This window comes from Zingiber officinale, chromosome 6A (genome assembly GCF_018446385.1).
Source record: "Zingiber officinale cultivar Zhangliang chromosome 6A, Zo_v1.1, whole genome shotgun sequence".
NCBI lineage: Eukaryota > Viridiplantae > Streptophyta > Magnoliopsida > Zingiberales > Zingiberaceae > Zingiber > Zingiber officinale.
The window spans coordinates 40,875,875-40,947,963 of record NC_055997.1 but is presented as its reverse complement, the minus strand read 5'-3'; the positions used below and the strand labels follow the sequence as shown (position 1 = coordinate 40,947,963).

General features: G+C 38.2%; 1 protein-coding gene across 1 annotated transcript; it reads left to right on the top strand.

Moving 5' to 3' along the window:
* Window positions 1–23,208: 23,208 nt before the first annotated feature.
* LOC121994767 lies at window positions 23,209–45,641 on the top strand. The gene is made up of 9 exons (XM_042548694.1): window positions 23,209–23,375; window positions 23,470–25,693; window positions 25,998–26,112; window positions 26,201–26,289; window positions 27,457–27,698; window positions 28,532–28,618; window positions 31,611–31,710; window positions 44,753–44,963; window positions 45,043–45,641. The coding sequence occupies exons 2-9, from the start codon at window positions 23,612–23,614 to the stop codon at window positions 45,639–45,641; spliced, it is 3,525 nt and encodes a 1,174-aa protein (XP_042404628.1). The 5' UTR covers window positions 23,209–23,375; window positions 23,470–23,611.
* Window positions 45,642–72,089: the final 26,448 nt, after the last annotated feature.

Sequence of the window (72,089 nt, the reverse complement as noted above, 5' to 3'; positions counted from 1 at the left end):
TACTCTATAATTATGCTAACACTTTGTTTTGTAGGGTAGTATAATTTGCCTTTGCCTTAGACTAATATTTTCTTGCAAGAAATTGAGTTGCTGAAGAATGGTGGTCCGGGCACTCGGAATGCAAATTCTATCCCGACGCAACGTGGAGCGTGCTGATTGGCTGGGTCGGCATCACAGTCCAGGCACCCAGAAGGGATCCGGGCGCCGGAGCTTCCTATATAAGGAGACCACCACCTGGAGCAAAGTACAACAACTTCTACTATGACTGTTCTCGTGCATGCTACTTCCAAGACACTCTTGCTACGCTGCGAAGCTTCTCTGACAACCAGTGATTTAAGTCTTTATTTTATTATTGTCGGTAATTTCATATTACAAATTCTTATACTTATTGTGAATTATTAGTGATTGTCCAATGAAAGTACTCAATGAGTGCGGGTCTTGGAGTAGGAGTCGATGAAGGCTCCGAACCAAGTAAAATTGGTTGTGTTAGCATTGTCCTTACTTTTGTTATTTCCGCCGCGTACTCGATTTGATTTTTGAATTCTCGACGAATGCTATTCACCCCCTCCCCTCTAGCGTTTTCACAATCCAACACCTTGGTGCACCTCTCGGAGAATGTACTCGACGTCTTTCGATTCGACGCACTTGAGAAGGGGTCTGGAGAAGACTCTCTTGTAAAACTGATCCTCGATCAAGGTGAACCGCTCGGTCCTATTCTTCAATAAGAGGGCTTCTTTCGAATCGAAAGGTGTAGCTCTCAAACATAGAAACTCTATCAGAGTTGTCTTCCAGTCGTTCGAGAAGGTTATTCCTTCCATTCGTTCGATATGCGCCACAAGCGAAACTTGTTCGATCGACTGATCTATGACGATCGACGTCAAGAACTGGCTAGTTTCGCTAACTCATCCACCGCCTGGTTCTCCGATCGGGGGATCTTCTGTATAATGACCTCCTGGAAGTTGGCCTTTAGCTTCTCAAAAGCCTCTGCATAGAGCCTTAGTCGAGCGTTGCTTATCTCGAATGTCCTGGATAGCTGTTGTACAGCAAGTTGGGAGTCCGAGTGGATGAGGACTTTAACTGCTCCCACATGCCGAGCTACCTACAGGTCAACTATCAGTGCCTCATACTCTACTTTGTTATTAGTGGCTCGATAGTCCATCCGAACGGAGAGCTGCATTTGGTCTTTCCATGGTGAGATAAGCAGTGTGCCGATTCCGCTGCCTCGTCGAGTGGACGAGCCATCCACATATATCTTCTATGTTACCACCGACTCGTCACTCTAGACTTCTATGACAAAATCCACCAAGGCTTGAGCCTTGATTGTCGCTCAGGGTTGATATTGAATATCGAATTTGCTTAGCTTGGTCGTCCATTTGATTAGTCTTCCTAACGCTTCCGGGTTGAGAAGGACTCATCCCAGGGCACTATTAGTTAGCACGATGATTATGTGCGCTAGGAAGTACGGATGAAGCCTCCGAGCGGCGATAATCAAAGCATATTCTAGGTTTTCGAGATCAGTGTAGCGAGATTCAGCATCCTAAAATACATAGCTCAAAAAATATAGAGGTTGCTGCTCTTGGTTGTTCTACTTAACCAGAGCCGATCCAACGATAGATAAATCCAAAGTAGCTCACCAACAACTGGCTTGGCTCATACAGGTATAGAGTTTAGACATTCCTTCAGCTCTTCTAGTGCCTGATCACACTTGGAGTTCCATTGTAATTTCGTGGCTCGATGAAGAACTTTGAAGAATGGCAGACTCCGATCGGACAACTTGGATATGAACTTGAACATCACCGTGATATGACCGGTCAGCCTTTGAGCTTCCTTCAAGTTTTGAGATGGCGGCATGTCATGCAAAGCTTTGACCTTGCTCGGATTGGCTTTAATACCCCACTCAGTGACTATATAGCCCAAAAAGCGGCCACTCTTCGCGCCGAACATACACTTGTCTGGATTCAGTTTTATCCCATAAGTCCTCAGCATCCGGTAAGTCTCGTTGATATCTGCGTATAGGTCAGCAGCTTGGAGGGATTTAATTAATATGTTGTCGACGTATACCTCCATATTATGATCGATCTACCATTGGAACACCTTGTTCATCAGCCTCTGGTAAGTGGCTCCGGCGTTCTTGAGTCTGAATGACATGACGTTGTAACAGTACATTCTGTCGGCCATAATGAAGCTGACCTTCTCTTGATCCCTCGCGGGTGAACGACACTTGGTGGTATCTCTAGTACGCGTCGAGCATGCAGATCAGCTCGCAGCCCACCGTTGAGTCCACCATTTGATCTATCCTAGGCAGCGGATAAAAGTCGACATGCCTTGTTCAGATTACGGAAGTTGATGCAATAGCTTGGAGACTAACATAACATTGGCTAGCCAACTTCCATAATATGGCTAGCCTCCAACAGCTTCTCTATCTCCGCCCGGATGATAACATTTTACCCCGCGTTGAAATATCTTTTTCTCTGCTTCACCGACTGAGCGTTCGGTCAGACATGAAGCTCATGCTGAGCCACGCTCAGGGAGATACCGGGAAGCTCGTGTGTCGACCAGGTGAACACATCGTGATTTTGTTTAAGGCAGGTGACCAACTCTGCCTTCTCCTCCTCTAGGTTGGCGGCAATGAAGGTTATTGCTTCTGCTCAGCTAGGATGAATCTGGACCTCCTCCTTTTCTTCGTATACCAAGGAAGGGGATTTTTTAGTGATCGTGTTTACCTCCAGTCGCAGAGTCTTCCGAGCGCTCCTAGCCTCGGACTTGACCATCTCGACATAGCATCGTCGAGAGGCCAGTTGATCACCCTTGACTTCGCCGACCTGGTCGTCTACCGGGAACTTGATTTTTTGGCAGTAAGTAGATACTATTGCTTAGAATTTGTTAAGGGTTGGTCTGCCCAATATGACATTATAAGCGGATGATGCGTCCACCACGATGAAGTTGGTGGTCTTGGTTCTCCTCAGTTGCTCTTCTCCTCAGTACTTCGTTCTCCGTGAAGCCGTACAACGGGGTCATCATGGGTAGCATCTCGCTTCGATCAATTTGTAACTGATCAAACACCCTCTTGAAAATAATGTTCACCGAACTCCCTGTATCAACAAAAGTTCGGTGAATTATGTATTGGCGATTACCGCTCGGATGATCAGCGCATCATCATGAGGGATCTCCACTCCCTCCAAGTCACTGGGGCCAAAGCTGATCTGGGGCCCTTCAGCCTTCTTCTTGCTGCATCCTACGGCGTAGATCTCCAACTGCCGAGCGTATGACTTCCTGGCTCTGTTGGAGTCGCCGCCGGTCGGCCCTCCGGTAATCATGCCTATCTCTCCTCGGGAAGTGTTGTTCCTGTTTTCTTCTTCGCGGGTGGATAGTCTATTTCGCTTGGCCAGGACTCTAGAGGGTCGGTATTATCCCTCCACTGATGTTGGTGATGGCGCTCGGACTCCCTTCTTTCTTCCTCTCGCCGCCTGATCGACCGATGCCTTTGTCACCGATCGAAAGAAGTAGATCGGTGGCGATATCCTCTTAGGGCCGGTCCGCTGATAATTGGTGTCAGCCCACGACAATCACATGTGTTGTCGGTCGATGACTGGTGGAAAGAACAAAACATCGGCGTCCATATTTTGTCCTTGATGCCTTTGGCTGACCGGACGCCACATGTTGCACGACATGAGCCCTAGTCTCTTGGTGTGGTCGCGCTCCTTCGGCTCTCGACCCCTTTGGTGGCTGATGGCTGCCTGAGGGTCAGCGTTCGGTCGACAGCGTGGGTTCGGCCCTCTTTCCTTCTGGCCGCTTGGGTATTTTCCACGTTTATATACTCGTTGGCCTTCTTGAGCATGTGGTTAAAGTCTCTGGATGACTTCTTGATGAGCGACCGGAAGAAATCTCCCTCGGCGAGCCCCTGAGTGAAGGCATTCATCACTATCTCGGACGAGACCGAGGGGATGTCCATGGCCACCTGGTTGAAACACTAGATGTACGCTCAGAGCGCTTCCTTGTGTCCTTGCTTTAGGGCAAAGAAGTTGACGCTCGTCTTCTAGTAGTGTCGGCTACTGGCGAAATGGTGCTAGAAAGCGGCTCGGAAGTCTTTGAAGTTTTGTATTAAGCCGTCTGATAGTCTTCGGAACCAGCGCTGTGCCGATCCGGAGAGCGTAGTGAGAAAGACTCTGCACTTCACTCCGTCTGTATACTGGTGCAGTGTGGCCTCATTGTCAAACCGATCCAGATGATCATTTGGATCGGTCGATCCGTTATACGTCCCGATCGCCAGCGGGGTATAGTGTCGAGGCAGAGGGTCTTGTAAGATCTCCTCTGAGAACTGTCAGTTGATTTGTTCGGGCGACGTGTTGCTCCGGGGTGCCTTGCCTTTTCGTGCATCCTGAACGGGAGCATCATCGGAAGATGATCCCCGCTCTTGATGCGCCTGAGCTATCTCTGAGGGGGTTTGGAACAAGGCGCGATGGAAGGGGATTGGCGCGGGCGGCGCTTCCCCCTGTGTGCCGGTCGACCTTCTGTTCTACCCCCATACGGAGAGTTGCTCTACTCAGTCTTCTTGCCCCACTCGCCAGTCGCCCGCCAATGTTGCAGGCTACGGCGCTAGATGATCAGCTAACGCTTGTTGTTGTTGTCGCTCGATCAATTTTGCTGCTCGGGCTTGAATGAGCATCTCAAGCTCCTCTTGGGTGAGCATTACGGTAGTGAGTCGTCCAGCGTCCTCCATCTTCTCGACTCGGATGCAGGTGACATTTCCACAGACGGTGTCAAATATGATCCTGTCCGAAAGTCGAAGAGATGGAAAGCTAGGGATGCGACACTTACGCTGACCTCCTGCGGACTCCGCGCGGACCTGCAACACAAACTCCGTCAGAGCCGAGCCAGGGAAGGGGTCCCCGGCGTTGGCCCTCCGACACTCAAGTCAGTCACGATGATGAGGAATGAAGTGGAGCAACAAGAAGACTGTAGAGCAAATAATAAATATCGCATACCTCCGCCGATGCTTGGACCCCCTTTTATATAGAGCTCCGGTAGCACGTGTACACGCTTCCCAATGTGAGCACGCATCTCAAAGCTTCCCCTGAAAAGACTTGTCAATAAAATGTCTCTGACACAGTACCTTAACAGGCCGAGGATATCTCTGAAGTGACAATGAAAGCTTTCACCATACGATCTTCTGGCAGTCCATGCCCGGTGTCGGTGACACTAACTCCCAAAAGGATGTTGATGGATATCAATGTACTGTACCGCTAGGCCGAGCGGGTTTGTCGCTCGGCCAGCTATTCGCCGCTCTGGTACCCCATTCGGTCGACAAGAACCTTGATACTCCTTTGTCTGCTTGGCCGAAGTTCCACTCTTCCATTGTCGAGACTTGCTGTTAGGCTGAGTGGGGTAGCCACTCGGCCAAAGTTGAACTCTGTCGATGTCAAGCCCTACTGTCTGGCCGAGCGGGTTAGCCGCTCAGTTAGACTTCTGCACGTCATTCTCCCTTGAGCGTCGGTTGTTTGATTATTCCCCGTGTCGAAGGCGACGGTGGGTTAGATCCTTATCCCCGGTCGGGGCATGCTTTGCCCGATCGGCCAATGTCATCCACTCATTGACATCCTTGACTTTGGCCTCCTTTGACCTCCACCGTGGCAGCGGGGTGGGGCCCTTCATCATCACTGCATCATATACTTAAGTCAAAGGAAACTTGCACTCGAGTTGCAATAAGAACTTCACAAACATATCCATATATATAGATAAACATATGAAGTCTTACAGCGAGTCATTCCAATGAACTAATTACCATAACTAGTATTCACATTTAACTGTCGACATCCCAATGTTTTCAGCCAGTGAGAAAATAGCTGCTTGGCGAACCAAGGAATATAACTCGTGCTAGTCTTACAGAATTGATGATGTTTGAATGCATCAATTTGATGACTAGGGAAATTCCAATACATTCATAATTGCATATGTAGAGATAATCACTAGTTGTTATCCAATCACAATTTCTCTCATGCTATGAATTGTATTGCGGGCATTCAGTAAATAAGTTTAAGATAATTAAACATATAATATGCACTCAAATAGAAAATCTATATTTAGTAAAAACTATAAGACGATTACCTTAGGACATCTCTCAAAATCTAACAGAGCACTAATAAACAAGAGACTGGATGAGGCCAAGAAAATTATAGAAAGTGTGACACTCAACCACCTTCAATAGGCATCAAAACAAAGTAATCATACGAAAATTACAAGTAAGTATGACCTTAATGCACTTGATCTAATTATTGCGAAGATGGAGGCACTCACAAAAAGGTTTGACTCATTCAACATAAATTCTATAAATCTAACTGTCGAACAACTGTGAATAGCTTGTACAGAAGTAAATAGAAAAAATAAATAGTTATTCACATAAATAAATAGTTGTGAGCACAGAGTAGGAAATTCCCTAAATTAAAGGGTTTAGTTAGAAAGATATCTTTAGGAATAATTAGTTTTCTATTCTCTCTTCTTATTTCTTATTTTATCTGTTGTGATTTTGTATATAATACTAAGTATTCACATTTTGAATGAAGTGAATTTCCACATTAATTCTTTCCACATAATATCATAGTATTAAGTTTTCATTGCTAATTCTCTCTTGTAAGATCGAATAGAGTGATAGAGGGGGTGAATAGTGCATATCAACTTTTCATGTTTTTTGAAAAGTATGCAGTGGAATTGAAATAGAGAAACAAGCATAATGCTAACAAGCTTTATTTTTACTTGGTTTATAGCTCGTGTCGTTAGTCCAAGGCCCTTGATCGTTGATCATTTTCTTTAGGCAATCAACTAAATATTCGATAAGTACAAGAATTGGAATATGCATAATAATTAAAGACAAAAATAAATGATACTGAAAACAATAGGAATTGAACCTTGATCGTTGTTATCGAAGCATCACTTCGGTGTCACAACGGAGTTTTGGAGCAGCACCAGAATTATTTTAACGTAGAAGATGTAAGTCCCCCGTGGTAGTTTTTATGTGATCAATCAAGTCAAGTTAGGTTCTGTTATGTTTTGATGCCCTGTGCCTGAGTGTGCAGGAACTTAGGAGCACAGGAGGCTAAGCGAAAGACATAGCTAGCGAGAATGACGACATGGGAGAAGTCGATGGGCTTGGTGCTTCTGAGGGATAAGGAGCTGCGGAAGAGTATGCTGGCAGACGAGAAGGAAGCGCGCAATGGTTCCAAGGGATGAGAAGCCGGAATGGAAGGTTGCTAGAGAAGACCAAAAAATGGATTTGGGTGAGTCATATTCTGAATGGCCGAAATCACCCCAAGTGAGAGGAGCCAGAGCAGAAGCTGGACAAAAAGTCAACTTGTTGTTGACTATGGTTAGGACACTTGGAGCGATTCCAAGTGCCCAGAGTTCGGGCGCTCGGAGCTAGCCTGAGCGCTCAGATTACTTCGGGTGCTGAGGGGTCTCGAGGGCGCCCTCAACTGTGGATCAAATTTAACAAGGTTCGGGCGCCCGAAGCGGGTTCAAGAGCTCGAACCAGAAAGTCTTGAGCATCTAGAAGCTGACGTGTGCTAGCCAACCAGGACATGTCATCTCAGCTACATGCGTAACTGAGTTCGGGTAATTATGGACCCTTGGATCCATCTAGTCCCCGGAACCTTTAGGTGCCTAGATCCCTTTCGGGCATCTGGAATCCTCTACTCCGGCCACCTTCCTACATCACAGAGTTAATACAACATGTATAATAATAATAAAAATTAGTTTTGATAGTCTTGAAACTATCTGGTTCTGACTTTTGGATTGTGCGTGAAACTCTAGATCTAATTGACGTCTATTATTCCTTTCAAGGGCACGCGCCCTCACTTACTTCTCTCAGGAGAAGTTACCTGACTTGCCGAACATCTGGTCCTTTAAACCTGTTTGGATTTCTTGCTCGGCATCCGATCCTCTGACCCCAGAACTTCCTCTTGATGTCCTATCCTCAAGACCCATCAACCTGCTACACGTCCGGTCCTCTAAATTTGTCTAGACTTCCTGCCTAGTGTACTATATCTACCAAGTCTTTTGATTAGTATCTGGTCCAACAAACCTACTAAGGCTTTACCTTTGCCTAGTATCTACTTGTTAGAGTGTATACTGAAAGCCTAAGCTTTTGCAAACATTTATTTTAAATAAAGAATCACATTTGGTCAAATTATCTACATTTGATTGTAGTTGTTCAATTAATTTATATTGTAGATACCATAGTATGTGGTGTCACATACAGAAGATAATGTTATCAGTACCTTATAAATTATAAACAGTAGCTCACGACCAAAATGGAAAAGAACAAACCATTGGAAGGTCATAGTGTAATTAGGAATTAGTTTATCTTAAATATATAATTACACTAGTACACTTAGAGTGTATTGAGTAGGACCATTAGAGGTCGTTTCTTTTATACTGACTTTATAAAGGAACAAAGACCTCAATTATTATGGAAGTGTGTGCTCTTAATCCTAATATAATAACAAACACATATATTTGATATTTATTTCTTTAATTTATCAATGGGTGAGATTTAGTTCGATAAATCAATAAGCCCGATAAGTTGGGAAATGATATCACTTATAGTGTGTGTTGTTGATTATAAAAGGAAACTGTATCCTAGTGATCTAGGTTGATAATGTCCCCAAGAGGAGCTCATAAGGATTGTCATGTTAAATCCTGCAGGTGGGCTTAGTCCGACATGACGATAAGGTTGAGTGGTACTACTCTTGGACTAAAATATTAATTAAATGAGTTGTCAGTAACTCACTTAATTAGTGGACATTCGACATCTTAAACACAGGGAGACTAACACACTCATAATAAGAAGGAGCCCAAAAAATGTAATTTGGGATTGGTGCGGTAGTTCAATAATAGTTCTCTAGTGGAATGAATTATTATTGATAAAATTAAGTTGTGTGTTCGGGGCGAACACGGGATGCTTAATTTTATCGGGAGACCAAAACCAATTCCTCCTCTCGGTCCCTATCATAGCCTCTTAGTTATAGAGTACTATACCCACCTATACCCACCTTTATACCCATGGTGTAGGGGTCGGCCAAGCTAGCTTGAGAACCAAGCTAGGGCCGGCCAAACCTTGGTCCATGGGTGGCCGGCCCTAGCTTGAACCCAACCTTAGGTGGCCGGCCCTATTAAATTAGAAAAGAATTTTAAATTTAAAATTTTCTTATGTGGAAGATATAATTTATTGAAGAGATTAAAAATTAAAATATCTCTTTTATAAGTTTCTACAAAAGATTAAAGAAAGAGATTAAATCTATTTCCTTATTTGTAGATTGGAAGGATATTTTATTTTTCTTCTTTGTAAATTATTCACATGTTGAAAAATTAAAATTATAGAAATTTCTTTTTATCAACTATGAAGGGATTTTAAAAGGAAATTTTATTTTTTTAAATTTCCGAAGATAAATAAGGAATTTTAATTGGTTGATTGAAAATTGCCTTGTTCGCTTCCTTGGTGTGGCCGACCATATACTCTAAGAAAAGGATTTTAATTTTAATTAATTAAAATTTTCCTTTTCAATGGCAATAGAGTTAAGGAAGTTTTTATTAAATTTTCCTTATTTGCCAAGGCTAAAGGATTATAAAAGAGTGGGTTTTGGGTGCGTTCCAGGTGAACAATCTCTATTATTTTCTCCCTCTTTTCTTCCTTGGTGTGGCCGACCTCTTCCCTTTCTCTTCTCTCCATCTTTGTGGCTGAACCTCTCATCCTCCTTGGAGATCAAGTGGTGACCGGATTTTAGCTTGGAGAAGAAGGAGAGAAAGCTTGCATCCCTTGGAGCTAGGTTGGTGGAAAAAGATCTTCATCCTTTGGAATCTTTGTGCTTGCCGAAACTTGAAGGAAGGAGAAGAAGGTGCTAGGTGGTCCTCGTCTCGAAAGATCATTGCCCACACAACGTCCGAGATTAGAAGAGGAATATGGTAGAAGATCAAGAGGTCATTATTTACTAAGTAAGATATAACTAATATTGTTTTCCGCATCATGTTAGTTTTATCTCCATGTAAAAATACCAAATACAAGAGGCATGCGATTCTAGTATTTCGAATTAGTTTTCGATGTTGTGTTCTTTTATTTTTCTTTTCCTTGTGATTTGATTATTCTTTTTGGTTGACCTAAAGTTATTTAAGGAAATTAAATATTAGCTTTCCTTAAAAGGCTTTGTCTAGGTGGTGGTGGTTGTTCCTATATCCAAGAAGGCGATTTTGGAAGCCAATTTTGGAAATTAATATTTAATGGAATTAATAACCTAGGTGATTTGGATCGAACGTGTTAAGTTCCACAGGAGATCCAAGTCTAAACCTAAAAGAACAAATAAATTAAACTTAGGATCAAACGTGTTAAGTTCCGTAGGCGATCCAAGTTTAATTTAAAAGAACACATGGTAGCTAGGAAAAGGTTCAGACCTTTGTACAAAATTTTTGTACAGTGGAACCATTAGGTTTTCCGAGTAGCAACTAACACTACTGGGATTTTTGTCTTACCTAGTATCTAGTAAACTTTATTAGTGTTGGTGCAGTTAGCACCAATGGTTAAACTCAAGTTTTAATAAATAACAAATGGATCAAACTTAGGTGTTATTTTTGTCTAACTTCTTTACCGAGTGTGTAGGAATTGACGGGTCTAGATGACCGAATATAGGCTGAAGCCTAGTTAAGTCTGAGGACCTAATATAGGCTGAAGCCTAGTTAGGTCTGAGGACCTAATAACTAACACAAAATCCAGATAGGTTAAGGAGTGACCTAATATCTGACAAGAAGTCCATCTAGGTTTATGAAACTTGATAGATGGCTAAAGTCAAGTTGGATATGTGAACCTGACAACTGGTAGAAAGACGTTGTGAGTCACCCACCAGGGACTCTAGGAAATAGAGGTGAGAGACGAAGTTTTTCTTGAAAAATATGAGGAAAACGAAGGGACTCTAGGGATAAGAAGGAACCCACTTACTCTTGGCCCTATGGACATATTTGCATCTGTTATTGATCATAAATCTTCATTGAGTGGAAGTACGAAGACAAAACAATAATAAAATATTATTGATGCACTTTGGAAGCAAAGGACACACGGTGTATACCAATATTTAGCTCAATGGGTCTACGAGTCTAGTATTCCTTTTTATGCCATTGACAATGATAACTTCAAGAGTGTGTTTGGTTCAAGTTATCATGTATAATCTTGGTTATGTGATTACCAAGTAATCACATAACCAAGGTTATGGTGAATAAAACATAATCAAATGTTGTTTGGTTCAACCTAGGTAATGCAATAAAAACTTGTTTGTTTGAAGGTTTTAATAAATAACCTAGTTTAATATTTTACTATATTACTGTCACGCCCCGGAGGAGTCCCTGTCCGAAGAAATTTCGGCAGCATCTCCCCTGTACGGCGGACAATCTGAAACTTTCTACATATCCACATACCTCAGCCACATGCGGCTGAAATAATAGTAGAAATAAAATACAATACACAGACATTCCACGCAGTTTATATAACAAGTAAACGGAAGAATAATACTCTGACTCGAAATCAACCCTACTCCACTACACTCGTAAAGCTCAAATCCGATAAACTCACCTCTTCTGCTGTCCAGGCAGGCATGGAGTAAAACATATCCAAACCACAACAAAGTCCATCAACGATAAGAATCCATATAAGATCCATAAGTAAAACAATCCAAAACATAACAAGTTTAAAACATAGTCTAATAAAGAAGAAAACCAAAAGATCAATAAGTCCTCGTGGTCTGTAGGGGACTAGCAACTGGAACTCTCTCTTGACAGCATCAACCTGGAAAATAACAACAATGGAGGCGGGGTGAGTCCAACACTCAGCAGGTACAACTGATATACAAAGTAGGGAACTAACACCTAGCACTAATCATGCGTACAGTCTCCTGATATAAGAAAGATAAAAATGCATCTGAAGCAAACAGGAGAGAAACTGTACTAACCAGGACCTGAGTATAAGTACAAACAGTCCGAGTGATATAGAAATTCTGTATGCATGTCAAACATAGGTATCTAAACAATGTGCAGCATATAAATGCAGCAAACACAAACACAAACAATAAATGCATCATGCATATGATGCCAATGATGCGTCATGGTCACCCCTGACGCCAGTTGATCATCTCACACAATAGTGAGGCCGAGTGGGTAGGGCTGTGACAACCGTGCACTCTGTCGTCACTACTCCTGATGAGTGACCGAGTGGACAGGATGCTGTCGGAGTACACCTATTCTCCTACCCCAAATCATAAATGGGGGAGCGCAATGCTCTCAACTCCCGGTACATGATGACGGGGAGGAATCACTGTCGGCTAACACGTTGCATCACGCTACCCATGAGCGGACCAACGGAGCCAAACAAAGTCCCTGCTGCAACACACACTGCCTGAATCGACCACTAACCCATGAGTGGTGGTGTGTGCAGATCCATGTAACTGGCGATGTGCTCAACAATAATGGAGCGGACTATCGCACAGCATGCAATCATGCAAATGGTGCAAGGCACTAACCACAAAATATCTTGACCTAATCCATATATAGATAAAAGTGCATCATAAGTCAACGAATCAAATCAAAGGTACATAGAAGGTATAAAACCTAGGTCCTGATCATGGTGAAGCATGGTATATCACTACCCCTATAAGCATGTATCAACAGGTAAGGAATACATGAGATGCAAAACAAGTAATCAATCAATCTTGTAACAAGTATCGGGTAGTGATTAACCGGAACAAATAAGAACATAATTAATGCAACTTGTTAAATTCACTACTATGTATATCAAATGACATAAGTCAAAAGTACCCGCCTCCAATAGGAATGTCCAAATCCGACATCGAGATACTCGTCTCGCGTCAAAGTCCTGTGTCACAATACTTAGTTTAGCTAACTCTATCATGCATCATTAACTAAACTAAATCCTAAACCATAGATCAATTAGGGTTAACTTCATTAACCCTAATTACACAATTAAATAAATTCTAAACCTAAGTTAACAATTATTGCTAACCCAACTAGCAATCATCTACAACGAAAAATCAAATTTCTCCACAATACCTCAATCACCGTTGCTGTTGCTGCTGAAAATCTAGAACAAACCACAGCACACTATACAAGTCAGACACTTCACTCTAAGATCACCACTCTGCTGTAAAGAAGAGAGTGGCACCGGCAGTGGTGAACTAGGGCACAACAGCAACATAGAGAGAAGAATCCACCGACTGGTCAAAGCAAGGTCCAGAACTGAGATCAAACCATAACTCAATTTCCACACCACACAACTTACCTCCAAAACCAACTAAGACTTGGTTGTACCCGATGGCCGGCGACAGTGAGGGGCAGAGGTGCAACAGCGACTGTGAACCCAAAACTAGGGCATGACACGATAAGGTAAAGGAGAAGAGATAGTCGGTTGTCGTCGCTAGGGCAGCGGAAAGAGGCTCTACTCGGCGATCGGAGGGAAGGGAGATCGGGAAGCAGAGGATAGCACTGCTCGGGTCAAGAGACGGCAACGGCGCAGGAGAGGCGGTCGTCTGCCGACGTTAGGGCAGAGAGGGACGGCAGTCGGCTCTGTGAGTTGCGGCTGGCGGTGGATCTAGGGCACGGCTGGTGCGTCAACTAGAGGAGAGGAATCGGGCAAAGTCGAGAAGAGGAAAAGGAGTGGGGATCGGTTTGGCTTTAATTCGTGAAGCAGGGAACTGTCGCCGCGAGAGAGAACGGCGGTTAGGGCTTCGGCGTCGCAGGGGAAATCGGGAGGAAAGACACGGGTTCGGCGTGAGGAGAAGAGAAGGCGCGGGTGCGTGGGTTCGGTGAGGAAGAGAACCAATAAAACAAGGAAAAGAAAATAGAAAAAAAAGAATTAAGAAAAATCAACTTTTCCTCATTTAAATGGGGTAGCCAAAACAGGCTTTCCCTGGCCCTGTTTTTATCCCCGTTAACTCGTCCATACGAACTCCGAAAAATTCCCGGAAAATTTCCAAAAATTCCGGAAAATTCCTTTATTTATATTCACTTATTTTCGGTATTTTACAATTACCCTTAGTTACAAAACCAACTATATATTATTATTATTATTATTATTTAAACTCTACGTTTTTTTATTTTTTTTCTTTTTCACATTTTTTATGTATTTTTTTATTTTTTTACTTTTTTTTAGTTTTTATTTTTTTCATTTTTTATTTTTTAAAATTTTTAAAAGTTTTTTTAAAATTTTTTTACATTATTTATTTTTTTATTTTTATGCTTTTTTAATTTTTTATATTTTTCCTTTTTATATATATATTTTTTACATTTTTATTATGTTTACATTTTTAAATTTTTTAAAAATATTTTTACATTTATCCTATTTTCTATTTTTTATGTTTTTTTTATTTTTTTTCCCGTTTCTTTATTATTTTTAAAAATTTTATGCTTTTTCCTATTTTTACAATTTTTTTTAATGTTTTTTACTTTTTTATTTTTTTAAAAGTTATTTTATTTTATTTTTTATATTTTATATATTTTTTTCTTTACATATTTTATTTTTATCATATTTTTCTCTTATTCGAGGGTATTTTGGGTAAAAAAATTCCGTTACCCCCGGAATCAAGAAAAACCTCAGTTTTCCGATTCCGGGTTGCATGCCCCTTTTGTTGACGTGTTGGGCATGGAACATTACTCGGGAATCATTGATTACCTAAACCAAATAAGGTTTTCGTTGATAACCTTGGATGGATAACCAAGGTTATCAAGGATAACCCCGAACCAAACATACCTCAAGAGTACTGTGGAAGCGGTTGCTCAATTTAGCCCGAGTTATTGCCCTTTAACTCAATACTTATTAAGGGAGCCTTTATTGAAGGAAGAGATAGATAGAACTAAAAGTTCATTAAAGAAGTAAGAAGAAGAATAAGCTTTGAATGGTTACTCAATTTTGACTGATGCTTGGATTGACCAGAAAAGAAGAAGTATCATGAATTTGTGTGTCAATTGTAAAGAAGGTACAACTTTCCTTTCTTCCAAGGAAGCATCAAATGAAGCACACATCGAGAATTAAATATTCGAATATGTGGACAAGTGCATTGAAGAAGATGAGTCCTAAAGTATAGTTCACATGGTAACGAACAATGCATTAAATAATATGGCAACAAAAGATTTGTTGAAGGAGAAGATGACACATATATTTTGGACTTCATGCGCAAATCACACCATGAATCTTATGCTTCAAGGAATTGGGAACCAACCAAAATTCAAAGGGGTGATTGAGAAGGCAAATAACTTTACAATCTTTATTTATACATATCATAAGACATTGTAAATGATGAGAAAGTTTACCAGAAAAAGAGACATAGTGAGGCCAGGAGTATTATGATTTGCAATCACTTTTCTAACTTTGCAAAGCTTGATGGAGAAGAAAATGTAGGTCCATTTGGAGGCCGGCAAGAGGGGAGGGGTGAATTGCCCTACAAATTAAAACACGAACCTTTCTCGGATTTCAACTATATAATGAACACTTGTAATAAATAAATAAAAGAGACTAAGTAAAGAAAAACAGACACCAGAGTTTTACTTGGTTTGCAATCAGGGGATTGCTAATCCAAGGAATGTAAGCGCACTATCTGATTCTCCTCTGGGCGGAGTAGCCTCTTACAGCGTTGAACGTACAAGAAGAAAAGTAAAGCACACAGAAGTTGATTACAAGTTCGTCGTTCTGATTAATTGATTTGCTTCTGGACCAAGGCCATATTTATAGCCTTGGTCGGGGCGCCTGGAAGGGTTCCAGGCGCCCTGGGGGGATAAAACTTTATCCCCCAACGTTCAGATCGAGTTTGACTCGATCTGGTCAAAAACATCATTCCGGGCGCCCCGGAGGGGTCCGGGCGCCCCGGATGGTTCCGGGCGCCCCGGACCCCAAAAGTCAACTCTGGTTGACTTTTTCCGTCTGGTCGCTCCGCTTCGGTTCAGCTCGTCTCGGTCTGGGTCTTCTGTTCCGGCTCCACTAGCTTGGGTGATCTCGGCCATCCGGAATAGGGCTCACCCGAACCCATGTTCCGGCCTTCTCCTCGAGCAGCCTTCCTTCCCGGTTTCTCGTCCCTCGAACGCCGCACACGTTCTTCTCGTCCACCGGTGTACTCTTCCGCGGACACCTCGTCCCTCGGACGCACCGAGCCCGTCGGCTCTCTCCCGTGCCGTCCTTCTCGCTAGCCGCGTCTTCCGCTCGACTTCCTGTGTTCCTAAGTTCCTGCACACTTAGACACAAGGGTTAAACAACGCAGGACCTAACTTAACTTGTTTGATCACATCAAAACACCTCGGGGTTCCAACAATCTCCCCCTTTTTGATGTGAGCAACCCAAGTTAAGCTAGGGAAAAACAGATGTAAAAAAAACAATTTATTTGTAATTAAGTCCAAAGATATTTCATAAAAAGTTTATATACCTCCCCCTAGACTTAACATTCTTCTCCCCCTTTGATCACATTAAAAATAGGGGTTCTTTAAACAAGTCTAAGGTAAAAAAAATTTAAGTGAATTTTCATAAAACTTTTTAAGGCAATTAATATTAATTTCTAAGGCAATGTTTCAAAAGAGAATATTTAGTAAAAAAAATTCTAAGTCAATATTCAGAAAATTTTAACGTGAATTTTTATAAAAGATTTCTAAGGCAATTTTCAAAGAAAAATGTCTAAGACAGTATTCATAGAAAAATTCCTAAGTTAAAAAAAAATATCTAAGTTAATTTAAAAAGATTTAAGTCAATTTCCAAAAAGAATTTCTAAGTCAATTTTCAGAAAATTTCAAAGTCAATAATTTTCAGAAATTTTCTAAGTCAATTAAAAAAAATTTAATTTCAAAAAAAATTATTATAAATTATATAAATTGAATAACTCTTTTAAAGCATTAGGTAAATTAAATTAATGATTTTTCAGTTAGTCAATTAAACTTTTCATTTCGATACTTGGCTTCCAGGTCGTGGCGAGGCACTAGGCCTTCTTGGTTATTGGAGCAACAACCACTTCCTTAGACAAAGCCTCATAATGAAATTGGTCGTTTAATTTCCTTGCTGAAAATGCTAAGTTAAATTAAACAGGTTTTTGGAACCCAGTATAGGTTTCTACCTACAGGGTTAACCAAGTATTTCCTAGGTACATAGATTTTTGATATATTTCTAATTTGACTTTGATGAAATCTATAATACCAATTTAAACCTCTATAATTTCTAAAAGTAGAAATATTTGAACTTTTATATTTTTTCAATCTTTCTATTTCTTCTTTTAGTTTTTCATTGTGAATTTTCAATTTATCAAAATCCTCTATTAGACATGATTTTGCTAAAATTCCTTTTGTTTCCAAAATTTCATTTTTTAATTTGGCATTTTCTTTTTCTAATTTATACATGGATTTAGTCATTGCCTTAATGCCAGAGTAAAGTTGATCAGGGGGTAAGAGGCATACCTCACTTACCATATCATACTTAAAGCCTGAATCTCCCCCTGCTTCGCTGCCTTCATCCGAGGTCGCTCCCTCTTCATCGTTGCTCGATTCTGATATACTTTGTCCATCGTAGCTTGCCATCAGTGCTATCCCGGCGTATTCTTGAGCTTCTAATTCAGATGAAGAAGTGTCATCCCAAGTTGCTTTTAGGTTGTGTTTCTTGGGAGACTTCCTTTTGTCCTTTTTGAGTTCTGGGCAGTCTTCTCTTATGTGTCCCTCCTTCTGACACTGGTAGCATCGCACCTTTCTTCCTCCTTTTTGATTCTTTTTATTCTGCATTTTAAATTTATTAGACCTAAAGAATTTTTTAAAATTTCTTACCATGTGCGCTTCTTGATCGTCTTCGGAGTCTGACTCGAGTTCATCCTTCTGAGTTGTGTTCAGTGCTATAGTCTGGGTTGTATCCTTTGTCGTTCCTGCACATCTAGTTTCGTGTAATTCAAGAGTAGAAAAACATTCCTCTAATGTACTTACCTCCAGGTCCTTTGAGATGTAGTAGGCGTCGATGATTGACGTCCACTCTGGAGTTCTGGGAAAGGCGTTGAGTGCGTAGCGTAAGGCGTCCCGATTTGTTACCTTTTCACCGAGGTTCTCGAGACCAGTAACTAGTTCTTTTACCTTTGCATGTAGACCGGCTACTTTCTCACCTTTCTCCAAGCGGATGTTCATTAGTTTGTTTCGGAGGATGTCCCTTCTAGCGAGCTTCGCTTCGGATGTGCCTTCGTGGAGTTCTAGAAACTTCTTCCAAAGATCTTTAGCTGATGAGTAGCTTCCGATGCGGTTTACTTCCTGAGGCGGTAATACGCTTAGCAGGTGATGTTCCGCACGGCTGTTTGCTACGAACTCATTCTGCTCTTTTTTTGTCCAATTGCTTTCTTCTTTTTCTTCACCGTTCTGATTTGTTGGAGCTACAAAACCGTATTTCATAATAAAATAAATTTCAATCTCGGTTTTTAGAAATACCTCCATACGACGCTTCCAGTCTGTGAAGTTCCCCTCGAATTTTGGTGGAACGATGCTTGGTCCGACCATCTTTGTTGCTTCGATCGGCGGTTAGTCCTCCTGAAGCGTCCTTGCTCTGATACCACTTGTAGGTCCCTTTGGAGGCCGGCAAGAGGGGAGGGGTGAATTGCCCTACAAATTAAAACACGAACCTTTCTCGGATTTCAACTATATAATGAACACTTGTAATAAATAAATAAAAGAGACTAAGTAAAGAAAAACAGACACCAGAGTTTTACTTGGTTTGCAATCAGGGGATTGCTAATCCAAGGAATGTAAGCGCACTATCTGATTCTCCTCTGGGCGGAGTAGCCTCTTACAGCGTTGAACGTACAAGAAGAAAAGTAAAGCGCACAGAAGTTGATTACAAGTTCGTCATTCTGATTAATTGATTTGCTTCTGGACCAAGGCCATATTTATAGCCTTGGTCGGGGCGCCTGGAAGGGTTCCGGGCGCCCTGGGGGGATAAAACTTTATCCCCCAACGTTCAGATCGAGTTTGACTCGATCTGGTCAAAAACATCATTCCGGGCGCCCCGGATGGTTCCAGGCGCCCCGGAGGGGTCCGGGCGCCCCGGACCCCAAAAGTCAACTCTGGTTGACTTTTTCCGTCTGGTCACTCCGCTTCGGTTCAGCTCGTCTCGGTCCGGGTCTTCTGTTCCGGCTCCACTAGCTTGGGTGATCTCGGCCATCCGGAATAGGGCTCACCCGAACCCATGTTCCGGCCTTCTCCTCGAGCAGCCTTCCTTCCCGGTTTCTTGTCCCTCGAACGCCGCGCACGTTCTTCTCGTCCACCGGTGTACTCTTCCGCGGACACCTCGTCCCTCGGACGCACCGAGCCCGTCGGCTCTCTCCCGTGCCGTCCTTCTCGCTAGCCGCGTCTTCCGCTCGACTTCCTGTGTTCCTAAGTTCCTGCACACTTAGACACAAGGGTTAAACAACGCAGAACCTAACTTAACTTGTTTGATCACATCAAAACACCTCGGGGTTCCAACAGAAAAGTGAACTAAGATCTATGATTGCTAGTGAAGAATGAAATGCATGCAAACATTCAAAAAATATAAAGGGGAAGGTGACATATAATACCGCTATGAGTATTTGTTTTTGAAATGGAGTAAGTTTTTGCTTGAAGGTGTTTGCCCCTTTAGTTAAGTTGCTTTGTCTTGTTGATGGGGATAATAAGTCATCTATAGGTTTTATATATGGAGAATTACTTAGAGTGAGAGAGTATATTAAAGTGGCATTCAAGAATCAAGAGCTTCACTATCGTTCGATTATTGATATTATTGATGAGAAAAGTCGTAATCGGCTTAATAGTCCACTACATTTGGTGGCCTACCTTTTGAATCCTTATTACTCTTTTAATGACCGGAGAATAAGAAGTGAAGAAGTGGTCACGAATGACTTATTCACTTGTGTTGAAGCATTCTTTCCTAATGATATTGATAGTCAAAGTGAGGTAGTAAATGTAGAGTTGTTAAAGTTTATCAACAAAGCAAAGGGATTTGGAAGACCATTAGTTATAATTAGATGCAAAAAAAATGATGAGAAATACGATCCGGGTAAGAACTAAGTACTTACTTTATTTGTTATTTTTATTGTTGTTTGCTATTTCTTGATTTTTCTTATTGTTATTGTTTGATTTATTTTTATTTAGTTGGATGGTGACATTTGGATATAGTGCACCTAAATTACAAAAAATGGCTAAAAGAATCTCTTCTTTAACTACAAGTTCTTCTAATTGTGAGAGAAATTGGAGTACTTTTGAGGGGGAGTACTTAATTAGTAATTGCTTATTGACTTAATAATTAATATATTTATTTAATGTAAATCCATACAAAGAAAAGAAATAGACTAGATACCGGAAGGTTGAATAATTTAGTTTATGCTCAATTCAATGTCAAGATCATAAACAAAAAAGATGACAAGAAGAAAAATAAGTAGATATGCTACTTGCTAGTGAAGCAACTATGGTACAAGGATGGATTGTTGATGGTGGAGATGAAGATATTGAGACAAATATTAAAGATGCCAGAGAACTTGACAAAGAAGAATTTGTATTAGATGGAGAAGAGGAAGATGCCATGGATTTTGAGTTTGAATATAATACAGATGAAGTGTTAGAGAAATATGGAGATGAACTAGAAGAAAAATTAGGAATATAGGAGATTATATGAGTTATTTTGTGACTCGTGAGAAAACTTTTGTTATTTTGTATACCTTGTCAGTTTCAGACTTTCACTTTGTAGTTTATACTTTAGTCTTTTAGTTTATATACTTTGACTATTTCAATATTTCTATTTTCATTTATCTATTAGGATCAAATTATGCATTTCATTATTAATATTTTTGTATTTCTATTTTGTATGCTATGCCTCGTCAATTTCAAGATTCAGCTGCCTTGTTGCAGAATCCTGCTGAATCGATCAGTTGATTGATTCGGCAAGATTCTGCGACAAACAAAACCTTGCCGAATCGATCGATTGATTGATTCTGCATATTGAATCAATCAACTAATAGATTCAGAAGGATTCTGCGACAAATAGAACCCTGCCGAATTGATTAACTGATCAATTCGGCGTGTTGAGTTGATCAATTAATTGATTCAACACGTCGAATCGATCAGTTGATCGATTCGACTTGTTGAATCGATCTGCTGATCGATTCAACACGGTTCTATTTGTTGGGAAAACCCTATCGGATCGATCAGCGAATTGATCCGACATGTTTTTTTGAAAATCCGCCTACGCACCCAAGCGCTAGGCGATGGGCAATCACCCGCCTACCGTCTAGCGCTTGTTTTAACACTGGTTTAGAGGGACCATAAAATCTACCAAATCGAAGGCGAGATAGTCGGACGATGGAGGGAAACTGGAACGAAGATGCTGGCCTTCCTTTCTTAACCTATTAATAACTAGAAAAATACCTTTAACTCTTATGTATTTTCTATCCCAGGCCGGATCCTCTGGACCACTTTTACGATCCAGAGAATACTCCCTTTGCATGTATTGGTGGGGATGCATGACCTCCACTTATAAAATAGGTGGGGACCATGCATCTCCACCAATGCATGGAAAGGGAACATCCCTAGAGGATCTCCTCTCTTTCTATTCCACCCCTCTTGATAATTTACGTCTATTTCTATTTCATTTATTGATATTCGAACTAATTCTAGACAATTTAAGGTTCTACTTAAAATTTTCAACATGTGCTTTAATTTACTAATTAAAATAAATAAATTGTATGTAACCTCCAATAATATATAAAGATTAATACTTAATTATACGAATAAAATAAACTTAAGTAGTTTAAAAAATATATTTTGGTCGCCCAAGTTGCGTAGCCTCTGAATACAAAATATAATAATTATTTTCATCACTTCCCTTTAAATTTAAAATTTTAGATCTGCCTATGATTATATAAGGTTTCACTAAAATAAGTAAAACGTATAATTTTCTTTTCTTATGCGAAGGTAAATTTATTTATCTTCTTCTAACTCTTTTGTGTTTTTCATATATGAACACGAGTCTCACATTTCAGTTTATCATTGATTTGACCATCAAGGAGGATAACACTGACAACTCTAATCCAACTAACAAACTTTGCTTTATAGTACATTGAGAGTGGACACACTGACAAATCAATATCAATCATAGATCCGAGCGAGTGATGAAGGACACTATCGCTGAATGTTTCTATATTTTTTTATCCTTTTATGTATATTTTTTTCTCTGTGTACACGATCGATCAACTAATCAATAATTAAAAAGTCGACTTCGAAAACATATGTAATTATTTTTCACAACAATATAATATATTTTTTTCTACTTAATATTATAAAAAAATATCAAAAAACTAAGGATATAATTATCTTTAATAATTTTTTTACATTTGACTTTGATTAAATATTTTTTGAAATATAAGAGATAAAATACTACTTAATATAAAATAAGTCAAAATAAGAAGTTAAAAGTATTTTTCCCTTAATAATTACACAATTAAAATAAATGAAAAAAATACTAATAACAAATAGTGTGGCGTATAGGGACTTGAGTCCTTATCAGTTTACTAAAATCAAAATCGTTCTATTATTCAGTCTACGCAGTTTTATAGTCATCCATTTACCTGCCACATCATCCTGACGGATTCCTAAGTAGTCCCTGCTTGGGCTGACAATTATATCCAATAGTGTTGGGAGGGACCATAAATCCTGTAAAATCGAAGGCGAGCAAGTCCAGTGAGGGAGGGAAACTGGAACTAAGAGTCGGTGGCTGTTCTTTCTTTCTCTCTTTCTTAACCCAGTAATAATTACACAAGTGAAAATTATATGAAACAAAATACTAATAACAAATGGTATGCGTGACAGTGATTTGAGTCACTATCAATATACCAAAATCAAAATCGTTCTATCAACCGTACTCGGTTTAATACTCATTCATTTACCTGCCACATCATCCTGAGGGATTACTAACTAGTCCCTGGTTGGGCCCACAATTATATCCAATAGTATTTGGAGGGACCATACAATCTGCCAAATCGAAGACGAGCGAGTCTGCCGATGGAGGGAAACTGGAGTCCTCTCTCTCTCTGTTTTTAACCTATTAATAATTACACAATTGAAAAATAAATGACAAAAAGAGAGTAAAAAATCGCGGTGCCCGTCCCAGAGCCATGGCTGCTCAGAGCACGGTAAGTCGGTAACACGCGACCGCAACCTCCCGGCCGCCATTCTGAGCACTCCTCTGCCACTTCGCCGCGCGGTCTCGGGTCAGCAAAACCTTCTATCCAATCCGGCAGATCCATTCGCCGCCTTGGTTTTCATTTCCCCATTCTCACCAGTTCCCGGAGGAGTCTCCTTAGTTCGAGGTATGTCTGGCTCCGCTGCTTGATACGCTGCTTCCGTCGGACTTCTTCTGATCTAATATTTCGTTTTGTTTCTTTGTTCTTGTTTTGGAATCAGAATCGTGTTTGCTCCTTTGGCTAGGTCGGCGTGTTGAGATCCCTTATCATTCGTCGCTCGGCTCCGTAGGCCTGTCGGCTTGCATTGGATTCACTGCGAGTTCTGTTTGGTGGATAGGTAGGGTTTCTCTTCCATTTTCTCGATGGGGAAGAAGGGATGCGCGGTGAAAAAGCGAAGAGGGAATGGCGTCTCTGCGCCGAGGGATGCCAATGACACGAAGAGGAGGGAAATGAAACGGAAGTTAGGTTCGAGTACTTCGCAGCTGGACCCAGTAGATGAGGTGGACTGTGGAGTTGGATACAGCTCATTCTGTGGCGAAGGCAGTCGGAATGAGACGGCGGATGTGGAGAAGAAGAAAAAGGAGTTTTTTGCTTCAGAAGAGATTTCTGTCTCTGATAATAAACAAGTTGCTGAGGCAGAGTTTGTTACAAAGCAGCGTGGTAACACTGATGCTGAGGTCCCTTCAAAGATGATCAAATTGGATTTCTGGGAACAAGGTGAAAAGGATAAATCTCTACTTGACGTTAACAAGCCGCCGCAAACTCTTATTTCACAATCTGGTACTGATAAAATAGAGACAAATGCAGGCATAGTTGGTGGTTCCGATCCCCTAGTGCCTGCAAATAGAAAGGTGGCTGGAGTGGGCGAAAACCAAATACAGATAAGTCCAGAAAAGGCTGGAAAGGAGGGAGCTGAAAACACAAAGTCGATGAAATCACCAGGTAATTTTCAGAAACTCGGGGGCAACGATCATCATACTAGCGGTGGCGCGGGTGACAGAAGAGCCGAAATTGACATTTCACGATCCCAAGACCGTACTCTGAAGGTGCAAGGGAAAGCTGATGATGACTTGAGGGTCCTACGTAGTAATAAAGTGGGTGGGTTTGAGAAATATTATATTAGGAGGAAATACAAGGGGGGGATCCCAAAGGATATAAACTCTGTTTTTCTTGCCCGGGCCACATTGAATGAACCAGCTCTTTCTCCATCTGAAAGGGTTGACGAAAATTCAAATTTTACTAGCACAATGAGTAAAAATGAATTGAGTAGGTCAAAACATGAGATCCCCAAGAAGAGTGGATCCGGCGAACCTAAAAAACAACAGAAAATTGTTTCTCCTGACCGAGAAAAAAGGAGAGTAGCAGACACTGCAAAGAGCAAAACTGCTTTGAGAACAAAGAGTAGATCCAGTACAGAAACATCTTTCAAGAAAAAACAAGCATCAAAGGTTGGAGGTGTATCTCACATTACAGAAAAGCAGAAACTTAGAGCACAGATAAAAAGTATACTTGTAGCTTCTGGTTGGACAATAGATCTTAGGCCAAGAAGGGGCAGAAACTATGAGGATTCTGTTTACATACCGCCTGAAGGTGGTAGTGGTTATTGGTCAATCACAAAGGCTTATGCAATTTATCAAAACAAATTAAGTATAACAAACAATGTGGTGGGCAAGACTTCTTCTGGAAGGAGCTCTAGAACTTCTGCTAGTCAATCTGTTGTACCTCTGGAGTCCCTTGCTTTATTGAAGAGAGTTGTTGTTAACAAGAGAAGAAGAAAGGCAGAAGAGACTGAAAAATTCCAGGAGGGCAGAATGAAGAGGGTAAAGCAAGCTTCTTACAAGAGCCATCTTAGAGATCAGGTTAAGGGTAAACTGGCTTCAAACTCAAAATTTTCTTATAATTCCACATCTCATAAGAATCTTCACAAAGGATTAATAAACAAAAGGGGTGGACACACCATCTTGGTTCGTGGTGGTCACAATGAGTTAGAAGCTGATGACGCAGACTACGTTCCGTATGTCTGGAAACGGACAATTCTTTCTTGGATGATAGATATGGGTGTATTGCCAATTAATGGAAAAGTGAAGTATATGAACCAACAAAAGACTAAAACAATGTTGGAAGGCTGGATTACTAGAGAAGGTATTAACTGCAGCTGTTGTCGCAAAATCCTACCAATATCGGAGTTTGAGCTTCATGCTGGTAGCGAACTCCTGCATCCTTCACAAAATATATTTCTGGAGGATGGAGAAATTTCCCTGTTCCTGTGCAAGATTGAGGCATGGAAAAAACAGGTTGAGTCTGAACGACAAGGATACTATTATTTTGATGTCAGCTGTGAAGACCCTAATGATGATATCTGTGGTATCTGTGGTGATGGTGGTTCCTTAATGTGTTGTGATGCCTGTCCTTCAACATTTCATCTGAACTGCTTGGGCATTGAGGTGCATCAAATAGAAGAACATTTCTCTTCTTTTTTTTGAACTTGTTGATATATCTGGTATTGCAATTATGAAAGTAGCTGTTAGAGAAACATATGCAACGTTAGCTTTATCCTCCTCTATTTATGACATTATTCTCCTGTTCCATTTTTGTTGGTGGAAAAAAACTGCATCTAATATTCATTTTAAGATTGGATTTTACTGAAATTCCATATTCTTGATTGCCATATTGTTTGCTTCATTTTCACCTATGAGCTCAGTCCTGGTAGTAACTTTGTGTTTTGGTTCAATTGCCATGAATGTCCAGAAGCCGCCTCCTGGAGATTGGTACTGCACAAACTGCTGCTGTAAGTACTGTGGCATTCCTAGTGGAGGAAGTGATGGGGCAGTTTTATTTTCATGCCATCAGTGTGAGGCAAGATGTATGAATTTTCTCCTGTTATGTTTTCTTGAATAAGATGTTCTTATATAATCAATGAGATCTGGAGTCACCTGTAATGGATTTTGCAGATCATAAAGACTGTACTCCCTGCCCTGAATCTGATTCTGCCATTCCCAAGTGTCCTACCATTTCCTTTTGTGCTAAAAGTTGTAGAATGGTACAAATGCTGCCTTTTTATGAATTTATTTGTCCATATATTTGCTTTTTGATTTCTCTATCTTGTTCAGCTTTAAAATTATTTGAAAAAGTCAAGTTATACTTTTGCATGCTTATTATGATAACTTTGGTACATCAAATGTCTATTTCCATGTGCTTGGATGCCTCTCTTTCAATTAGGTGAATAACAATTTTGATATCATGTTATAGCCTTATGCGTATTAAGTTATAATGTGTTAGGAACAACCATGATATGCATTACAGATATGAGGAAGACCTTTAGATTAGCATATTATGTCCTTGATGTCTTCATTTTATAGGTTTAATATTTTTTCCTTTCATATGGCAACAATATATCTGGTCATGCTTGGGCCCCTTTCTCGATGTTTTCATTTGCAATGTTCATGTCTACATTTTCAGTAAAATAAACAGCATTTTGATGTAAAACTCAAAGAAACTGATTGTGCACCGTAGGTATTTTATTTATTTATTCTCTTTTATGATTGCATTAACAACTTTGAGGAAGAACCGCATAGCCTTGAAGCATATATGAAAGTAGTTATTTCATTTTTGATCATTCTCTTCTAGATTATGCATAACATTTTAATTCCTTATATTCTATAACATTATTATAATTGGTAACCTTAAGTTTCTTAAGTGAAGAAACTTACATGGTCTATATCTATCTTTGGAGAATTTTTAATGTTGCTCGACCTATTATATTTGAGACAAAGCTTTGTTTGAACCTAGCAGAATGAAAGCTTCATGCATGTGCTATATACAATTGGAGCATGCGCCTCTTTAAAATGGGGCATGCTCACTGGATCAAGTAACAAAGTACAGAATGAGAAGTTCTTGCTCACTCAAAATCCTTTTTCTTTTTTAAAATGGGGCATGGGTGAATCTCTAGGTATTGTTTAATTTTCTTATTTAACGTTAAATTTTAATAATAATTTATGTTCATGTTTAATATGGCACCATTTTTTTTTTTGCAAACATTATTTCACATAAAGTTCTGATGAAACGGACAATCCGCTAGAATATCGATTAGGGAAGGTTGTGAAGATAATTTTCCAAAATGTTCTAAAGTTATAGTTTGTTAGTTATAATTGTTATGTTCATGTTTCTTTTGGTCCAAACTACGCTATGCTAATTATGGTTGCTGCAGGTTTTCAGTGGATTACAGGAGCTTCTTGGGACGAAACATGATATTGACGCAGGATTGTCATGGAGTGTTGTTAGGTGTTTTGATGATGTGGATTCCTCTGAATTGGCATTAAGGTCGCGTCAAGGAGTGGAATGCAATTCAAAGATTGCAGTTGCCTTTGCAGTTATGAACGAATGCTTTCTTCCAATTGTTGATAAGAGAAGTGGCATTAACCTTATCCATGGTGTTGTGTATAATTGTAGGTAAGCATCAATCACACATTATTAATGATTTAACTTTGTAGAGTTTCATCAAGTGATAAGATCCCAAATAGTTGGAACTGGTGACGATGCTATCACGCTTTTATTATGTTCAACATTATAGCTGTTCATTAACTAACAATGGTTACCATGCATGAGAACTAGCGAATCATTTATTTGAATATAATTACAATTTAAAATTACAATTTGGTCAAAAAGAATTTTTTTATCATTATTACAATCTTCCAAATTCTCTTTTTTTATTAGTTTTCTTCTTTTTTATATATAGAAAGATGATATCATTTCACATTTAATCCTAGCTAAATAATTCAGTGTAATATTTTTATTCATATATTTTGAAGATTCTTCAACTATAGTTTGCACTTTTTGTTATATATTTAAATATATTTTGATTTTTTTTCCTTTTAAAAGTTCACTAGGTTTGTCAATTTGATGCATGGATCTTTTTTGCAACATCTAACATGATCCGCAGTTGTATGAAAAGGTCAATGCCTCAACCACCATCTGATGATATATATATATATATATATATATATATATATTTCTTTTTTATACATTTCTTGCATGCCACAAATGTGACTTTTAGCTTTTTGAAGTTACATTTCTTGCTGCTTGTGGGCCATTTGAGAGGAGCCATATGCCTCCGAATAGGCTATATGCTGCAAGTTACATTTGCAGCTACTAACCGAATGTCAATATTATGAAATTCATCTCTATTCCTTTGCTTTTCTACCTGTTATGATACTATGTTTTTGCTTTTAATGTATACCTTGTACCTAACTTTTCTCCATGTTTAACTTTGCCTTCCTGGGCAGATCCAATTTGCGTCGGATGAACTTTCAAGGTTTCTACACATTTACTTTGGAAAGAGAAGACGAAATCATCTCTGTGGCATCCATTAGGTACACACATATGTTTGTTCTCTTAAACTGTACTGATGATGTTTTTGACAACTAGTTTGTGAGTTAACCTTCTCTACGTCACACTTCCCTAAACATTTCAGTCACACTTCCCTAAACATTTCAATGTCTGATGGCAATACCTTAGATTTGTTTTGTATCTTGGGCAAATGTTCTCTTAAAGGAACCATAATTCTTGTCCTTCATGAACTTGTTATGTGGAAGTCTTATTTCTAATGAGATTTGTATGGTTGACTATAACTTATCTAACCTGCAAATTGATGCTATCTGATTGATTTTCTTCAAGTTTACTAGATTTCTAGCATCTTATCTTTTTTAATTGCATTTCTGTGTCTGATGGCAATACCTTAGATTTGTTTTGTATCTTGGGCAAATGTTCTCTTAAAGGAACCATAATTTTTGTCCTTCATGAGCTTTCTATGTGGAAGTCTTAGTTCTAATGAGATTTGTATGGTGACTATAACTTATCTAACCTGCAAGTTGATGCTATCTGATTGATTTTCTTCAAGTTTACTAGATTTCTAGCATCTTATCTTTTTTAGTTGCAAAGTTGCAATTTATTGATAGCTATTAATTTTCCTATGTTGAAGCAATACTTTCAAATCAAGATTATCGCAATTGGTAGAAATAATAAAAAGATATAAATTCAGATTGTATGAAATGGTTGGATCAGCAAAATCAAATTTTATAGGAAAAATAAAAGAGATAAAAAGTAACTATTTTATAATTTGACATTGTGAAAGAGGTTAACAAATCCTTAAAAGAATACCCATTGTGTATTGTTAAATATTATATTATTAATAGTACATAGTACAACAAAAATAATCAAACGTTTGCCCCAATAAATGGGATTGACTGTGGATCATCTACACTATTAGATTCTATCTCCTATTATATCCTCATATATATTTAAATGAATTTTATCCTGATTATCGTTATTAATCAAGTCTTCTTTAGTCTGCCTCTTTGTTGATTAATGTGCGTGTTTATTGTATTTTCACATCGTTAAGCCATGTCATTTATTGGTTGTCTAAGTATGTTCTTGCCATCCTAAACGCATTTCTAGTAGTTTTTCTTCAATAGACGTCATTTTCACTTTCACTTTAATGGTCTTATATCTTATCCTCACATCCACTTCATCACTCATCTTTGTGATTCTCATCTTTTGCTTATGTGTTCGCTTCATATGAACTCCATATAACATAGCAAGTCTAACCGTAAAACTTCCTTTTAAGCTTTAGAGATACTATTCTCTCTTCCATTTCAACCATCTTACTTGTAATTTATGTAACATATCTCTATTAATCCCTTCGTCTTTTTGAAAAAAAATCTTAAGTATTTAAAACTCTCATTATAGATAACTCACCAACTTCTCTTCTAACAATTTCCCTACTACATTTAATACTATTAAACTTAAATTTAATGTATTCGGTCTTTACTAAGTTAAACTTTTATTAGATTATTATTTGATTGCATGATATTATAAATTTGCATATTAATGAATAATAATCGACAATAAAAAAGTGACAATCAATAACAAATATCATATTATTGATATAGAATTACCGAGTAATATTAGATTATTAATTTTTTTTTGAATAAACTTGTATAATATAATCATTCTATATTATAGGATTAGTTGTGTCCAATATATTTGCATTGAGTTTTATTCAAAGGAAAGAGAGTATTTAGGGCAATATTAATTAAGAGAGGTTACTGCATTCTCATTCGATCGATACAATGTTTCTTGTCAGTATTGTGCATGTGAGAGAGATGGTGCGGTAGTTTGAACAAGCAATAGGCAAGCTTGCAGCAAATCTGAAGCTGCAAAAAAGTTATCTCCTCTGTGTTGACCTTGGGACGGGTTGGTGGTGGCATTGGGGTGAGCGTATTCACCTTTTGCCACCATGAAGCTACAAAAAAGTTGAGAAATTCAAGTTGAGATTCAATTGAGCGTCGAGTTTCTCATTTTGGCATGTGAGTTCGCTAGGATTCAGACTGGGATCCTTGAGAATTTGGTTATATTGTTGATTTTTCAAATCAGTTCAATCAAATTTTAACTGATTCATCCATTTTTGTTCTGAATTTGACAAAATGTCATCATCCTGTAAAATTTAACTTATTGCTACATAACTTCTTTGAATCTCTTTTTTTTTTTTAAAAAAAATTTACTGTGTTTTTTATTTTATTTATCTATATTTTTAGATCTGCATGACATGCTCAACTTCTTCCAATGATTGGATTGGCCTTTCATATTGATATTGGATAATTTTTACAACTATGTTTTAAATTACTGTCTAAACTACATTTCCCATCTCCAAACAGAGTAGTTTTCCCCTTTTCTTCCCTTCCCATGCTCTTCATTCCTCTTCATCTGATCAATTAATTCTCTTGTTCTTATTATCCATTTACAACCACGTTTTTTTATAATTACTTTCCACAAATGTTGTCTATAATGTTGGTTAATAGCTATCATAATGAATGTTGTCAACCTAATAGTTTGCTGTTATTGCCCCATGGGTAGTATTGCAGTTAACCCTTCTTGCTCTTCCTATAGTTTTGTTTCTTCTCTTTCTCTTGATGCTTGGTTGGGTTCGATTCATTCAGTTAAGATGTCAAAAAGTCTGGTCAGGGCACATTAGTCGCTGGTAGTTTGTGTAGGTTTATTGGTGGATGGAACCTGACAAGTCAAATTCCATGCTTAACCTAGATTTTATGATTATGACTCAATTGGGCAATATTGGCAAACCTAACAACCTATTATGGATAATCACCATAGTAATTGATGCACCGGTATTTGATCTTACCAAGATAGCAAAGCTATTATTTGCAAACAATATTAAGTTAAATTGCAATCAAAAGGGTAAGTTTTCTTTGAATAGTTAAAGGTATCATTAGAACTTGGATTCCTTTTTGCATGTCCTATTTGCTTAAACATGATACTGAGTTTTGTAAATTTTATTGTGTCAAACAGAATTTTTGGAACCAGATTTGCAGAAATGCCTTTTATTGGGACCAGAAACATGTACAGACGCCAAGGGATGTGCCGTCAACTTCTTAGTGGAATTGAATCAGTAAGTGCTTTCTTTAGCAATCTTTTATAGAAAAAAAAGCAAATGGGAATTTATATTGTTCCATTCTTTTGATTCTGAATCCTACTACAGATTCATGTAGATCTTGACTATATATATATTTTCTCTCTTTCTAATTCCATATAGCCAATCAACTTTATAGAAAGTGGAAGCCTCAAGTCCAAATCATACTTTTGACAATAATATTATCTCATCTATTCATTTGTTGGATTTAGATTATAACACACACACACACACACACACACATCAAGGAAGAGTATTAATTATATGAATATATAGATGATAGAAAATCAAAAGAGTGCTTTCTTTATTCATATCATCAAAAAGGCATCTCTCTTTTAAAAATTATTAAGACAACGCCCTACTTATATTTCTACTAAAAATACCCTCTGTGTTATACCTTGGAGTTGTTTTGTACAAAACACCACTCCCTTGGAGCTGCTTTGACCAAAACAGCTCCATCTTAGAGCTACTTTGCAAAGCAGCTCCAATGTGATTTTTCGTCTCTCTTTTTTAGTTGTTTTTTAAAACAACCAATGCTAATTCTAAGTCCGAATGAAAAATGTTGAGAGTTACGTTAGGTTAGCCGACCAACTCAAACACATGCAAATGTTTTACGAATGCATCTGAAACAATGTTGTAGGGTTCGACTTCAATATCTTGGCAAAGACTGCTACATCTAAATGAGAACTTGAGTATAATTTTAAATATACAAGAATTTTCATGTCATAGGTTAGATAAGAACAAATATTATATAAATGAAAATTGTCTTAAATTGGAATATGAAACAGCAGGAATGTTTCCTAGTAAAACAATGGAGGTCGTGGATACAATGAAAATTTTGTATCTTGTGTTTATAAGATACAAAATGAGCATAAGAGCAGACAAAGATGATAGAGAACTCAAGTTTTAAGTTATAATACATAGAAAAGAGAAATAAAAAATGAAGTAACAAAAGTAGTTAGAAAGGGGATAGGATTATAACTCTTAAGATAATGATGGAGAAAGAAAGTATTAATGTAATGCACCTCAATTAAGATTAGAAGAAGACACCAAATATAGGTTTTCAGAAAAACTAGATATGAGGTAGCGCACAAAATTATGCCAAATGAGATGATTTTAATAGGAGATCTAAATGAGCATTTAGGAATAAGAAACGAAAAATATGATAGGGTACATGAGGGTTATGATTTTGGAATGAGAAATGAAGAAGGAAAAATTATATTGAATTTTATGATAGCATATGAAATTAGAATATTTAATGTGTTTCAAGAAAAGAGAGCATTTGGTTACTTTCAAAAGTGAGAACAATAAGTCTTAAATTAACTTTCTTATAGTCAAGAAGAAGATAAAAAAATTTATAAAAATTGCAAGGTCATCCTTAGAGAAAATTCAACTACTCAATATAGGTTTGTAAGATTAGATATGCCTCTCAAACATATCATCAATAACATGTAAATGTGCACGAATCTTATAATCAGGTGGTGAAAGTTAAAGGACAAAAAATAAAGTATATTTAAAGAGACGGTAGGAGCATAAATGTTAGGCGAAATACGTGGCGACTTAAATATGACATGGGATAAATTGACATTAAATTTGAAAATGATGGCCAAGAACTTACTTGGTGAGTTAAAAGGATGTGCACTGAGTAAAAAATCTTGGTGGTGGAATGAGAAAATACAAGAGAAAGTGAAAGAAAAATGAATACTTTATAAGTTATTATACATGAAAATTTGAAAAAGTATGTAGTAGGTAAGAAATAGATTTAAAAGTTAGTGAGTAAGCCAAGAATGAAACTTTCAAATGCTTATATTGACAATCGGATACAAATGTGAAAGAGACATTCATAGAATAGTTAAAGCAAGAGAGAGGAAAACAAGACATCTTATCAAATAAGAAGTTTTAAAGATAAATGCAATAGAGTACTAACGAATGATGAATAAATAAAAGAGCTATGCAAGAAGTATTTTCATCAATCTTTTAATGAAGGTTTAGGTGATTAACTTAACTTAAGTAATTTAAGTAGATATATGAATATAAAAATTTAAATTTTTATTGTAGATTCAAATTTTAGAAGTAGAATAGACTTTAAATGAAATAAAAAAATAAAAAAATGGTTAAACAAGATATTTTGATAGAGGTACGAAGGTGCCTTGGGAAGAAGGGTTTTGAATAATTTATGAAGTTATTCAAACTGATATTGAAAATGGAAAAAAAGTGGAGAGCAAATATTCTAGTCCCCTTATAAAAACAAAGGAGATGTACAAAATTATACAAATTATAGGGTATTAAGCTCATGGGTCATACCACAAAATTTTAGGAAAGAGAGAAATAAAAGACTAGGGAAGGAGACCATGATAATCAAATCAGATTCATGCCTTAAAATTTGGTAATAGAAGTTATACCTTTTTTTAGAAAATAAATTAAAAAACATCGGGGAAAGAAACAAGAGTTACACATGATATTCGTCGATCTATAAAAAGTTTATGATAGAATTGTGAGAGAAATTATGTAGAGAACTCAAAAAAAAAAAGTGTTAGTATAACGCATATTGAAATAATTAAGGATATGCATGAGAATGTAACGACAAGAGTGATGACTCGAACGGGTTAAACGAAACATTTCCTATAAAGATATGACTTAGTTTTAAGTCTCTATCTTTTTACACTAATCATGAATACTCTCACTTGACATATCCAAGATGTGTTATCATGGTGTATGTTGTTTGCAAATAATATTGTTTAGGTAGATAAAATACGTGAAAGAGTAAATGCTAAATTTGAGTCTTTGTGGGAAACACTTTAAGTGAATAGTTTGAGGTTAAGAGTAAAAATAAAATATATGGAATTCTAGTTTAGTATGATCAGAGATGACAAGTTACTTATAAGTGAGAGCTTTAAGTATTTAAGATCATTTTCTCAAAAGGATAATGAGATTAAGAGAGATGTTTTATATAGAGTGCAAATAAGATGATTGAAATGGAGAATACCAAGTGTTCTTTATGATCGTAAGTATCTCAAAATTTTAAATGAAGTTTTACAAAATGACAATTAGATTAGTAGGTTATATGAAATTGAATGTTGAACTATGACTCGAGCATACGAACGTAAAATGAAAGTCGCAGAGATGAGGATATTAAGGTGGATGTGTGGACATACGAGGAAAGACAAGATAAAAAATGAGAACATTAAAGAGAAAGTTGGGTTGTGCCTATTGAGGAAAAATTACAAGAGACACGTTTAAGATGATACAAACATGTACTTAGATTATCCATAAATGCTTGTAATATGAAACTAGGACACATGCACATTAAACTAGGAAGGACAAGATCAAAGAAGATTTGGTTAGTAATGATAAAATAAAATAAAATTTATTTAAATATAGATGATGATGTAGTAGGAAATAAAGTTCAATAATGTAGGAGGATCTATATAGCCGATCCTATTTAGTGGGATAAAACTTTATTATTTTTCTATTTTTTAATAGAAAAAGAAAAGGAAACAAAAGGAAAAAAAGAAAAAAGAACAAATATCTAAATAAAAAATTAATTTTTATTTTCTATTTTTTAATAGCTAATTAAAAAAGAAGAAAAGGAAACAAAAGGAAAAAAGCAGAAAAAGAAAGAAAACAAAAAATACACAGAAAAAAATGCCTTGGGAGCCACTTTGTGTTTTGTACATACAAAGTAACTTTAATGTGGTGATGTTTTGTAACGACCACCCTTCTTACTACTACTACTACTCTCTAAGAGTGACCGTTACTTATCTACTACTCTACTTAACCGGTTTATTAAAAATCTCTAGGAAAACCCTACCGAAAAATTTCGGCAGAGTCTCCCCTGTACCGGTGACAATAATCATAAGTACATACATATACAAAGCAATAACATCACCACGCAGTTTATATATAACTAAAAATAAACTATCCTAGCAATAGTAAACAAAAGAACTCCAACAATAGGAAATAACTCAACTACAATGCGGAATAAACTTAACATAGACAAAGGGAAACTACTAAAACAATCTCTATCAATTTAATAACTGAAAGAAAACTCCAAAGAAGGAGTCTTGATAGTTTCCTTAGCAAACTCATGATCTCTCCATAGTCCAGCCATCACACACCTTCATCACCACCACCTTGTCGCCTTCCTTTCATACTTTAGCTTTTCCTTTATCTGCAGTAGGAGGAAAGTAGTATCTATAAGCTAAAAGCTTAGTAAGTGCTTGCCTACTCACAAAAACTCGATATGCATGTATATAACGAAAAACATGCTAAATCTGAATGCTTAGAAGAAAGCTACTCATGCTCATCTACTAGTAAATAAATCAGATTAACTGAAATACTAAACATGTAATCATGCTCATAAATAGCATAGAAATCATATTAACTGAAAAGCTAACATGTAAAGCTACTCATGCTATACAAGAATAAAACTATAACTGCATGCTGAAAAGCAAATAAAGCTAATCATGCTAAATAATCTAATAGCAAGAAATCAACTAAATGATAAGACATATAGTCATGCTCAAATAAACTCATAAGGAAGCAAATGAAAACTGATACTGCATGCTTCAAATAACAAGAAGCTAAACTTTCTAATTCTAAACATATTTGATGTTTGTTTCATTTGTTTCCAAAAACTTTTACTTTTATACTTCAAAATAATAATCAACTTCTCTTGGGCCCGGCATTGTACCACTTTGGTATTTTACCAATTTGCGCGCATCCTTAATAAGAGTCGAGGTAGCTAATCCCGAAACTACTAAGGTACTTCTAGGCCTTGTGCCTAGGGGCATCTTGGAGCCCATCCCTTGGACCTTGTGTCCGGTACATGCCCTTTAAAAGTAAAATACTTTTTATCTTTAAATACTTCTTATAATAAAATGCCTTGGCATTTAATAAACACCTTGTGTGCCAAAATCCCTAAAGTCTTGACTTTAGGATTTTACTTAAGGCCTTAGCCTTTTTCCTTTCTTTTCTTTATCTTTCTTTTACTTATCTTTTGGTAATTCAGTAGAGAATCATAACTAAATCCAAAAGTAGATATGTTCATGCTAAATGAGGTAGTAAAGAAACTTAAATCTAAATTGCATACTTTAGAAATGAGGGCTGTTCTTGCCCTATGCATAGCATAAAAGATCTAACCAAACATGCCAGGTACCAAATTGTGCATGCTCATTAAGTAGCAAGGAAAGCTAAACCGTGCATGCTTAAGTTAATGGCTGTTCAGGTTCATTGAAATAACAAAGACATCTAACGGTATGCTTTAGATTAGAGAACTATTAAAAGCTAACCAACACATGTATATCAATTCTTCATGCTAAAATACATCAAATCTGAAATGCTAACTATACTAATCAAAATTCTGCATATCAAGCTAACAAAATTCTGCATATATAGAGAAAACTAAAGCTAAATGCTTTAATGAAATCTGAAACTATAAATAACTAAAGGCTGAAAACTAAAGAATTAAGAACTAATACATCTTGGAAATTAAATTCAATTACAAGATCAACTACTGCAAGTGAATCATGCTCATGCTATTCTATACGAACTAAATTTGCTACTGCTCATGAGTATCCATATAAACTAAATTTGCTACACATGCTCAACTGATAGCAATGAAACTAAAACTGTTCAACTAATAGAAACCGAAAGCTGTACATCTAACAGCAGATAAATACAATCTAAACTTCAGAATCTACAACTAACAAGTGGAATAGAATATCAAATCTACTATCCGATTCTTTCACTAACTACATTCATCTATGGCTTGTGATATCTAGAGCATAAAATCTATTTGTGCATGATAGTAGGTTAACAATCTTTCTATTGGTTTCATGCTCAGATTTAATAAAGGAATCTCAAAATTTAAATACTAATCTACACTGTCAATGGATCTAAAACCGTATGTACAGGACCAACCACACAAGATTCTAACAGCAGGTTGACCAATAAAAAAAAAACGTCAGGTCTAGATGAAGCACTGCAATCCACTGAACCAAATCTTAAACCAAATTGTTAGAGCAAGGGTTGAAATCAAAACCATATGTTAGAATGAAAAACTGCTCCTGTAAAACCAACTTATTTCTGAACCTTAAAAATCCTTTAATCATGCTATGACTTGAAGGAAATATGACTACTTGGACATGCTTGAAATGTAAGGTAAATACATTTAAATTAACATGCTGTAACAATCAAGGGAGACCCTTAAACATTCTGTCCGTGCTCTAAAAATATCAACAAAGGATTGGAACCAAAGCTTAAACTAAATTGCTAGAGCAAAGATCAAAATCTGAAACCATATGCTAGAATGGAAGCTGCTATTGTTCAACAAAATGCAAAACAAAACCCCGAGAGCTACTCCTACCACAGGTGAGAAGCACTTACATCGCTGTTCTTGGACTTACAACCGGAAAAGAGAACTCTAAAGCTTCTAGGGTTCGGAGAAGGTGAAGACCTCAGCAATCCCTTCCTTTCCGCGTGTTCTCCTTGACGAGGAGAGCTCGGATCCGCAAGATTCGCCGGAAGAAGCCTTCGCCGGCCGCCGGAGAGAAGCTCCGCCGCCTCTTTCGCCCGAGCATAAATCGCGACGCCGCGCAGAAAAGGAGAGGAAACGGGATTTAGGGTTCGGGGAAAAACACTTAACCCTTTATAACCTAGGTTTTATTTTTGCCCTTTACAATAACTTAAATACATCTCGCTACATACTTAATTTACAAATCACGTGCAGCCCATTTGGTTGGCCAGATTTTAACCAAATCAAAGGTTTGGGCTTCGATTCCTCCGTCGCGCACTTTTATTCCAATTTATTTTAAACGTTCCAACTACTGCATATATATATTTCGCTCCATATAAGGTTAACAAAAATCGTGTAGCTCAGCTGGTTGGGCTGGTTTCGGCTGAGGTTCGGCTCGGGTCGAGGTTGTGGGTTCAAAACTTGGCTTCAACATATTCCTTCTCTTTTTTTTTAAAACTCCTTCCTCTTGGTAAAAATACCAAACGAACTCCAAAAATTGCATAAAAATACTCCAAAAATTTCTAAAAATCTCTAGAATATTTCTATAACATTTCTAAATTATTTTAAGGACTTTTGGAACTCGAAATAGGGAAAATTGGGTCGTTACATGTTTTGTATAAAGCAACTCTAAGATAGAGAGTAGAGGAGTATGTTTGGCAGAAAAATATAAGTGAAGTGTTAGTCTGTTAATTTTTAAAAGAAAGACCCTTTTGATGATTTAAAAAAAGAAGGGTGTTGTTTTTGTTTTTCTGATAGCTCGAAAAATATTCTACTTCAACATAACTGCAGAAACTTTTTTTATTCGTATTATTTTCATTGTATTTTAAATTCTTATACATCTTGATAACAAAAAGTAAATTTATTATGCACTTTATTTAGTTATTTATATCTGTAATACATTAGTAATTATGAACTTACAACATCTGTTTTTGTGTTCTTAAAGAATAATGGAAAATATGTCTGAATTATTGTTTTTCTTATTTTTTCCCCTTACTTTTGACTTCTTCAAAATTTCTGTATGCATATTCTCAATACCTTCTCTTGTTTTTTTTCTTTGCAATTGCTTCTAAGTTTGTCTTTCCTTTCATTATAACTGTGTGATCTTTAGCCATGCATATTATGTTCATTTGCAGATAAAAAAATGATTCCCTAAACAAAATCCAAGTATCCTTGTTAAGTGGAGTGAATATTAATTGCATACTTGCCCCATTCTATTGACCATGGTTGTTTTAGATCCCATTGGAAATGGAGAAAATATGGAAGCTTCTGTGTGATTTAGAATATTCAGAATTCCTGACGCATACTCCACGTCACACTATCATTCTTATATGGCAAATATAAGTGGGCGTAAACACAAAGTACCATTCTTCCAAACATGATCAATTTTATTAAATAAAAAAATAATTGAAAGAAAGATAAATTACAAACGCAAAGTTAAGATCTTTTTCAGATGCTAAAATATTACTAAAATTGAAAAATAAAATTAAATAAATGGATAAAGCACTCATCTAAATTCACTCCATGACTTAAGAAATAAATTTATTATGATTTCCAAAATTTAAAATATTAAAATTCTTCACAAATTAGAAGACATCCTTACCAAATAAAAAATATCTATCTTTGACACAAAAGAGATGAATCAATTCTTAATTCGCATTATTCTCCCTCCACTACCTCACTAAGAAGACCAAATAAGTTATGCACATCTTCAAGTAGGATATTTGTTTCAATGTGTAATATTAGTATCACTTGAGTTTTGTCCTTTACAAAGTATAAAGTATTTATCATCTTTAGAAATATCTATTAAATGGTGCAAATTGTAGGAATTGATTTATCTTTTAAAATTTAAATTGTAGTTGATTTTGGTAATTACCTTTTTTAGGTGTCAAAGTATAATGATTTCTGTCTGCCTTAGTCACTAATTGTTTGGACAAGTTGTCAATATTTTTTAGCATATTCATTTAGTGCAAATTTGACAAATTGTACACGTTCAACAAAGGTAATCTCTTAATAGTCAAAGAGACTTTTATTTTTGTTAACAATCAAGAAATGCATCAAAATCCATTCTTCTGTCAAAAAATAGGACATTTGTTTTAAATATTTATAGGTTTATAATGACTATTATTTTTAAGAATGTAATTTGAGGATTCTCTAGGCATAGGGACAATTATGAATTTGTGTATATGATATTCCTTGATTTAAAAGTTCATAAAGAGTTTCAATTTTTATGAAACTAAGTTTGCCATCTAGATGGTAATTTTGTTTATGTTTCTCATCCATGAAATCTCTATCTCTTGTGCTCATGTAATTTGTGGAAGTTGGAGTATTTTCTTTCATCATATATTGTCATGTGAAGTTGAAAATTAATGATAATTAAATCAAACTAAGATGGAAGTCAAAAAGATGCATATGTTTTTATGGTTGGTGTATGATGATTAAATTAAATAATTATGATCCACCTTTTTCAATGCGTTGAACTCTTTTATCTGCTTTTTAAAGTGGAGTCTGTAGGATCGAAAGAGTGTGATGGGGGGGGGGGGGTTGAATATCGCGCTTTTAAAAACTTTTCTTTTAATCGTTTAAATCGAAGTCGTGTAGCGGAAAGTAAAGAATAGGTTCGGTTACTTGGTTCGAAGCTTAGGTCGACTCCTACTCCAAGGCCCACGATCCTTGATCGCACTGTTGGGCAATCCTCTAAAACTTTTCTTTTCAAAAACTTCGAAAAGAAGCAGTGCGTACAATATGCAAGAATATAAGATAGTAACAACCTACTATCTTATGTGAGTTTAAGTACAATGCAAGCTTTAAAATAAAAATATATCGACACTTATATGGAAGATGAAGCTCGGTCGGCACTTGAACGAAGTAGTTGCTTGTGTGAAGACGAGTTGTAGAGCAGTAGCACGAACAGCAGCAGCTAGCACAGAGATGAACTTTGAACCAAACAGATTTCGTTTTCCAACCTCGGACCTCGAGCTCACTTTTATAAGAGTCGTCGACATTCGGTCGACGGATCCTTAGGTTCGGTCGACCGAACCAGCTCCTTTCCATCTTCGCTGAGATCTTATGCTGATTCGATCTTCGGCATTTAATGACAATAAAGTGTTCGGTCGACCGATCCCCTTGTTGGGTCGATCGAACAGAGATCCTTCTCTTTTCGTCGAGATCCGGAATTAATGCGCCATTAAGTGATGAATATTCGGTAGATCGATCTTCTAGTTTGGTCGACCGATCAGTCACTCTTCTTTCTTTGTTTTTGCTCGATTTGAATTGTGTTGAGTCATCAGGGTTCGGTCGACCGAACTAGAGGATCGGTCGACCGATCAAGCTTTGATCGGACCCTGCTCTGTTTTGGCCTGAACTGATATCTGCTCTGAGTTGGTCTTGTTCAGTCGACCGATTAAGCTGAGCCTGCAAAACATTGTTAGACAATAATCCAGCAAAACAGATATTAGCACAGTAATAATATATCTAATGCATGAGTAATAATAATAGACAGTTCAACTGTTTTGATCTCAACTTGGAAACCTTCCCGGTTTCTTTAGTTGGATCAGCGACCTTGGGTTGTTCCTTTTAGAAACACGACCTCACTGTCGCTCCTCCAGTTGTTTATCTCAACCTACTTGCTAAACGTTGATCCTCCAGATCTGTTTGGACTTTGCCTGCTCAGTGTTTGATCGCCTGATCCATTAAGACTTTTCCTGCAATACTACATTAGCCAACAACAATAATAGTAATACAAAATACTATGGTAAATCTAAACTTAGATTTACCGAAATCCGCAAGTCCGGTCGGCCGTGCGCTACCTAAGACTTCTCGCTACCTAACGTTATCTCTAACTAGGATTTTTGCCATTTGGCTTCACTCATCAGAACCTAAGGTTACCACCCCTAGGGTTTTCTCCACCAGGCTTCACTCACCAAGACTCAGTATTCGGCTACCCAAGGATCAGGTCCTCCAGACCTATCAAATCCACCTGCTTCCACGATCTACCGAGATTTCCCTTGCCTCGGTATTCGGCTACTCAGGGATTAGGTCCTCTAGACTTATCGAATCCACTTGGCTTCCACGATTTATCGAGATTTCCCTTCCTAGCTTGCAACTAGGACTTCTCTTGCCTAACCGCAGTTAGGACTAGTCACTCGGTTGACTTCCCACCCTTGCCTAGCCACGACTAGGACTTCCCACCCTTGCCTAGCCACGACTAGGACTTCCCATGATCAAGTTCCATTAAACTTACTTAAATATATTTGTCGAACATTAAAACCTTGGAGGTTGATTGCACCAATAGAGTCCACCTCTTAATTTCACCAATTTTCTTTGTGAGGTTTTTTTTTTACAATAAAATTTAGATGACTAATAAATGCTTTAGTTAAGCGATGTGAAACTATAACAAACACACATATCAAATGAGGAAGAGGAAGACCAAAAAAGATTTTTTTATCAACAATAAAATAAGATAATATTTATTTAAGTATAGATGATGATATAGTAGGAGATAGAGCTCAATGACATAAAAGGATTTATATAGCCGACCCCACCTCGTGGGATAAAGCTTGGTTGTTGTTGTTTCTTATTGCAATAAAATTAAATTGATGATAGCTCAATTTTTCTCTTGTTCTCCTAATAAAAGCGTTCGAGCATTGTCTTGATCTTTTGTGTTGGAGGTAGCCAGATCTCTGATTCTTGTGGCTAGGTGGCGTGGGAAGCTTGTGGTCATCTCACAATGAGCAAAAAGAAAAGATGGGATGGTGGCTGCATGATATTGGGTTAGTATGGAATGTAGAGAGTTGCTGCGGTGTTGCTTCTTTTCACGATGTCAATTTGTGTTGGACAACCCTTCGCGGGGCTATTGGAGAGGCATGTGATACTCGCATGCAAATCACGTTAGGAAGAGCCAATCAGGTGGCGGGATGGTGATACTAGCGAAGGTGGGTATATAGATCCATTGAGATGGATGTCAATGCGCAAGGCAAGCGTTGAGAGAATGCTTCCTCCTTGTTCTTGATCCTTAGCTATAATGATGACTGACTAGGGTAGCATATGGCAGAGTGAGGGTGATGGATGATAAGGGACCATGTGGAAAAGGATGTGCCAAGGTAAAGGAGCAAGGAAAGCTGGATGAGAGATGAATAGAGTGTTTATTATTTTTTATTTTTTTGTAAGTATCCAGTTTTATGAATAGAGTACTCATTGTAGCAAAATAAAAAAAAAAAGGTGATTACGCTCATCTCAGGTGCCCCTCAGCCCGTCCCAGGTTATGTGAAAGGAGCTAAATTACGTGGTCAACTTATAGCGGACCGCTAGGTGGTTAAGGGGTGGGAGGAGTTTTTCCTCGAGGGCATGTGCCCGCCGAGAATGAATAGAGTGCTCATTGTAGCAAAAGGTGATTACGCTCATTTCAGGTGCTTCTCACAACCAGTTCCTTATGTGAATAAAGTCCTCATGAACAATAATTAGGGGGGTGGGTCGGGAAGTATCAAAATTTAAGTAGGAATTTTGACTATATTGTCACTTGATACAACTTCATCGAAAAAAATTATTATTGAAAGTAAGATAAATTACAAAGAGTTGTAGTGGCTCAAATACAATTAAAATTGAAAAATAAAATCAAACAAATGAGATAAGAAAATAAATTGATTATGATTTTGAAAACTAGAAATCTAATCTAAATTCCTAAACCTTTTTGCAAATTAAAAGGTATCAAATTTTGACACCTAAAATAGACAATTATTGAATTAGATCATAATTTAAAAATCAATTCTTAATTTGCATCAATTCCATTCTATCCTACCAATCTGATATTTTTAAAGCACCACATAGCTAAAAAGGAAAGGTAATTAAAGAGTAAAGTAACAGATAGGAAGAAAATCACGAGCCAAAAAATATGGCCAAGCTATAATGCATGGCATGTGAAGAGAGGTAGCATGATGGAAATAAAAAAAGAAGTGCTGCTAATGTGGTGCGCCGTAGGATATTTATGAAGTACCACCTCAGCAGTGAGTTATTTGGTGACTAAAATCCTAGTTGCAGTCTTGCGGATGGCTAGGGGAGCCAAGCTTTTACATGACGCTGAGACTTGTCTTTAGTAAGAAGATAGCTAATGGACAAGACTACTGATTAGTCAACCATTAGATTGGTTTAAATTGTTGATACTTCTGAAAGTTAAACAAGATTGTATGTGTGCATATGATATTTTCAAGCTTGTAACTTTGGAGTTGTTTTGTATGAAATTGAGTTCATTTGCTGTTACATTGTTACTAACGATTTCACCAGCGATTTATTTAATGTCCTTCCAACAAGTTCACACATTCCACCCACGTGTTTGTGAATGTGGTTTGTCCATGATTTTTGCACTAGTTTGACTATTGCATTAGTTTTGCTTTTCTCATTTTTCCCTTTGTTTTGTTATAAGTTAGCATAGTCTTTTATTTCAGAAATTTCAATTAGTTAATTTTTTTTTCTTTTTCTTTGACATTATTTTGTTCTCATTCTCATATTCAGGCCCTCTCTTCTCTAAATGTTGAAAAGTTAGTTATACCTGCAATTTCTGAATTAAAGGACACTTGGATTAATGTCTTTGGCTTTAGGCCTCTTGAGGTTTCTCAAGAAGTAGATGCCAGGTCCATAAACATATTGGTGTTTCCTGGCACTGGTTTATTACAGAAGCAATTGCTGAAAAGTCATTCATCAGAAAATATGTCTGTTGATGGAGGTGAGCATGTTTAATGTAGTTGATATTTAATTAGTTTCTTTGTGACTCCCTGTTTAGGTATTTTTTGTTGTTTCTGCAGTCAGATTGGTTAAATACGACATCGAACATCACAAGAAAACGTCAACTCATGATTTTTCTGAGGCCCTTTGTGCCATACTCGAATTCCCTTACTCTGCTCAAACTGTTGTCTCTTGCAGAAATGCTACTGAAATTGAAAGAGAGAGCATGCCATCTGTTAAGAGTTCAGATCATCCTGCAGAGGCCATCAATTGCAAATCTTTTGAATACAAGTCATCAGAGAATGCTGGTGATGTGTCAATGAACACTTATTCTAAGAGACGTTTAACAGTTTCTCACAGTGAAAATAAATCTCAAGTAGATCTTACAACTGATCAGAAAACTTTGATTGACAGTACCTCTGATGCTATTAATCAGGAAGAATATGGTATTGTTTCCAAGCAAACTCCCAATGTTTTTGCCTCTGCTTTTCAAAATCCAAAATGCTCTTTGCCTGTCAAATCTCCCATTGAGTGTAAGATTTTTCAAGATACCTGTGAGGATCATCGTGGTTGTCTTGATTCTATTACCTTCAAGCGTGTGCATGACATTAGAGAAAACATGGAATCCATTATGCTCCTTGGTGGATCAGCCACACTGTTTGGTTCTGAATCTCGGTGAATAAGATGGTAAACGTCAAAAGGTTGCTATTAGACCAGCTGCCAACTTTTGCTAGTGAATGATGTTATATTTATCTTGTAAATATGTTATACCTTTAAAATCACTGAGAACATGAGCTGCTGCAGCTCTCTTTTTGGAGTATCTTTTGAACACAGTCAACCTGCTACTGGTGGTTTAGTGAAGTTCCTGATACGAAGAACTACAGAAAAATATTTGGTTTTTGATTAAACATTTTTCTTAGCAATAGTTTGCAACCAACAATTTGGATGGACACGTCTGAGTGTCTAATTTCTAACAAACTTGAATAATGAAGGGCTAAATTGGTTTTGCTGTTCGGTAAGTATGCTTCTTAAATCTGGCAACTTATTTCTAGTTGGAAATAATAACTTTTGCTGCTAACTTTTTGGCTTTTTGATCACTATCAACTAGTTTCTGATATTTCATCAAATTATGCAAAGTTTGACTGACACTCGGTCTTCTTACATATACATACATATAGCAGCCTACTTTTTTTTTTTTTTTTTTGACAATCAAAATAAGAGTACACGGAGCAACTTTTGTTTCTTTTCCATTTTATTTTGCCGTGTCAGGATGACTAGTTTTTAATTTGGTCTCACCCTTTGTCTTTTTAGGGCTGTAGACATTTAGCGAGTCAAATAGTTGCTTTATTTGTCAATTGTTTTATTTTTGATGCCAAAGTGTTTTCTTGCTTGGCCAATTAGGAAAGATTCAGTTGTGAAGTGAAGGTATTTTTTAGTTGAATTCTAAGGTTGTTGATTTATTTTTTTAATTATTATCTTTTTGATGTCAATATGGTTCTTTGTTTGTATAAATTATATTTCATATGACGAAAAAAGACTGTTGTGTTTTTTTTTAATTATAAATTTAATTATTTTAATTTTAATTTATGGTGTTGATAGAATACACCTTGTTGGGTTGGGGATGCATTTTCAGGATGAGCGTTTTTTTGGGTGGGATCATTACACTTTGTAGGAATAACTATTAACAATATTAACAATATGTTTCTATAGTGCAAAAATACCTTTTCTATGTAGATACATTTAAATTTTGTATATATATATATATTTTTGGTTGATGCCTAAGATTTCAATCCCATTCTAGTTCAGAGGTCATGTGTATGTGGCTATGCTTCAGTTCAATTTTTTTCAGTGTCTACAAAAATCTCGGATTACAGGATTGACCTATTAAAGAAGGTCGATAGATTAGTTGACCACCTTTGTTAGGTTGGCCCGACATAAAAATTTACCATCGTTAATTGCAATAGGGGATGAGCTTCCTTGCCACAAAGATTTACCATCGTTAATTGCATTGGGGATGAACTCCCTGGGTTCTTCATTGCGAGCTTCCTAAGTTCTCATTGCCGTGCTTCTTGAGCTCTACACTCCGATGCTCTAAGCTCCTGATCACTTAATTTTGAACTCGCACTAGGAGTTCTTCGTGCCAAGCTCCTCGAGCTCTCAAATTCAAGCTCCTTGAGCTCTCTCCAATGCTTTGAGCTCCTCGAGCTGTATGTGTTGAACCTGAGATACAGAGCTCCTTATTATGCTCGTAGCCTAATTATAGTAGCCCCAGTAGTTACGGAATTAGCAAGTTGGCAATCCTACCAATTTTATTTTCCAACATCGTCCATTGGGGCCTCCTTAGTGGTCGACCTCTCAGCTCGGCCCCCTCTCTCAACCTCACTATCAAAGTTCATTGAAAGCCAACGAAGGACTAATTTAGTTCATGCGTATGCAACTCTACTTTAGTTCAACACTCCTTACTAGCACATATAAGGTCAGAGGACTGAGCTATCATAGGAGGTCGACAGGTTAGCTAATCCCCTCCACTAGTTCTGCAAGCTTACAACTTGACAAATAAAGATTCACAGTCATCAGTTGCATCAGGATGAGCTCCTGAGCTCTTCATTCTAAGCTCTTGAGTTCTCCTTGTCGAGCTCCTTGAGCTCTCCACTTCGATGTTTGGAGCTCTATGCGTTCTCCATTCCAAGCTCCCCATGTTTTCTATGTTGAACTACTCAAGCTCTGCACCTTGAGCTCCCGAGCTCTCTATGCCAAGCTCGACCTTTAGAGGTCCTTTCAAGTATCTAGTCCATTGACCTACCTAAACTTTCATTTTCAATATTTAACCATCATTAACCTACCTGAACTTCCTTCACACTCCAGATTTTAATCCTCTTGTCCTACATGTTTTTCTTGAACTTCTATCACTTGCAAGATATCTAGTCTGTTTAAACTTGTTTGGACTTTTATCATCTGCAAGACATCTAATCTAATCTACCTTGACTTGGCTGGGCTTCCACTATCAACATCAGTTGAACTTCTTCATCTGTTAATTCTCTTATTGTATTTTTCATTGCCAACACTTATTGGACTTTAGTCGATTGGCTCATAGCAGTAAACTAGACAACCAACTCAAGTCGAATTCAGAATAAACAGAATATTTTTGTTCGAAGTAGAATCGGGCTCAATTGACTGAGTAGTTGACTCATTCAGGGGTAGGTGACTGGTGCAGTTGACTACTTAAAAGAAAAAGCTAAAAAAGCTATTGATCTTATAGTGATAATTAACAATGACCTGATCTTTGCTAGTTACTAATGGAGCAATCTATTGGAGATCGCTACATTGCAAAAATACGTTGAGGAGATGAGTGGCTCATCTCCCTCAACGTACATTACAATTAAGAGTCATCAAAGCATCGGTTACAAATCGATGCTTTCATCTTATCAATTTATACGTCCAAGAGCAATCCAGGGAGTGCATCGAAGAGGTGACGGTGGGTAAAGGAGCGGTATCGGTGAAGAACATTCTGACAGAGGGATTTGGTTTGTGAACTCCGCGGAGAACTTTTCGATATCGGTTCGTGATCGCTTTTCTGACATCAAGTCATCAAGCGGTGACCAAGTTCGTCTCGAGAGATCACTGTGATCACTGTGAGTTATTTACAGTTTTATTTTTGTATTTCATATTGTTAGAATCGACATTGGTATCAGAGCGATTAGTTCTGAAAGCATGAAATTGGAGGCGTGGAATTGAGAAATCGTGACGGTCGTTGCGATTTCCGCCGTCATCCATGAAGTGCCTGCGAGAGATCTCTGCAAGAATTGGCAATCCTGTCGGCATCGCGAAGTCACAATTTCGTCTGGTTGCATGGAAATCGCGTAGTCTTCGGTAGCACAGAGTCATGACAGAGGAGCGCCGATGACCACGTTTAAATACCGACAAATGTTGACAATGGGAGCCCTCGTGTTAGTCCATCTGTCAAATAGTGTTTGAGATTTTTTAAAATTTTGTTAAATCAAATTAAAAAAGCGAAACCTTCTCAAGTTATTAAACAAAAATCAAAGTTTTTGCATGAGAATGTTAGATTAATTTTTTTATTAAATGCATTTATTACTGTAATATTTTATTAATTAATAAATACATATTTAATTAATTTATGATTCAATTAATTAAAAATTAAATTAGACTAGCTTGATCTAATCAAAGCTAAGTCTGGTTTAAATTATTAGTTGATTTAAGTAGACCAATTTGATTCAATAATATCTAGATCTGGTTCAAATCATTTGTTAGTTTAACCAGATTAGTTTATTATTGAATTAATTGAGATAGTTTGAACATATGGGTTGGCCTAACCAAATCAGACCAAATTCATTCTAATAGACCGGATTTGATCAAATTGCCTAATGGGTCAAGATTTGATAAAATGAGTTAAATATAAACAAGAACAAATATAGATAAGACATCTTTTTCTAATTAGATTAGTTCTGATTGAAAAATAGACCGAACAAATGAGCTGATCAACAGATCCAATGTGTTAGTCAAGAGACTCCACAAATAAAGAAAATTTATTTTTCTTATTTGCTTATGTATTTTATATATATTTATTTCATGTATATGTGGGAATTGAATTTGACTGGTTGTATTATTGGTTGGTCGATTTTGTACTGACATCATTATTTTTCAATTTCAGATACCACAAACAATATACACGGTGTGTCATCCAAAATGTCGTTTCCTATAATTGTTAGTACGCAACGGAATACAAAACAACCTAACAAATAGAAAGATAAATCGAATTGTTGGAACCCTAAGGTTGTTTTGGTGTGATCAACAAGTTAAGTTAGGTCCTGTGTGTTTTTAACCTTGTGTCTAAGTGTGCAGGAGCTTAGGAGCACAGGTAGTCGAGCAAAAGACGCAGCTAGCAAGAAGGACGGCACGGGGTGCGTCCGAGGGAAGAGGCGCTGCAAAAGAGTACACCGACGGACGAGAATGAAGCATGCGGTGGTTCCGAGGGACGAGAAGCCGGAGTGGAAGACTGCTCGAGGAGCAAGAGACGCAGCTAGCGAGAAGGTCGGCACGGGGTGCAACCGAGGGATGAAGACTGCGGATGAGTACGCTGGCGGACGAGAAGGAAGCACGCGGCGATTCCGAGGGACGAGAAGCCGGAGCGGAAGCCTGCTCGAGAAGACCAGAAGTTGGGTTCGGGTGAGCCCTATTCCGGATGACAGAGATCACCCAAGCAAGTGGAAGACTTGATCTGAGGCGAACAGAAGATGCGGCCTGAAAAAGTCAACGGGGTTGACTTTCCTAGCCGGGGCGCCCGGAATTGTCCGAGGCGCTCGGACCAGTCCTGGGTGCCCGGAATGCTTCTGGGCGCCCAGACCTAAACTTTGACCAGGATCGCGTCAATCGCGATCTGAACGTTGGGGGATAAAGTTTTATCCCCCCAGGGCGCCCCAACCAAGGCTATAAATATAGTCTTGGTCCAGAAGCTTTTAAAATCAACATAAGCAATTCACTTCCAACACTTGTACGCTCAATTTCTAGATTAGCTTCTCTGTTTTGTGCTTCAACATTGTATGAGGCTTCTCCACCTAAAGGAGTATTTAGTGCTACATTCTCCTTGGATTAACAACTTGCCCGGTTGTAACCAAGTAAATCCCGGTGTGCCTCGTCGTCTCTATTTTTTTGTTTAAGTTATAATTTATGCAAGTGTTCTGTTAAAAGATCGAGAAGAGTTGTGATTTTTTTTGCAGGCTATTCAAGCCCCCCTCTTCTAGCTGGCCCAACGGTCTAACAAGTGGTATCAGAGCCAAGGCGCTTCAGGATGACTAACCGCCGATTGAAGCAAAGACGATGGCCAGACCAAGCATCTACCCGCCGAAGTTCGAAGGAGATTTCGCTACCTGGAAAAAGTGAATGCAGGTATTTTTTACAACAGATTTTGAGTTAATTCTAATAATGAAATTTGGTTTTGTAGCTCTAGAGGGCAAAGAAAAATATCAATGGACGAAAAAGGAGCAGGTCGACTACGTGGCGAACGACAAAGCAGAGTACCATCTGCTAAGCGTTCTCTCGCCACAAGAAGTCAACCAGATCGGGAACTACGACTCGACAAAGGAATTTTGGGAGAAGTTCCTTGAGCTGTACGAAGGAACATCCGAAGCCAAGCTCGCTAGACGGGATCTACTTCGTAATCAGCTCACCAGCCTGCGACTTGGGGAAGACGAGACAGTTGCGCATCTGCACTCAAGAATTAAAGAAATCATCACTGGATTGTTGAATCTTGAAGAAAAGGTAAGTAACCGAGATTTGCTAAGGTACGCGTTAAATTCTTTTCTGAGAAATTCAAAATGGGCATCACTAGTAGATGCCGTTTATATTTTAAAAGATTTAGAAAAAATTACATTAGAAGAATTATTCTCGACATTTGAAGTGCACGAATCAAGATGTGCAGGTTTGAAGGAGCACAAACACAACGTCACCCTCAAAGCATTGAGAGACGAACCTGAGTCGGAGTCTTTTCTCGACGACGAGGAAATGGTAATGATGGTAAGACAGTTTAAAAAACTTTGTAAATCTAGAACCTCTAACCATCCGCAGGATAAAAAGAAAAGGATGATCCACTACTACCACTGCGACGAAGAAAGGCACGTCAAGGACAACTGTCCTAAGCTAAAGAACAAGGACAAGGATAAAGGTAAGAAGCCTATCCAAAAGCACAAGGTCCTAAAGGCGACGTGGGACGATATGTCGTCCGAATCGAAAGTCGAGACATTCTCCGGGCTCGCATTAATGGCGAGTCATCAAGACGACGACTGCGATTCAAGCTCTTCCGAAATGAGCATCGAGAGCATCGATGAAGGGGGAGCTATGTCGGAAAAAAGCAGCAGTTCAGGGGGAGATACGGATAACGAGATCGATAAGGTAAGTTAGATACGATCTTTTCCTCCCGATAAACTCTTTAAATTCGTTAAATTGTTAACAAAAGATTACTGCAAATTAGAAAAAAAATTAAAAATTTAAAAGTAATACTAGCTAAATCTTGCCCTCTAGAAGATTTAGACAAATCAAAATTAGAAAATGAAAAATTGAAATTAGAAAATGTAAATCTGAAAATTCAAGTAGAAAACTTGAAAAATCGTGCATGCTCATCTAATACAAATTTTAGAAGATTTAATAATTTAAATTGGTATTTTAGATATCACTAGGGACAAATTAGGAATATTTCAAAAAGGTATGTCCCTAAGAAATTTTTAGTTAATCCAGTTGGCTGGAACTTATATTGGGTTCCAAAGTCTTGTTTGACTTGAACTATTTAGATTTAGAGCTTTCAGCGAGAAAATTAGACATTAAAATTTCTTTATGAGACTTTGTCTAAGGAAGTGGTTGTTGCTCCAATAATCAAGAAGGTCTAGTGCTTCGCCACGACCTGAAAGCCAAAATATTGAAATAAAATATTTAATTAACTTTCTGATAAAGCATTAAGGTTGAAATTTAATAATGCTTTAAAAAGTCTTTTAAATATTTATTTTCTTAGAATTGTTTTTTGCGTAAAACTTATACTTAGAAAAATAAGTTAAAAGTTCTTTTGAAATTAGAAATTTCTGCTTAAATTTTTACTTAAAATTTTTTTTTGTAAAATTTCCTAAGTCAGGTTTTTTTTTAACTTAGAATATTTTTTTCGTTGAAAATTATTGCAAAATATCTAACTTAGAAGTTTGTTTAACTTAAAATTTTTTTACTTGAGAAATTCTCAAAATTAATTTTTGCAAAATGTAAATTTTTTATTTATTGATTGCAAAATTTAGAATTTTTTTTAATGTTCAAAATTTTCGAAGTTTTAACCTTAGATTTTTTGCAACCCCATATTTTTTATGTGATCAAAGGGGGAGAAGGAAAATTATAAGTCTAAGGGAAGGTAGACTAAATTTTTCTATCTTTTTGCACTTAATTGCAAATTTAGTTAGTTTATTTTTATGTCTATTTTTACCCTAGCTTAACTTGGGTTGCTCACATAAAAAAGGGGGAGATTGTTGGAACCCCAAGGTTGTTTTGGTGTGATCAACAAGTTAAGTTAGGTCCTGTGTGTTTTAACCTTGTGTCTAAGTGTGCAGGAGCTTAAGAGCACAGGTAGTCGAGCGAAAGACGCAGCTAGCGAGAAGGACGACACGTGGTGCGCCCGAGGGATGAGGTGCTGCGGAAGAGTACACCGGTGGATGAGAAGGAAGCATGCGGTGGTTCCAAGGGATGAGAAGCCGGAGCGAAAGACTGCTCGAGGAGCAAGAGACGTAGCTAGCGAGAAGGTCGGCACGGGGTGCGATCGAGGGACGAAGACTGCGGATGAGTACGCTGGCGGACGAGAAGGAAGTATGCGGCGACTCCGAGGGACGAGAAGCTGGAGCGGAAGCCTGCTCGAGAAGACCGGAAGTTAGGTTTGGGTGAGCCCTATTCCGGATGGCAGAGATCACCCAAGAAAGAGAAAGACTCGGTCTGAGGCGAACGAAACCGGAGCAGAAGACCCCGGCTGAAAAAAGTCAACAGGGTTGACGTTCCCAGGCGGGGCGCCCGGAACTGTCTGGGGTGCTCGGAATTGTCCGGGGCGCCCGGACATGAACTTTGACCAGGATCGCATCAATCGCGATCTGAACATCGAGGGATAAAGTTTTATCCCCTCCAGGGTTCCCGGAACCCCTTAGGGGCGCCCCGACCAAGGCTATAAATATAGCCTTGGTCCAGAAGCTTTTAAAATCAACACAAGTAATTCACTTCCAACACTTGTACGCTCAATTTTTAGATTAACTTCTCTGTTTTGCGCTTCAACGTTGTACGAGGCTTCTCTGCCTGAAGGAGTATTTAGTGCTGCATTCTCCTTGGATTAACAACCTCCCCGGTTGTAACCAAGTAAATCCCGGTGTGCCTCGTCGTCTCTGTTTTTCTATTTAAGTTATAATTTATGCAAATGTTCTGTTAAAAGATCTAGAAGGGTTGTGTTTTTTTTTGCAGGCTATTCAACCACCCCCCCCCCCCCCCACCCCCGCGTCCAACAAGTGACACGTTGATTTAATGTGGTTTGGAGATAAAACTTTTATTCCACGACTGTCTGCAAGGTGGACGATCCTGATCCGTCGGTGGATGACTCCCCGAAAAGCCTCCGTCTAGCTCACGTAGCTCTTTGTGGGTGGAGAAACCTCACCACAACTTGTACAAGCACGCTTGCGATGCTAGGGCACTTGGAAGACTACTAATAGGGGTTAACCATCTCTATTCTGTCAGCTTTGCCCAAGCACCCCAAGCTCTATTAAATAGAGTTTGGGAGGAAAACACCAAGCTATTTTTCCACCACCAGTCGACTGGTGGAAACACCAATCGACTGCTCCTAAGTGAAATTTGACCGTTACAGGCCAACGGCTTGATACCAGTTGACTGATGAAAGTATCAGTTGACTGCTCCACATGGGCTGAGTGAACAGAGACATTCTATTCGCTACCAATCGACTGATGAAAATACCAGTCGACTGCTATAGTAAAACCCTAAACCTAGGATTTTACCCTGAGTACAATCTCTCATGCACTTGTCCTTGCCTGTACAACCTAGACCTAGCTTTCTAGCTTCCTCCATCAGGCTCGCATCCCTCGGATGCCTCCCCATCCTTCACGCCTTACCTTCTGGAGTTTCCATCGGCCTTGTCATTGTTGTCAAGTCTTCCTTTGCCAAGAGGCCATGCCTCTGGGACTTCATTCATTGGTAAGTCACACTTGAACTTACGTTGCCAAGACTATATGCTGGATTTACACCGCCAAGACTCATCTTTAGACTTTCCTCCTTTGCCAAGATCACACTTGGATTCTCCTTGTTGTAACTATATCATGCACACTCACAATGCATATTAAATACAATAATAAATTTAACTTAAACCTTTTCCCAAATATCAAAATCTAGGATACCAAGATTGCTCCAATAGACTGGTCGTTATGAATGACAATATGAGCTTTGGGAAGAGATCAAGGAGCTAGAATATGACTTGTATCACGGAGTCAGATGGCTAAATGGTCGGCTCGATCAGATATTCTGGAAACTCGAGTGAGAAGGGTATCCAGTCCAGGACTAGATAGAAGATGGACTCTTGTTCAGTCATTGCTAAAACATCTCAGTGATATAACACACCAATTATGAGATTATTCTAAAGGGCGCATCTCATATTCGGAGATGTGTCGGTAGTTACTTTAATTGGAATGGAATCTTGAAGAATTTGAAGGCGATCCAAATCTCGAAGAAATGGATTTTGCAGAATCTGAAGAGGATCCAGATCCTATAAAAATGGACCTCAAAGATTTTGAAGATGATTTAGAAATGAACCTCAAAGATTTTGAAGAGGATCCAGAAATAAATCCCGCAGAGGATCTAGAGATGAATCTTGAAGAATCAGAGGAGGATCTGGAAGAGTGTGTAGGAGATCCAGAAATAAATCTAAACATGGATCTGAAGGATGATTCTAAGGCTGATTATGCCATCGTCGAGTCTGAGATGAACAAGATAGAATTGCCCACTATTAGTTAGAGCCCTAGAGGCAATCATATGATGATTGTTGTATGGACTCGATGTATCATATTCCTATATATTTATAAAGGTATTTCTTTATGGCTATTATACTTACTTGTATTGGTGCCAAATAACTAAGTATAATAGCGCCATTAAGTAGAAGGTTCTTATCTATATCAGTCGATTGGTTGAATCGATAGTGAGATGATATAGAGAACACTATTCTTAATCATTCTTAGTAAAGTATTAACATTCAGGGACAATGTTAATGCGCTGAGACTAGCATGTAGGTCAACTCGATGACTTGATCTCACAAGTCATGGGCATAGAGATATCAAGTTGACACATGAGTATGCATTGGAGAATGTATACTGAATGACCTGCTATGAGAAAATATCATGGATCATTATATGAGTGTCATATACTTTCTCATGTGACTATTAGTATGACTATCAGTCCTTGGACCTGAAGTCACCATGGTTCCCTACATAAGGAGTTGCATACTTTGGCTTCGTCAAACGTCACCCGTAACTGGGTGGATTATAAAGGTGATTACTGGGTATGTAACAAATTATACGGAGGGATGTGAGTGATGTAGATGAGATCTATCCCTCCTATATGACGGGAGTGACATCATGATTCTTGATAGAGTGAGACCACTATGTGCATGGCCATGCCCAAATGAGTCAATATGAGATATTGAGATCATTTGATTAGAGTGAGTCTACTTGGAGTTCAAGATATAAATTGATTAGAGGATGACACGGTCTGTACCTCAGTTGATCAATTTAGATGTCTAGGATAGAAGGACATTATCATATATTATGAGAGTCACAATTAGTAGTCATAAAGGTGATGTTGGATCTCAACATTCTTGTAACTTGGGTAGTAATAATGTGTTGCTAGATACCGCTCATTACTTATGTTTCTAAATGAGTTTAGCAGCATTGCCAACGTTACAAGAACCTATAGGGTCACACACAAAGGAAAATTAGATGGAGAATAGGTTCATATGATGAACCAAGAGGATTAGGTTCATATGATGAACCAAATTGGATTAAGAGTAATCCAAATTATACTAATTGAGTTGGACTCAATTTAATTCATGTGTCCAATGAGTCTAATTTAGATTATGATTCATTGAGTCAATTTAAATAAATGAATAGAGATTCATTAAATTAAATTGACTTGAATCAAAGGTTGGATTTGATCAACCAAGGGAGATAAGATGTCAAGTTTGACTTGACTTGAGAGGAAAGATGAAGGGTCAAGTTTGACTTGACCAAATGCCACATTATTTGTGACTTGGCATGGGGCCTGCCAATGATGATGTTCCACATCATCAAGGCCACATCAAGTGTGTGCCACCTCATGAGGGAGACCAAGAGTCATGACTCTTGGTATTACATGGAGGTTTAAAAGCCTCTAAAAGTGGTCGGCCACATTGAGTGTGTGTGGGTGAATGCATTTTGTGTGCTCATTCAAGGCATCATCTTCCTCCTTTCTTCTTCTTCTCTCCCTCTCCTCCAATGCAGAGCCACCCAAGAGTGCTAGCACACTCTAAGTGGTTCTTCTCCACATTTTGTTCGTGTGGATACATATAGAGGGGTGCACACTTGACACCTTACGAGATCCGACAAATCTTGGACAAGCGGGATAAGCGAAGGGCTTCGCTACAAAGGTATAATCTCTACCATGTAGATATAATGTAGATCTAGGAGAAAACTATGTATATGTAAAATTTTTATTTTCGCACGGATCCGTGGCAAGAACTTCGGGGTTTCCGCAATGCAAAAAGCGATTTTTGCGGCTCAAATTACTTACAGTGGTATCAGAGCCACGTGTGAAGCATATACTAGTTTTATTTACATTTTATTGGATATTTACAGATCTGTAAATTTCTGTAGATTTACTAAATTTTAACATTTTTATGAGTATTTTTCTCTTGGGGGCAAAACAACAAGTGTATAGTCACTTGGAGGTTTCGACCACTAAGAAAATTTTTTCGCAACGAGTTGGTCACGGCCGTATCAGTGATCTAAGTGATTTTAGGTGCTGTAAGATCTACGTAATACTCACAAAATTAATTTTGTGAGTAGGGGTGCTGCCCCTAACCCCGCAAGGGGAATTGTTACTTGACATCGGTCGAAAAATCAACAAACTAGACCGCTGCGAAGTTGTGGCTCATAAAGGGTTGTTAGAATGGTAGTAAATTTACCAAAATTTATGAAAAATGCATATTTTGAATATGTGTGTGATGTGTTCATGGTTATGGCCCAAAAGACCTAATATGATTGGAAATTGTGTGTTGTAATTCATAATACGGCCTGTGAGCCGTCAGTTGGTTGTGCGTGTTGTATTTTGTTACACGACCTGTGTGTCGTGCCCTCCTTATTTTAATATTCTTGTTGTAAAACAGTTTTAGACTTGAATGTAACTCGAGTTTTACTTTTGTAATGTACAATTGAAGATGAAGTTACAAGAAGGGAGCCGACAACACAAGGTGGTCAAATGAAGACCTTAGAGAAGGTGCTATCCCTAGGTTGACCATTCGATCTTCTCTTTGGCTAGAGAGGATTGTAGTAGGGCCATAACCATGTCACATTATCTTTGAATATTGTTATATTCTTTGTGTGTATGTGATGCATGCTTTTGTAGGATAATTAGTGCCTTGATGTGTATATGATACACATTAACGATTAGATTAGATCTTAATCGAGTCAACTCGAAATGCCTACCATGTTTTGATACCCATCACTACCTCGATCATTTGTTGTTGTTGAATCTGCCAAAATAGAGCAACACATATTATCTTGGTAGGGTGCGGAGGGACAATCTTGGTCCCTCCTATCAAAGCTTGGGTGAGTACAAACTCAATTAGATTGAGTATAACTAGTTAACTCAATTGGATCAGGTAAAACTATAGGCATATTCCAACGGTTGGGAAGATAGGATAAAGATCACATTTATACTAAATCTTGGGCGATTTAGCCAAAGCTAACTCAAGTTTTAATGTAAATGAGGATCTTGATCCTATAAACAAGAGTTGCATAGAGATGTAATTGATAATTAGTTATCTACCGATTATACTAAGTCTTGGACGATTTAGCCAAAGCTAACTCAAGGTGTAGTATGATGTGGATCTTGTCCCGCGTGAATTATAGCCCATTAGTATAAATCTAGTAGTGTGGTTTGACCATATCCATGACTTGATTCTACAAAAGTTCTATAATTCAGTGGGAGCATCATTTAGTTAAAGGCCTAATTAAATGATAAATGGAATATGATGTTTACTTTCTGCATTATTTCTGTTGTAGATTGCCATGTCGACAAACATGAACACCTTCTCTCTGCGTTCTGTCCTTGACAAGGATAAGCTCAATGGAGCTAATTTCCTGGATTGGTACAGGAATCTGAGAATCGTTCTCACACAAGAAAGAAAACTGCACATCCTGGAGCAGCCCATTCCCGAGGCACCTCCTGCCACTGCCACGCGAGCTGATCGAGATGCTTATAAGAAGAATCAAGATGATGCATTAGATGTATCATGCCTCATGCTTGCAACCATGAACTCTGAGCTTCAGAAGCAACACGAGTTGATGACTGCTCATATGCTTGAACATCTTCGTCAACTATATCAAGGGCAAGCAAGGCACGAGAGATTCGAGATCTCTAAGGCACTGTTTTAGTGCAAGATTCAAGATGGGACCCCCGTAGGTCCATATGTACTCAAGATGATTGGGTACATAGAGAACCTACAGAGGTTGGGATTCCCACTTGGCCAAGAACTGGCCGCTGACTTGATCTTGCAATCCTTGCCAGAGAGCTACAGTCAATTTGTCATGAATTACAACATGAACGAAATTGACAAGTCACTGCCTGAGCTGCTAAGCATGTTAAGAACCATGTTAAGAACTGCTGAGCTCAACCTTAAGAAGGTAAAGCCCAACTCCATTTTGATGGTGTAAAAGCATAAAGGCAAGGGAAAGCCTAAAGGCAAGGGAAAGTCTCAAGCCAAGGGCAAAGGCAAGGTAATGAAACCTAAAGGAGGGGTTGCCAAGGATGCTACCTGCTTCCACTGCGGTCAGACCGGGCACTGGAAGAGGAACTGCAAAGTATATCTGGAAGATCTTAAGAAGAAGAGAAGTGAGACTTCTACTTCAGGTATATATGTTATAGAAGTCAATCTATCTATTTCTACATCGTGGGTATTGGATACCGGATGTGCTTCTCACATTTGTACTAATGTGCAGGTGTTGAGAAATAGCAGGGCATTAACGAAGGGCAAGGTGGACTTACGAGTAGGCAATGGCGCACGGGTTGCTGCTGTTGTTGTAGGAACTTACTATCTATCTCTGCCTCTGGGCTTGTACTAGAATTAGATGAATGTTGTTATGTGCCTGCTCTCACAAAGAACATCATTTCAGTATCTTGTTTAGACAAGAAAGGCTTTTCATTTATAATAAAGAACAAATGTTGTTCCATTTATTTAAACGATATGTTCTATTGTAGTGCATCTCTGATGAATGAACTCTATATTCTAGACTTAGAGAGCCCCATCTATAACATAAGTACCAAACTTATGCTAAATTTAAAGAAATCTTAAGTGGACTAACAAGTGTAGGTGAGAAACTCTCCATGGACCAGTCGACTGGTGTCAGGGTTTGAGTTGATTGGTGATCAACTCTTTCCTCTTATTTAAGGGGAGCTTTGGGGCATTGAAGGGGTTACTGATACTCATTGTAAACCTTCTGAATCTTGCCCAAAGCTTCCAAGCCAACTCTCTTCCTTCTAACCCTAAGTTTCATCTTGTAAAGAGGAAGAGAACTTTGTGAGAGGTTTACTCCACCGAGAAGGAGAAGCTTTAGCCGGAGATTGCCGGGGACTGATCCACCAAAGGATCAAGGGCTCGTCCACCTCAAGGACACGTCGTGGAGTAGGAGCAAGCAATCACCGAACCACGTTACATCGAGCGTGTTAGCGTTTGTATTCTCGTTTGTGTTTCTTTGTTTTTTAGTTTCTATATTTCCGCTTGCGCAAACTAACATATTGTAGAGAAGAAATCGATTTGGGGGTGGCCTAGCTATCCAACCCCCCTTCAAGCCGGCCACCGATCCTCCAACAATAAGTACCAAAAGGTTCAAGTCAAATGAGATGAACCAAACCTATCTCTGGCATTGTCGCTTAGGTCATATAAATGAGAATCTCTTATCCCAACTCCATAAAGATGGTTTGCTGGACTCATTTGATTTCGAATCATATGAGACATGCGAGTCATGCCTACTGGGCAAGATGACCAAGACTCTCCCTTTAGTGGACACAACGTAAAAGCGACTGACTTGTTAGGACTTATACATAGTGATGTATGTGGCCCTTTCAATGTCGCTGCCAGAGGTGGTTATAGGTACTTCATTACATTTACTGATGACTTCAGTAGATATGGTTATGTGTATCTCATGACATATAAATCACTATCCTTTGAAAAGTTTAAAGAATTTAAGAATGAAGTACAAAACCAGTTAGGCAAGAGTATTAAGATACTTCGATCAGATCGAGGTGGTAAATACCTTAGCCATGAGTTTCGTGACTATCTAGCTGAGTGTGAGATTCTATCCCAACTCACTCCTCCTGGAACACCACAGTGGAATGGTGTATCCGAAAGGAGGAATCGTACCCTATTAGATATGGTACGGTCTATGATGAGTCACATAGATCTTCCTATGTCTTTTTGGGGATATACTCTAGACACAGCAACCTTCACACTTAACCGTGTTCCATTCAAGGCTGTGATAAAGACACCATATAGGATATGGACTGGGAGAGATGCCCAGATGTCTTTTATGAGGATTTGGGGTTGTGAGGCTTACGTTCGACGTCAAGTCTCAGACAAACTAGGACCCAAATATGATAAGTGCTATTTTATAGGATATCCCAAGGAAACGAAGGGATAATACTTCTACATTCCCAGTCAACACAAAGTGTTTGTGGCTAAGACTAGGGTATTTCTAGAAAGGGACTTGTTTCTAGAAAAACTAGTGGGAGTACGTTCAATCTTGAAGAAGTTCAAGATATGGACCATAGCACTGAAGCCTTGATGGAAGTTGAACTGGAACCATAAAGTGTTGTGGATGATGAGATTGTTCCACAAGGAGTTGAGGAACCAGTTTAAGTAGACCTACCTCTTCGCAGGTCTGATAGGGTACGTCGTCAGCCTGAGAGATACTCATTTCTCTTGTCTGACCATGATGACGTTATGCTCGTTGTGAATGAGCCTACCTCCTATCAGGAAGCTGTGATGAGACCAGATTCTGAGTCATGGCTAGAGGCCATGAGATCCGAGATGGAATCCATGTACACCAACCAAGTATGGACTTTGGTTGATTCACCTGAAGGCGTCAAACCCATTGGGTGTAAGTGGGTCTTTAAGAGAAAGACTAACATGGATGGACTTATTACCTATAAGGGTCGTTTGGTAGCTAAATGTTTCAAGCAAATTCTTGGTATTGACTATGATGAAACCTTTTCTCCAGTAGCGATGTTTAAGTCCATTCAGATCATGCTTGCTATTGCAGCATACCACGATTATGAGATCTGATAGATGGATGTCAAAACTGCATTTCTGAATAGAAACTTGCTCGAGGATGTGTACATAACATAACTTGAGGGTTTTGTAGATCCATTGCATACTGGCAGAGTATGCAAGCTGCAAAAGACCATTTATGGACTGAAGCAAGCTTCTCGGAGCTGGAATCTTCGATTCGATGATGCGACCAAACAGTTTGGTTTCATCAAGAATGAAGATGAACCTTGTGTCTACAAGAAGGTTGTTGGGGACACAGTTATCTTCCTTGTATTGTATGTGGATGACATACTACTCATTGGAAATGACATCCCTTTGCTACAGTCTGTAAAGACTTGGCTGGGGAATTGTTTCTCAATGAAGGACTTAGGTGAAGCAACCTGTATTCTAGGCATAAAGATCTATAGAGATAAATTTAAGAGATTGTTTGGCCTAAGCCAAAGTACATATATTGACACGGTATTACTACGGTTTGCCATGAAGAATTCCAAGAAAGGATTTCTGCCGATGTCATATGGTGTGAGTCTTTCGAAGACTCAAAGTCCCTCTTCTAGAGAGGAGAGAGACTGTATGGATAATATCCCTTATGCCTCAGCCATAAGATCTATCATGTACGCCATGCTATGTACTCGTCCTGATGTCTCGTATGCTTTGAGCATGATGAGCAGATACCAGTCAGATCCAGGTGAGTATCACTAGATAGCGGTCAAGAATATTCTTAAGTACTTAAGAAAGACTAAAGAATATTTCTTGATATTTGGAGGCGATGGTGAGCTAGCTGTAAAGGGTTACAGTGATGCCTGTTTCCAAACTGACCAGGATGATTATAGATCGCAATCTGGGTTCGTGTTTTGTTTGAATGGTGGTGCTGTGAGCTGGAAGAGTTCGAAGCAGGACACAGTTGCTGATTCTACAACAGAGGCCGAGCATATTACTGCATCAGAAGCAACAAAGGAGGCAGTTTGGATCCGCAAGTTCATTATTGAGCTTGGGGTGGTTCCTAGCATAGCCGATCCTATAGAGCTCTATTGTGACAACAATGGAGCAATTGCACAGGCTAAGGAACCTTGCTCACACCAGCGGACCAAACACATACTATGACGCTTCCATCTCATTCGAGAGATTATCGATAGAGGAGATGTGAAGATTTACAGAGTACCCACAGAGGCTAACGTCGCTGATCCCTTGACCAAGGCTTTGGCACAGAGAAAGCATGATGGTCACACTAGGTCATTGGGCCTTAGAACCTACACTGATTGACACTAGTGCTAGTGAGAGATTGTTAGTTAGAGCCCTAGAGGTAATCATATGATGATTGTTGTATGGACTCGATATATCATATTCCTATATATTTATAAAGATATTTCTTTATGGTTATTATACTTACTTGTATTGGTGCCAAATAACTAAGTATAATAGCGTCCTTGAGTAGAAGGTTCTTACCTATATCAATCGATTGGTTGAATAAATAGTGAGATGATATAGAGAATACTATTCTTAATCATTCCTAGTCAAGTATTAACATTCAGGGATAATGTTAATGCGCTGAGACTAGTATATAGGTCAACTCGATGACTTGATCTCACAAGTCATGGATATAGAGATATCAAGTTGACACATGGATATGCATTGGAGAGTGTATACTGAATGACCTGCCATGAGAAAGTATCATGGATGGTTATATGAGTGTCATATACTTTCTCATGTGACTATTAGTATGACTATCAGTCCTTGGACCTGAAGTCACCATGATTCCCTACATAAGGAGTTGCATACTTTGGCTTCGTTAAATGTCACCCGTAACTGGGTGGACTATAAAGGCGATTATTGGATATGTAACAAATTATGCGGAGGGATGTGAGTAATGTAGATGAGATCTATCCCTCCTATATGACGGGAGTGACATCATGATTCTGGATAGAGTGAGACCACTAAGTGCATGACCATGCCCAAATGAGTCAATATGAGATATTCAGCTCATTTAATTAGAGTGACTCTACTTGGAGTTTAAGATATAAATTGATTAGAGGATGACACGGTCTATGCCTCAGTTGATCAATTTAGATGTCTAGGATAGAAGGACATTATCATATATTATGAGAGTCACAATTAGTAGTCACAAAGGTGATATTGGATCTCAACATTCTTGTAACTTGGGTAGTAATGATGTGTTGCTAGATACTGCTCATTATTTATGTTTCTAAATGAGTTTAGGAGCATTGTCAATGTTACAAGAACCTATAGGGTCACACACAAAGGGCAATTAGATGGAGAATATGTTCATATGATGAACCAAGAGGATTAGGTTCATATGATGAACCAAATTAGATTAAGAGTAATCTAAATTAGACTAATTGAGTTGGACTCAATTTGATTCATGTGTCCAATGAGTCTAATTTAGATTATGATTCATTGAGTCAATTTAAATCAACGAATAGAGATTCATTAAATTAAATTGACTTGAATCAAAGGTTGGTTTTGATCAACCAAGGGAGATAAGAAGTCAAGTTTGACTTGACTTGAGAGGGAAGATGAAGGGTCAAGTTTGACTTAACCAAATGCCACATCATTTGTGACTTGGCATGGGGCCTGCCAATGATGATGTTCCACATCATCAAGGCCACATCAATTGTGTGCCACCTCATGAGGGAGACCAAGAGTCATGACTCTTGGTATTACATGGAGGTTTAAAAGCCTCTAAAAGTGGTCGGCCACATTGAGTGTGTGTGAGTGAATGCATTTTGTGTGCTCATTCAAGGCATCATCTTCCTCCTTTCTTCTTCTTCTCTCCCTCTCCTCCAATGCCGAGCCACCCAAGAGTGCTAGCACACTCTAAGTGGTTCTTCTCCACCTTTTATCCGTGTGGATACATATAGAGGGGTGTACACTTGACACCCTATGAGATCTGGCAAATCTTGGACGAGCTGGATAAGCGAAGGGCTTCGCTACAAAGGTATAATCTCTACCATGTAGATCTAGTGTAGATCTAGGAGAAAACTATGTTTATGTAAAATTTTTATCTTTGCACGGATCCGTGGCAAGAACTTCGGGGTTTTCACAACGCAAAAAGCGATTTTTGCGGCTCGAATTGCTTACACCCACTGCACTAGTATTTTTCCTAGTGAGAGTGGTGCTAGTTCATCTATGTTACTAGTATTCTGTTTACTATCATTATGTATGAACAAACTTAGCTTATTTTATTTTTCATAAAATAATGTAGTGGAAACTGTTGTTATGTTCAAGCAGTGCTATATTCTATGAAGAAGAAAAATAGTTATGTTATGTGTTAACTAACTTGCTTATGATTAGTTCATATTTTTATATTTCATTCATAATTAATGATTAGTTCATATGAAAATGATTTTTTTATTTTATTTGTGATTAGTTCATATTTTATTATTTGTTCATATTCAATGATGATTAATTCATATATATGATTAGTTCATATGAAAATGATTAGTTAATTTGATGGGATGTGTATGATATAATTATTCAATATTGATTGAATTGGTACATACAAATGATGAGTGGAAACATAGTTATCACTTAATTTTGTAAACCAATTCTAATTTATACTAAGTCAATAATTAATTACATTCATATGAATTACACTAGAATAATAAATAATATGTTTATTTATGTAGATTATGACAACTAAAATATCATAGCTGAACTCAATAAAAGAAAAAAAAATTATACGAGGATAACTACAAAATCTGGCACCTCAAGATATAATACGTTATTGAGGAATAAGAAATTCTAGAGGTTGTAAATCAATTCATGGACGAACCGACTGATGGTTCTACAGCATAGCACAGACGTAACCTTGATGCCTATATGACATGAAAAAGAAAGGACTCCACTGCTAAGGGAATATTGATTAGTTCAATGGTGGATGATCTAGTACTTGAGTATGAGCCATTACCATTGTCTCATGTTGTCTGGACATCCCTTAAAGAGAAGTACAGTGGAGTAAGTCTTAGTAAGCTTCGTCATCTAACAATTAAGTTTGATAGCTATAAAAAATGCTCAAATGTTATCATGGCCCAACATCTAAGGGAGATGAGTAACATGATTTGAGAGCTTAAGACTGCTGGTCATGTGTTGACTAATGAACAATAGGTTCAGGCAGTTATCTGTTCCCTTCTTGATTCTTAGGAAACGATGAAGCAAAACATTACCCATATTGAGAGTATCAAGACTTTCACTGATGTCTCATGCCATGTTGAACTTGAGGCGGAGAGGATTGAATTTGTAAGGATTTCTGGTTAAGCATTTGTAGCTAAAGGTTCTGGTTCCAAGAATAAGAAAAAATGATTTAAGAAAGGAAAGGGAAAAGAAAAGGAGACTAATATAATGTTGTTGCAGTGAAAAACTAAATCAAGAAGAAAGAAAATAAATATGGACAAAAACCTAAGAGCAAGTTGACTTGCTACAACTATGACAAGAAGGGTCATTTTACTCAAGATTGTACTCAGCCTAAAAAGATAGATCGATCTTTATCTTCTTTCCATGAGTATCATGTTTCAAGTACAATGTTATTAGCTGATTCCTATCCTTTGTGGATTATAGATTCAGGAGCAACGAACCATGTAACTCATGATCAAGCTACATATGTGGAGTATCGTCGGGTACCAGCTGGCAACAAATAGATATATGTGGGAAACAATGCAAGAATTAAAGTCAAAGGAATTGACACTTGTAAGCTCAATTTACGTGGTGGACGATCTTGTTTCTACATGATGTCCTGTATGCTCCTGAGACGGAATCTGGTTTCCGTCACTTGTCTTCTTGATTTCGATTATTGTGTAAATTTTTATAGCTGTTGTGCGGAACTTTGAATTAACTTTATGTTACTTGTGCATGGTTATATAACAAATGATTTTATAGTTCTTAATATAGAACCAAATAATAATGATGGTTATTTTTCAAACATTGCTCTTACTAGTAATGTTGATGTTAATGATGAAATTTGGCATGCTAGACTATGACATATAGGGCAAGAACGAATGAATCGATTAGCTAAGGAGGACCTTTTAGACACTTATGTTAAGATTAATTTGTCGATATGTGAGCATTATCTTACTGGAAAGGTAACTAGGAAACCATTTGGTAAAGTTATTAGGGTTGAATCACCATTGCAATTAATTCATTCAAATATTTGTGGTCCAATGAATCTAAAAGTTAGAAATGGGAGTTCTTATTTTATTACATTTATTGATTACTTCACACGTTTTGGTCATGTATATTTGATTTCTCACAAATCTAAAACATTAAATTGCTTAATTCATTACTTGAATGAAGTTGAGAATCAATTGGAACGTAAAGTTAAAACTTTGCACACTGACTGTGGAGGTGAATATTTGCCTGATCAGTTCAAGACAATGTGTAATGAGAAAAGGATTATTAGATAGTTAACTATCTCTGAAACTCTTCAGTAAAATAGGACTACCGAAAGAAGAAATATGACTATTCTTGAATGGTTAAGTCTATGATGGTGCAAGCTAATTTGTCAATCTCCTATTAGGGAGATGTATTATTAGTTGCGGCCTGTATACTTAACAAAGTACATTCAAAGTCAGTTCTATCTACCCCATATGGAAGATGGATTTAAAGCAGGATTTGTCCCCTCGGGATGGTCTAGTGGCTAGTGCATGTGGTGTTGCCACCATGAGGTCTGGGGTTCGAATCTCGGCATAGCCGAGGTAAATGCCTCCCTTATGCATTAGTCACTATTCTAAAGATTAGTAGCCACCCATGATTTACCTCCTTCGTGTTGGCCCTGGGACGGGTTGGCAGGGGCGTTGGAGGGAGCGAATCACCTTTTGCCACTATAGATTTAAAGCTGGATTTAAGTAATCGACCTTGGGGGTCAACTGCCTACATTCATAATAAAACTCACAAATATGAAAATTAGGACCCAAAGGTAAGAAGTGTATCTTTATTGTTGGTGCGGTTAGCACTAACGGTCTAACCCAGGTTTTGATGAATGACAAAATAGGTTAAGTTAGTTTTGTTGTTGATCTAACACTTTTACCGAGTGTACAGGAGAATCCCAGACAGGTTGACGGGCTGGCTGGATGTCTGGCACGAAGCCTAGCTAGGTTGACGGGCTGACCGAATAGCTGACACGAAGTCCAAATGGGTCGACGGGCTGACCGGACGTTTGGCATGAAGTCCAGCTAGGTCGACGGGCCGACCAGATAGCTGGCACAAAGCCTAGACAGGTCGAAGGGCTGACAGGATGTTTGGCAGGTAAGTGAAGGTAAGTCATTGGAGGGGAGTGACTGTGAGGATGCGTTCCCGGGAAGAGAACTTAGGAATCGATCCAACTTAGAACCATTTCAGAACTCTAAGTCGAGATCTTGACTAGATTCTGGTCTCGACGAGACGGAATCTAATTAATACTCTTTCTGTTAAACTATGAACTATGCTAATAATCTATTTTTTTGCAAGAGATATAAGTGCATCAGACTAATGTTTTCTTGCAGGGAAGCTATTAGAAATCAAGGTCCGAGCGCCTGGAAGGTACCCGGGCGCCCAGAGGTCCGGGCGCCTGGGAGGTACTCGGGCTTCCGGAGGTAAATTTTATCCCCAACGTCGCTGTGCCACGTGGAGTTCACTGGTTGGCTCAGCTATGTCACTTCAGGGCACCTCGAAGGGCTGCGGGCACCTCGAACCTCCTATATAAGGAGGGTCAAGGCTGGAGCTAAAACAAGAACTCACAATCTGATCTCTTATGCTCCCATGACGCTCAAAGCTCCGACAACGCGCTGTTCTTCTAGTTTCTTTCTTTGTCGGTATTGTTTTATTTTTGTCATTAGCATTCTTGTACTTAAATTGTAATCAAACCTTCAAATTGCTAGTGAATTGCCCATCGAAAGCACCCTTGTGTGCGGGCCTTGGAGTAGGAGTCGACACAGGCTCCGAACCAAGTAAATCGAACTACGTTAGCATTGCTCTTTACTTTTCTCTTATACATTTTCAGCTGCGTAATCTCTCGATAAAGTTTAAAATCGATATTCACCCCCCTCTATCAACTTTCACGATCCAAATACTAGCACATATAAAGGTCAGAGGACTGAGCTATCATAGGAGGTCGACAGGTTAGCTAATCCCCTCCACTAGTTCTGCAAGCTAAGCTCCTGAGCTCTTCATTCTAAGCTCTTGAGTTCTCCTTGTCGAGCTCCTTGAGCTCTCCACATCGATGTTTGGAGCTCTATGAGTTCTCCATTCCAAGCTCCCCATGTTTTCTATGTTGAACTACTCAAGCTCTGCACTTTGAGCTCCCGAGCTCTCTATGCCAAGCTCGACCTTTAGAGGTCCTTTCAAGTATCTAGTCCATTGACCTACCTAAACTTTCATTTTCAATATTTAACCATCATTAACCTACCTGAACTTCCTTCACACTCCAGATTTTAATCCTCTTGTCCTACATGATTTTCTTGAACTTCTATCACTTGCAAGATATCTAGTCTGTTTAAAGTTGTTTGGACTTTCATCATCTGCAAGACATCTAATCTAATCTACCTTGGCTGGCCTTCCACTATCAACATCACTTGAACTTCTTCATCTGTTGATTCTCTTATTGTATTTTTCATTGCCATTTCTTCATCTGTTAATTCTCTTATTGTATTTTTCATTGCCAACACTTATTGGACTTTAGTCGATTGGCTCATAGCAGTAAACTAGACAACCAACTCAAGTCGAATTCAGAATAAACAGAATATTTTTGTTCGAAGTAGAATCGGGCTCAATTGACTGAGTAGTTGATTCATTCAGGGGTAGGTGACTGGTGCAGTTGACTACTTAACAGAAAAAGCTAAAAAAGCTATTGATCTTATAGTGATAATTAACAATGACCTGATCTTTGCTAGTTGCTAATGGAGCAATCTGTTGGAGATCGCTACATTGCAAAAAATACGTTGAGGAGATGAGTGGCTCTTCTCCCTCAACGTATATTATAATTAAGAGTCATCAAAGCATCGGTTACAAATCGATGCTTTCATCTTATCAATTTATACGTCCAAGAGCAATCCAGGGAGTGCATTGAAGAGGTGACGGTGGGTAAAGGAGCGATATCGGTGAAGAAGATTCCGGCAGAGAGATTTGGTTTGTGAACTCTGCAGAGAAGTTTTCGATATCGGTTCGTGATCGTTCTTCTGACATCAAGCCATCAAGTGGTGACCAAGTTCGTCTCGAAAGATCACTGTGATCACTGTGAGTTATTTACAGTTTTATTTTTGTATTTCATATTGTTAGAATCGACATTGGTATCAGAGCGATTAGTTCTGAAAGCATGAAATTGGAGGCGTGGAATTGAGAAATCGTGACGGTCGTTGTGATTTCCGCCGTCATCCATGAAGTGCCTACGAGAGATCTCTGCAAGAATTGGCAATCCTGTCGGCATCACGAAGTCACGATTTTCGTCTGGTTGCATGGAAATTGCGTAGTCTTCGGTGGCACAGAGTCATGAGAGAGGAGCGCCGATGACCACGTTTAAATATCGGCAAATGTTGACAATGGGAGCCCTTGTGTTAGTCGTGCTAAAGAGAAGATGAACCGTGCATGAAATTGTTCATCTGTCAAATAGTGTTTGAGATTTTTTAAAATTTTGTTAAATCAAATTAAAAAAGCGAAACCTTCTCAAGTTATTAAAAAAAAATCAAAGTTTTTGCATGAGAATGTTGGATTATTTTTTTTATTAAATGCATTTATTACTGTAATATTTTATTAATTAATAAATACATATTTAATTAACTTATGATTCAATTAATTAAAAATTAAATTAGACTAGCTTGATCTAATCAAAGCTAAGTCTGGTTTAAATCATTAGTTGATTTAAGTAGACCAATTTGATTCAATAATACCTAGATATGGTTCAAATCATTTGTTAGTTTAACCAGATCAGTTTATTATTGAATTAATTGAGATAGTTTGAACACATGGTTTGACCTAACCAAATCAGATCAGATTCATTCTAATAGACCGGATTTGATCAAATTGCCTAATGGGTCAAGATTTGATAAAATGAGTTAAATATAAACAAGAACAAATATAGATAAGACATCTTTTTCTAATTAGATTAGTTCTGATTGAAAAATAGACCGAACAAAGGAGTTGATCAACAGATCCAATGTGTGAGTCAAGAGACTCCACAAATAAAGAAAATTTATTTTTCTTATTTGCTTATGTATTTTATATATATTTATTTTATGTATATGTGGGAATTGAATTTGACTGGTTGTGTTATTGGTTGGTCGGTTTTGTACTGACATTATTATTTTTCAATTCCAGATACCACAAACAATATACACGATGACTGTGTTAGGACCTTGACGCCGTTGGAAGGGGGGGGTGAATAGTGTGTCATCCAAAATGTCGCTTCTTATAATTGTTAGTATGCAACGGAATACAAAACAACCTAACAAATAGAAAGATAAACCGAATTGTTGGAATCCCAAGGTTGTTTTGGTGTGATCAACAAGTTAAGTTAGGTCTTGTGTGTTTTTAACCTTGTGTCTAAGTGTGCAGGATCTTAGGAGCACAGGTAGTCGAGCGAAAGACGCAGCTAGCAAGAAGGATGACATGGGGTGCGTCCGAGGGAAGAGGCGCTGCGAAAGAGTACATCGGCGGATGAGAATGAAGCGTGCGGTGGTTCCGAGGGACGAGAAGCTGGAGGGGAAGACTGCTCGAGGAGCAAGAGACGCAAATAGCAAGAAGGTCGGCACGGGGTGCGACCGAAGGACGAAGACTGCGGATGAGTACACTGGCGGACGAGAAGGAAGCACGCGACGATTCCGAGGGACGAGAAGCCGGAGTGGAAGCCTGCTCGAGAAGACCAGAAGTTGGGCTCGGGTGAGCCCTATTTCGGATGACAGAGATCACCCAAGCAAGCGGAGGACTTGGTCTGAGGCGAACAGAGCCGGAACAGAAGACGAGGGATAAAAAAGTCAACGGGGTTGACTTTCCCAGCCGGGGCGCCCAGAACTGTTCGGGGCGCCCGGAATTGTCCGAGGCGCT

Coding starts and splice junctions, on each gene's coding strand:
- LOC121994767 (XM_042548694.1), top strand. CDS start 23,612: ATGGGGAAGAAGGGATGCGCGGTGAAAAAGCGAAGAGGGAATGGCGTC. Junction 26,113..26,200: donor CCATCAGTGTGAGGCAAGAT/GTATGAATTTTC, acceptor TGGATTTTGCAG/ATCATAAAGACTGTACTCCC. Junction 44,964..45,042: donor AAATATGTCTGTTGATGGAG/GTGAGCATGTTT, acceptor TTGTTTCTGCAG/TCAGATTGGTTAAATACGAC.